We start from the raw sequence: 72,089 nt of genomic DNA, 5'->3' as shown, positions 1-72,089 counted from the left end.
AGAATCTTTTCTTATCTTAAACTGTGCTTAAATGTGTTCTGCAGATTTAACTGACTGATACTGATCAGAGATCAATCTAGGTAACTAGGTAACATTCCTAGTTTCTGAAAGACCCACCTGGAGAGCGGAATTCCAAGTATAGTATTATCCAATGTCTTATCTCTGCTCACTGTGTCCCTGACATTGTTAATGTCACAGCTCCGATGTTTTTGCTAGCATGTATCAGTGCAGTTGGCAATCCATCACTAGGAGGAGTTTTACCTTGTATGAACTCAGATTAAAAACTGGTACTGTGGTGTCAGATAACAATCTGCTGTAGACAGGACTTGAGTCACACATCAGACCAATGCATTTTGCATATTAATATGCAGTTTCTGCATGGTGTGCTCCATTGCATGTTTGTAGGTCTGTTAAGCCTATTTTCATCATCTCCTGGTGCTCTTACTCAGAAGGCATTGCCATTGATTTCTGTATCATGACTTCTGGTGTATTCCACCTTTATGTCACCTGTGAAATACAATTGGATGATCTCCATTTCTTTCCTCTTAATTTTTATTGAGCAGTGAGGGCTCATAAGGTGGCACAATTTCCCCTGTGCTAGTGCTGGTGGTGAATGCTCCAGTAGTAGTTGTATTGGTGATCTCTATTATGAGGGACTGTGCGAAAATGGTGCAGACATGTCTTGATGCTCCTGACAGATAGGAGTAATGTTTATGATGTTTAAAGTCTAACTTTGTGTTATTTTACTAGATGTCAGGGCAACACTCCCTTCTTTCAAACCTGGATCACTGCCATCTTTCATTCTCTCTTGAGGTACGATGAGTCTCAGTGTAAAATCTAGCCTGGAGGCTAGAATTTACCTGTTTTGTTTCTTGAGTAATTGTTTTTCATGATTGAGCTGTCAAGGTGGATCAAAATTCCAAGCTCTCTCTAGCCAGGAAACATTTTTTTCAAAGGCTTGGGTCTTGCCAACCTGCACCTAGTACTTTCCAGAATTAGGTAAACAGGATGTGTCCCTCCAGGGAGAGAGCGCACATTCTGTTCCAATAATTTATCTCTGAGATTTCCATATGTAGGTGGGCTGCATGAAATTCTCAGTTTGGTTTGGATAGTCTTAAGATATGGTGATCAGTTTCTGTCAGACACCCAGCTGACCAAAAAAATGACACTAACAGAAAGTAACAAGCTTAAAACATCACAAACTTTACCTCATTGAATGTTTGAATTTATTCAAACTATTAGTCGAATACTTTATCATATTTAGAAATTTGAGTCAAAATTTATCATGCATTTTTGAGCATGCAATGTACACGTGCATTCCAATTTTCTTAGTCATTTAGCTGCATTCAGTATACTGTATCTTGTAACATACTTTTGTTTGATCATGTGTAATCATTTTATGTAATGATAATTATTTTAATTACTACTTTCTAAATTCAGTGAATGTATTCCCACTTGTCCAGAGTTTCCAGAAGGAAGAGCTCTGCATATAGCCTTTTGCAGTGTTCAATTCACTTAAGGTCCTTCAAATCCTACCACAGTCTTGCCCCACCCTACCTCTAAGACCTCATCAAACCTCATCATACCAACCTGGCTGCCTGCTTCACTCAACAGGCAACAACCTGCTTCATGTCCCCCACCCTACCATCGGTGGTCAGGCTTTCAGCTTATCTGCCTCACTCTCTGGACCTCCAACCCGGAGTCCCTCTGACTTGCCTCTCTCTCTCACCTCTCAAGGTCTTCCTCTTTGACCGTATCTTCGGTCATCTTTCCCCTCCCCATTCCCAGCCTGGGTGCCAAGCCTTTTTGTCAAGCAACTTGGCACGTCCTCCTGACATGAAAGGCACTATATAAATGTAAATTTGAATTGTGTTGTAATTAAATTAATTTTGTAGGTAATATTCAATAAACTGGAAGGATTACAGGGAGGTTATCATTTAATATTGTAAAAGGTTCTCACCAGGAGACCCAGCCATAGTAGGGTGAGAGGGGTCCAAGCAGCAGAATCCACGTCCAAATGGTAGAGTTCTTACCAGTGTCGCCTGCAACAAGTGAAATTGCTTCATAAGTTCTTGAAATATTTTGTTATTATTTAAATAATTTGACAGCTATAAATCAGAGAAAAACACAGAAAATCCCAAAAGAATTGAAAAAATGGCAACATTGAAACAGATGTCGAAGAGAAACAACTCCGTGATCACAGGACTATAACAAATCAAGATCATTGTGGCTTTGACCTCAGACAGAGTCAAAGGAAGAGTGTGAGAGAACACATTACTCACCTGTTACAAAAAAAAGTTACAGATTAGAACAGTTTCTTAACCTTGAAGTTCCAGCACACTATATGCTGTATTCATTTCACAAACATCACTCTCCACTTAGGAATCCTTGGAAAACATTACTGGAGAAAACCTGATACTTTTAAACACGTTGCAATTTGCTGCTATATGCCAACAGTGCAAACAATCAGAGGTCAGTGTACATAAGTGAAAGCGGTCAAACTACCATTTGTAGAATGACCAAAAATGTACTTTTTGTAAAATAGAAATGTGATTCTGAATAAAAGTGTTTAAGACGTATTTTTGCAGTAGGAAGCAGTATAGACTCGTTTTTATCCCTGGGATTTCTCAGTGGGGGGCTTATAACGCCTTTGTCAAAAACAATTCCTTTTACCCCCTACAGGCATTCATTCCATAGAATCAAAAAAGTTTATAGCACAGAAGAAGACCATTTGGCCTATTGTAGCTGTGCTAGCTCTAAGAAAGAGCAATCCATTCATGCCCATTTACCTGACTTTTCTCCGTATCCCTGTAAATTACTCCTTTTTAGATATCTATCCAGTTCCCTCTTGAAATATGGATTTTGCCTCGCTGATGACACCTACCACATTCTAACAAATCTCTGTAAAGTAAAATCCTCCAAATCTCTTCCTTTGCTAATTAACTTCAATTGAAGGCCTCCAGTCCATTTAAATTAGTAATAAATACAGATTTATTCTCTGTGTACTCTGACATGCTCACATAATGGTGATGTTTTAAGTAATTAGATAAATTACAGCGGAAGGGGATCAATAGTGGAATAAGATGCACTCATCTATCAAAGTGTACTCTGATCACAGAGCGGGTGGACAATATAGGGTGTTCTCCCTGAATCTTTTTGTTTAAAAACAATTGTAGTACCTGTGAGAGGAACCTTCTTTGTATTTCTCACTAGAAGCCTTCTAGAAAGTCATTCTGACAAAGCCGCAATGGAAGAGAGCTGCAATACTGAATTACCCACTGTGTCCAACAATAACCAGCTCTCTCTGTAGGAGCGCAAGCCAGCAGAAATAATTAGCTACTGTGGACTGATGCAAGCGCTTGACAGAACTGATGGTCTTCCTGTATTCTCCAACAAAATTTATGCCTCAAAGGTAATGCTCAACTTAGTGAATTTCTAGCAAGTTGTTGAGGAGTCATGCAAAGTTTGAATTCTCCTAACATTCAATATGGAATTTTTTTTTACAAAGTAAACAGGAATATGCATTGAAGGTCCTGCTTCTCAAAGAATGTGATCGCTTACAGGAAATGAAGTGATTGCTGACATTCAGATCTATTTCTGTTTAGGTGTTTAAAACGATTAGGAAAAATGGTTTCGTTGGTTTTGGTTTAGCTTGTGCTGTAAGAATAAATTGTTGTGAATCACTGATTTGTTTCACGTATCACTCAGTGTCCTTTTTATATTCCTAATTCAAATATTTACAGACAGCTAGGTCTCTGGCCTTTACAACTAATGAAAAAGTAGGCTAGGGGTTAAAAAAACAAAACGTTTTCAAACCTTAGATTGACAAAACGTTTATTTTTTTGAGGAACACAAATGAGCCCATAGCTGCTTCTGTAATAATAATAATCCTTGCATTTGATATAGCGCTTTTCACGTCGGGAGGACGTTCCAAAGCGCTTCACAGAACACACTGTAAAGTGAATTGACTGTATATTTGTGGGTGAACGCGGCAGCCAATTGCGCACAGCAATGTCCCACAAACAGTCGTAGATTGAAAATGACCAATTTAATTATTGTTTGGGGTTTTTGGAGGGATTATTATTAGGCTCCGTGTGGAGTAAGGAAACTTGCCCAAGATTTCGCCCTGCCTGGAATTGTACTGTAGCCGAACATACAATTCTATACCATAGCAGAACATACAAGCCCATAGTAATATACTAAAGCAATGAATAGAACAGTAATCTTTTTCCATTGACTATCATACAGCTTTCTGATCAGGTTCGTGATTTCAAAATGTGATGGGGATCCTGAAGTGCCAGTGTAAAATGTATGGTAAGTAAACCAAATTTGGGGAAGAATCTATCCAATGTGCAATACATTTGAAATATGAATGCTGCAGTGCAATGTGCTCTGGGAAAAAATGTAATTTCAAAATTCTCAACCTGTGTCTGAATTAATCAACATTTCAGTCTGTTCACGAATAGGAGGGAAACGGGGGAAATCAATACAGCTTTGAGCAAAGTTTTAGTGAGAGATATCTGATGGTAACTTGGTAAATGAATAATTTGAATTTGTTTTTTTTAAATAAATTGTTCAGTGAAAAAGTGTGGCTATGTACCTCTCCAATCTGCAATGTGTGTGTGTTTTATTTCCCTGGTTTGTGGGAGGAGCTTAAGCTGCTTCACACCCATTTGTCTTTTCTTACCTCTTCCTCATGCGAAATCTCAAGAGTTATTTCCAGCTCTGACAAACTGCTCACTCTTTCTCTCTTTCTGCAAAGTCAGGGCAGCAAGTACCGTTAATCCCAATGGCACCACAAACCCTGGAAAGACTCTTTGACAAACTTGGCCACTTTGGAAGGTAAATACTTGTATTATTTAGGGGGATCTTAGTTAGTTTGTACTAAAATTGAATAGTTGTACATAGTAACCTTATTACAGAGTGTCATTTAGAATTACAATTTTTGATCTGGAATTTTTAAATAGATATAACTAACTGTATGTCACAAGTAGTATTTATTGATGAGAAGTAGGAAAATAGTTTTTTGTTCTCTTTCATTTCTAGTTTTGATCGGAAAAACTATTTAATTTCTATTGAGAGAATGAAGGTGGCTTAATTAAGCACATTGCCCTGATTACTGCTTTCATTTGCCACAATAAATGGTTTTGAATTTTTCAGATTCCAAGCTGCCGTTTATTTTGTGGCCAACTTTCAAACTATAGCCTGCGGGATCCACTATTTGGCCTCAGTTTTTCTCGCTGTAACACCGCAGCACCTATGCAAGCTGCCTGGAAATGTGACCGATATCCTGATTTCCAACACCACAGCCAGCCCAGAGAAGCTGTGGGACTTGTGGACCCCAGAGTCGAGGGGCATCATTGCTCAGCTGGATAATGGAGAGATCTGGGAGACTGAGCAGTGCAGCCGCTTTCGAAGGATTGGAGCCTCTGAGTTGGTGAATGAGTTTCAAGGAAACAGGACCCGTCATTCCTGTTCTGATGGTTTTGTATATGATCAGACCCACATGGAAAATAGCATTGTGACTGAATGGGACTTGGTCTGTGACAAGGAATGGTTAGCAAAGCTCACCCAGCCCATCTTCATGATTGGAGTCCTGCTAGGGGCTGTGATATTTGGGGACATTGCAGACAGGTAGCTCTTTCTATTGTTGATTGGATTATATAGTTAAAATTTATAATATTTTCTACATTGAAATGAAATTCTTGCATTATTGAATATAATAATCACCATTAGTTTTATTGGTAACTTTATGAGGCAATTTTTATTTCATGATTTTTTTTTGAAGACGGGACTAATTTATTTTTCCTACCATACATGCACTTGCCCCAGCTATGCTGGCAGACTGGAGACCCATGGCCAGGGCTATATAAATGATGCTTTACATTTAGGTAATGCAATGTCACTGCTTGGTAGAACCTCAACACACTGCTCGGTGAGAAGGGAATCACAAACCATGCATAGAATTGCTCACAGAGTGAGTTCCTGAACTGATCCTGCACTGTGCAGAGGCTAGTCACATCCCAACCAGGAGGGGAACTCATAATAATAATAATCATGCTTGTATTTGATATAGCAAATGCAAGCATTATTATTGAAATGCATGAATACGATTTGGTGTTTTGTGTGTCAGTCTGGCGGAGAGGTAGTGCTCTCGCCTCTGAGTCAGAAGGTGTGGGTTCAAGACACATGTTGGTATTTGCAATCATATTGTCTAAGCTTACACTCCAGTGCAGTGTTGGGGGTGCACTGCATTGTCGGAGGTGCTGCCCTTCAGATGAAATGTTAAAACGAGGTCCTGTCTCTCTGTTCGGGAAGATGTTAAAAATCCCATGGTTCTTTTCGAAATGAGAAGAGACTTTCTTCTGGTGTCCTGGCCAACAATCCCCCAAATCAAATTGTTCACTCACCCATGGCTGTTTGTGGGACATTGCTGTGCGCAATAGGCTGTTGCGTTTCGCTCACAAAATACCCAGTCAAAATATAGTTTAAAGTATATCCTGTGAAGCGTTTTGAGACTTCTTGATGATGTGAAAGGTGCTATATAAAATGCAAGCATTATTATTATTGTTTGCCCTCCTGGTTGGGATGTGACTAGCCTCTGCACAATGCAGGATAAGTTCAGGAACTCACTCTGTGAGGAATTCTATGCATGGATTGTCATTTTTCTTTCACAGAGCAGTATGTTGAAGTTCTACCAAGCAATGACATTGTGTTAACTAAATGTGATACTTATTAAAAACAATTCTTTGTGTGTTTGGGCTCAGATAGGTCATGATATTATTTGAGAACTGAACATTTTCCTCTTAAATGTTGTGAAATACATAGTCACTCAATTTTACTGTAAAATCCCATGAAGCAATTTATGACATTTCCACCAATGTGAAAGATACTATACTAAACGCAATGATTATTTTTATTATTATTAAAGTCAGGAAGAGCTGCAACCTGATGTAGTGCTGAGTAACTGCACCACTTCAATCGTGTGATTTTCCTAGTTCTTAAACAGTCTATCTTTAAAGTGACAAATTTCAGTAGTCTTTTGCCTTAATTATACACCACTCTCGATTTAGGGCTAGAATCGTCTAATAGATGAATTAGTAGACCTGCTTGATTTGGACCGGATGCCGTGGGTAGGCCAGCTCCACACTTAAGTTGATGAGTTTGCATTTTTGCCCATGTGTATGCATGCATATTGCATATATCTACACTTGCAAATTATCTTTCCTATTATTATTTTAAATTGCCTCAAGAGTGGTTCTGTGTAAAGCATCAGCCACTTTGCATGGTATGGGGAGAGAATGTTGCTGGCATAGTTGGGATGATTGGCTATGGCCAACAGGTAGTACAATCATTTGTCTGAATTGAAGCCCGCATGAATCAAAACGTATTACTCAATATGTAATGGGGGCTTCTAGTTCTCAGCAGAGGACTCCACAAGCAGCCTAAATAGAGGTAAACAGACAGTCTTTTACCCCTGTGCTATTCTCACATTCCTCTTAATGACCAGCTACAGAATGGCTTTTGTTCAGGCTTGAGAGCAAGTTGGATAGTTTTGCAAGCGCTTAGTAGAATTCAGTACAAGGAGCAGAGTATTTAACCATTTTTTCTTCTCTTTGGTACTAATAATAAATCACTTCTGGGTGTTGTAAATTGTAGATAAAAGTTCTTTGATAGCAGCCTGAGAAAGTGCCCTGCATTCCTTCCCTTTAAATACAAAATAGATAGTCTCACTGAAAATATTCTATTGTGAAATCTTCGAGCATCAGTATATCCAAGTTGAAAAACATGGAAAATCAAAGGTTATTTAATGGAATAATAAATGGGAAAGTCTGTGTTTGATTAGGCATGAAAACAAATGAATTTGTAATCTAAAATCATTCATTTTGGATAATTTGGGTTTTATTCACAAATTCCTAAACTTGAACTACTTTTAAAATGAAATTTAATTTTAAAAAAGTGTTAAACTGAGGTCCCGTCTGCCTGTTCAGGTGGACGTGAAAGATCCATGGCACTATTCAAAAAGAGAAATGAGTTTCTCCCAGTGTCCTGGTGAATAATTCCACACATACTATTGCTCATTCATTTCATGGCTGTTTGTGGGACATTGCATTGTACAAATTGCCTACAAAATACAGTCCCTATACTTTACAGTGCATTCTGTGAAGTGCTTTGAGGTGGCATCCAGACTTGAAAAGTGCTATAGTAAGTACAAAAAATATTTTCATTTATTAAACACAACAGTGAACCTTTCTGGGGGGGACAACTATATGTTACCTGAACAGCAGCATAGTTTTAGTTTTACTAAGCGGTTTGTTTCATCAGCTGCTTCAATTTGTCGTTTTTGTCCTTTTTATTTTGTTTGAACCTGTCCAGAATTGGTCGACGCTCTATACTATGGTTTACAAGCACAGCTCAGTTTGTGTTTGGAGTAGCTGTTGCGTTCACCTCGGATTACTACAGCTTCATCATTGTCCGTTTCCTCCTGGCCTTGGTATGTATTGATCCTCTGCACCTTTCATTTCCTTTTTTTAAATATGAAATACTCACCTGAGTTAAACGATGGATCCAGCTTTGATTATATATACTACTGATGAGCAGCAAATTCTTTGTAATGCACAGTGCACAATTTCAGGTTTATTTGTGATTGTATGAATTTGATCTAATTGGGTTATTGCAGGCTTAAATGAGCATTCATAATAAGCAGAAGAACAACATTGTATATGCATTAGCCATTATTTCCCTCCACACAGCTTAATAGTCAAAAATAACAATTATAAAGCCATCAGGAATTAGATGCAAACCCACTTCAATGAATCAAATCATCATCTCCTCTCACTTCTTGCCCTCAACTAGAACTTCAGGAAGTCAAAAAGATATTAAGCAGAATAATGTTGTGCTTTGGAGGACAAGTTTGTAGATGAGAGGAGAGAGGATGGAGTTCAATTCTTCTGCTCTACTCAGCTCCCAATCTGAATCATGTCTCGTAGGAGCTATCAAGCAGAGGCTACATTGGGGTCTATTTTATGCTGATCTCTAAAAATAGCACATTTTTCAGTATGACTTCATATAAGGATTTTCCATTTATAGCGTCGTAGCGAAAAGATCACTATAATTAGCAATCAGCATAAGATAGATTCCAGTATGTTCTTACAAGGTGAAAGGAATCAGACGGGGGTATTTTTCTGAGGTTGAAATTCCACACACCTCTAGTCTTAAAAGCCCTTTGGCGGAGGTTGCAAAGGGCAGGGGGCAAGAAAACCCAGCAACAGTGGGAACAAAACTGAGGATATATGCCCTTCTTTGGATGGTAAATACCTTCATCAAAAATTGCTTTGAAAATTAAACATTATGCCCACTAATAATATATAATAAAACAACAACAACATTTATATAGTACCTTTCATGTCAGGAGCGCGTCCCAAGGTGCTGGACAGTTAAGGGCAATGGGAGTGGTATGGGAGTGTGGCTGAAGGCACGGTCAAAGAGGAAGGTCTTGAGATGGGCCTTGAAGGAGGGACGAGGTGAACGGATTCTAGGATTGTTCAAGGGTGGGGGCAAAGAGGCTCAAGGCCCAACCGTTGATGGTGGGGCGGGCATGGCAGGGGACATGGAGCAGACAAGCCTGACGAACAGAGGGTGTGGGCAGGTTGGTATAGTTTCCGTAGGTCACAGAGGTAGGGAGGAGCAAGACTGTGGAGCCTGGAGCTGAGCTGGTCAGGAAGGTTTTGAGCAGAAGGAGAGAATGCAGGTTGTAGGATAGAAAATAGAGTCAAAGAAACAGAGACTTAGGCTATTTGGAGTGGATAATGGTGTGTGGTGGAGGAAGTACGGGGTGAAAGAGCTGTGGCTGTAAGGAGAAAATAACTTGGAGAATTAGAAGAAATGGAAATTAATAATTTTATACATCTACAAAAGGAGGTTGTAAAAAAATGAGCCTCTACAAAAAGAGTATATGAACACTAAGTGAAACTTGGCATCATATCGCTTATGTTGATGACTAGGTAAAGTACATTTGAATACCAATCCTAAATTTCTGTACAATAATTAAATGAGAATAATAAGTAGGAATTGTATATTTAGATGCCTAAATGTAATATTATAGTGAAGTCCCATAGCGTAATGGTTAGCGTGCTCGCCTCTCAAGCGAAAGGACCCGGGCAGGGCAAAACCTTAGGCAAGTTTGCTTACAACACACGCCTCTGTTTACCTAGCAGTAAGTAGGAACCCAGTTGTTAGTCCATTGCCAGACCTCTTTCTGCGGGTAATAATGCCTCCAAAACAATTTGGTCACTTAATCCACGACTTTTGCGGGACATTACTGTGTGCAATTGGCTGCCACGTTTTACCCACAAAACACACAGTCAATTAATTTTACAATATATTCTGTAGAGTGCATTGAGACGTCTCAACAATGTGATAAGGTGCAATATCAAATGCAAGGATTATTATAAATGGAAAGGATGTAATTCTTTCAGGTATTTCTTAATCTATATTTTACTATATTGTTATCAGCTGTAATTCTTACACTTGGCTTTTTTGTGTTTCAAACAGGTTTCTAGTGGCTACCTGGTGGTAGTTTTTGTCTATGTGACAGAATATACTGGACTGAAGGCTCGCACTTGGGCATCTATGCATGTCCATGCCTACTTTGCTGCTGGCATTATGGTAGTAGCCCTGGTTGGATACTTAGTTCGGGCCTGGAGGTATTACCAGCTTGTACTATCACTTGTGACCATTCCTTTTATCTTCTGTTGCTGGCTGTTACCTGAGACCCCTTGGTGGCTTCTGGCCAAAGGGCGTCACGAAGAAGTCCAGAAATTGATGGCCACGATTGCCCGGTGGAATAAGGTTGACATCTCTTGTCAGCTATCCCTGGCTCAGATGAATAGTTCTGAGAATGCAATGGACAAGGAGATAACAAAGGAGGAAACAGTGACCAAAGAAGAGAAAATCAGTATCGTAGATCTTTTCCGCGACTGGAATATGGCCAAGAGGACTATCACTATTTGGCTGGTGTGGTTCACTGGGAGCCTAGGCTATTACGTTAGCTCTTTGGGTTCTGTCAGTCTGGGAGGAAATGAATATCTGAACTTGTTCCTAGCAGGTAAGAGCAAGTTTGCATGGAGATGGAAGTGGAATCACGTGACTACTAAATGTAATGCAAGTAATGCCGACCAACCCATTAGTGTGACTAGAATCTAGTACATTAATCCCTTAAAAAGTTTCCTTTATTTGGAGACACTGCCTCCGGGGGTTTTTGGCGACCATGGCAAAGATAAACAGACAGCTTCTAGTCAGCATTTCTCTCTGACCATACAGTACAACATGTGAACAGCTGTTTGCTCAATGCCACCCTTAAAGCAATGGATCAGAGCACTGCTAATAGTCTTAACTGCTTCATTTTCATTTATTGATACTAAGATAGCAGCTAACTGATGCGTATATGTGAGAGCATTGTTTTAACATGTAAACAAAAGTGTGTGTGTGTGTGTGTGGGCGGGGTGGGGGAGTCACCCAAGGTACTCTTAATCATCGTAATGCAGTCAGCAAAAGGGTGGCACAGACCAATTTCTGGGGGTAGATGGTTTGCCTCTTTTATGTGAGGAATGATGTGCAGTACAGAGGGAACCAAACAAGAATCGATCCAAATACACTATAAATGGGACAAAAGTATAAAATAAATGCATAAAATGTACACAGCTCAAACAGTGGAGCTTTCCAGTATTACATAATGCAACAGGAGCTAATGTAAACCCTGAGCTCTATGGGTCTCTATTCGCATGGGATTTGTGTATTCGTAATTGACATTACATACATGTGGTGGTTGGAAGCACTGCATGGTAGTGCAATTCTACCGTTTAATAATGCCAGCTAAAGAAATGGAGGTAAAATTTGCAGCATTTCATAATTCATTCAATTTGATAACACCTGATGAAGCACTTCATATTTTATCCTATATTATTATTATTATTTGAGACTTTGAGTAAAATTAACATTGTTACTGCATAGTTGACCATGTACATTTCTGTTTAGTACAAATATATTTTTCTATCTTGTTGTTCATGTGTAAGCTAACCAGAGGGTCACAAGTTTGAATTACAGTCTTGCACCATGTTTTAATTCATCCGGCCTCAATGGGTGAGTTTCAGCAGCTTATGGCCAGACTAAAAAATGGAGCACTGCATTATATTCATTTGGGGAATGAGAGAGAGCAAGTGGCAGGAATGTCTCATCTGCAGTTGTGAACCTCTCTTGATGAATCATAGGATGACACTGACAAGTCCATCCTATCCTCTAACCAGCAGGATGAACCATTGCTCCTAGTAGAAAGCTTTGAGACCATAAGAACCAAAGAGCTGCCGTAGTTTTAGTAGTTATTTTAATATGGTGCACCTTAATGTAACTTAATAGAGTCCAAAGCACTGTGCCATGATATGTTGTTGTCCTAACTACTAGTTTGGAGTTACACTGGTAAAAGTCTTGAAATACGTCACATGCCCACAATCTCAGTCAGAAATAATGTGTGGCATGGGGAGATATAATGAACAACTATAGGTGGAACTATTGGAGTAACAGCTTTTCCTTTCACTGGTTAAAAGCGCTCAATGGAACATCCAACTAAGAATTTCTGTCACTTTAAAATCCATATCAGGGAACAGACATCAGCAACAACATAAAATACATCCACAATACTGATGGTGGTTGGGAATCGTATTTTCTTAGGTGAATTTCTGAAATATAAAACCAAAGTAAACGACACTGTAGGTAACAACTTCAATATATTAAGAACAATGTGGCCTAGTTACACCCAGCAGTACACAACAGGAATTATCCTTACTTTCTCCATTTTTCTTCATTTTCAAGTCATACAGTGGAATTAGTTGTGCTGACATAATTTATTGGCCTGCCTTTGGCACCGGAATCCTTTTCTCTGTAGTGAGCATATTTGCTCTGCACCCCATGCTACACTCCGCCATCTGTAACCTTCTGGCACCAGTGCTATACTTTAGCATTTCCTCTCCAGAACTCTCTTGAACTATGGCATTTTTTTAATTCTCCTGGTTGGAGTCTGTTGTACCATGTTTCTGGATCCACTGAATATAATCCTTGAATTTGATATAGCACCTTATCACAAACTATAACGCCCACAGCCTACTTTTCACTTATGCATCATTCAACCTATTGTCTGTGCAGGGACTTTATCCATTGGTTATTCTATGAACCGCTGTTCTTGAGGAGCTGTCCAATCCATGGTCATCTTATGATCTGCTAGATTATTTGACGATGTCGATCGTGAAAGAGTCAATTTCAGAAAAGCTCTTCCAATGGGTGGGTTTGCTCTTCAGTATAATGACAAAGAAAAGCTTTTATTTACTTTTCTTATAATCATTAGAAAATACAGCAGTCTATTACTTCCTCTATTACAGCACTTGATGCATAACATTTGTAAAATTGTGCATAGACCTTGCCACCTTCATGTAGTGTAAGTAGCCTGTGTAATTGCATTGTCTGTATTCACTATGACACAAATGGTGCCAACACAGTGCTTCAAATGCGATGAGAACAATCATTTTCTTCAGACGGTTATCTGATACCTTGTCTACCTTAATAAATTTTGCCATAACACATGGGTTAATAACAACTGACATCACACTAGAAGAGAGATCTAGATAATCACCCCATTCACATTCAGCTGTGCAGCTTTTATGTTATTCTATTTCAATTAATTAGCGTTGCAATCATTTCAATAAAAGTTGAGTATCTAGACCAGCTTGCGGTCTTCAATTAATTTGTCAACATGTGAATCACTGCAATAATTTCCCCCTGAATAATTCTATCACATGCAAAGCTTTCCTTTTGTTTATTGGGTTTCATTTGTTGATCCCCTAAATAAGTTATCTGCTGTCGGAAGTAGCCACTTCATAAAATAACACTGGAGTTGCTAATCCACTAACTTCTGGATGCCTCAGACTATTCCAGCAATTAATTGAATCAACAAATTACTTTATAAATTAGTCAATGAATAAAACAATTACTCAATAAATTATCTATTGCTATATCCCTTCATAGGTTATGAAATGGATTTTTATCAGTAACTCATTCTTTGAGGAATAGACTAATTCAAACAACTCTTTACTGATTTTTCCAATTATTTCTGTTTGGAAAAAACGATTCCCTTGTGTATTGTTTAACCTCTATATACATGATTATTGTATCCAGGCCCAGGACACTGTACTCTGCCTGCTGTACCCTGCCACCATTGTGCTCTTTCTTGTAGTTCAGATTACTCTGCATTTCTTCTGTTGTGTGACTGCCTCTGTCCTTTCTTCCAGCTGATGTACTCAACCTATTGTGCCTTGCATTTCTCACACTGCTTTCTTTTCTCCTGTTCCAGTCAATCCTGGAACCCTCTGACAACCTGCTCAATCTGCAGAAGCACTCACCTCTTTATGTGCAATTCTGCCCTGCTGCGGACTGTGCTTATGGAAGACCATTTATATCTACCAATTAGTTGGCCTCTGTTGTAGTCAATCTGCATCCTGTGGCTCATTTTCTCTTATGCCTTCCTCCAATTTTCATCCATTATCAGTCGCTCGTAAGTTTTTACACATTTTGATTTTCATCGACCAAAGAATCAATGAATTGCTTTAAAAATTAGTAACCTAATTAAGACAGTTACAACAATAAAAGAGTGTGCATTTATATGCTGTCCTTCAGGTAGGGTCATTTTGGAGAACTTTCCCAGGATGGAGTTGGTCGCCAAGCAAGAGGGAAGCGGAAGGGTGGCTGTAAGCGTATTTGAAAAGATAGGTCTTGAGGTGGGACATAAAGTATGATAGAGTTATAGAGGGAGAATTCCAGAGGTTAGGGGATCTAAAGACATGGCCACCAATGGTGGCATAGAGAAGGCTACAATGCTCAATTTTGTTTTTGGCAAACTCCAAGTTTTAGGTTGTAATCACACTATTACACCATAGTCACTCAGCAAAATGAGAATGAAGATACATTGAGTTAAGTTGAACTAAAGTATTGTATTATATTCAATTTAAATATCCGAGTCCAGATTCCTACATATCTACTTGTTGATCTGACCTGGATTGAAATCTACCACTTGAGATTCTCCACGCTCCTAATTCATTTCACAAGAAGACATTTGCTGAAGTAACACCTGACCATTTATTCAGATCATTTTAGTTTCGTCTCTAAGCTTCCTAAGTCTAAAACTCAGTATGTGTAACAGAAGTTGAAAATAGTGATTCAAAGTCATAAGTAATGCCTGGCAATCAACAACAACAACAACAAAATTACATTTATAGAGTGCCTTTCAAGTTGGGAGGACATCCCAAGCTGCTAGACAGTCAGGGGTTAGGACCCGAGTATGGGGGAGGGGTGGGTTAGGGGTGAGGGAAGGCAGAGAGGTGGGAGGGCAACCGAAGGCACGATTGAAGAGGAGGGTCTTGAGATCGGCCTTGAAGGAGGCAAGGAAGGAAGTGTGGCGAAGGGATAGTGGGATGGAGTTCCAGAGTGTGGGGGCAGAGAGGCTGAAAGCTCAGCCACCGATGGTAGGGTGGTTTGGGTGGGAGACATGGAGCAGACCGGAGCCCGCTGAACAGAGGGAGCGGGCAGGTTGGTAGGGAGTCAGCAGGTCAGAGAGGTAGGAGGGGGCAAGGCCATGGATGGCCTTGAAAGTGAGGACAAGGATCTTGAATTTGATCCAATATGCATGATGCTGATTGACAAGAATTCTGCTGTGATGCAGTCTACTTTCAATGGTGTGTTGGAGCAGAGTTCCTGCAGGTTGTCTACTTGTGCTCACATTATGAATGCCTGATTCCTGCACCCTCCACCCATGCTGGTCTGATGGTTCCCAATATACTGGGACTATGGCAATACGATGCTAAGGAAAGCATATCGTCAAGAATAAAGAACACAAAATGTAAGGTCATGGAATATTCTGATATTTTACTATATTCACCATAAGGGAAGCTGGGAGACAAGCCCAGAACATCTTTTCAGAATATTAATTGAATTGGATAGCACTCACGAGAGAACAAACATATTTCCTCCTAATCTTGATATTAAAAACAAAATTTGATGTTGTGCAACAATCAACACAAATATGTTCTTCTACCTGCCAAAGCACCGTATTCCTACAAGTATTACAGTAGAGTATTTTCATGTCACTGAGGACCTTTATAACCAGTAATATAAGGGGCTCCTGGAAAAGGTACAATACAAGGATGATAATACACTTTTTTCTGTAAAGGTGACATTGCACTGTATTTTCATTTTTGTCTTATGAGTGTGTACAGTGTACAAGCAGGCTAGCAACTGTTGTATGAAACTATCGCAGCAAAATGTTTAAACAATAGATTTCCAAATATGTTCAGGCTTAAACTAATCAGATTTCAAAATGGTTGGATTACAATGTTTTTTTTAAATGTCCTTCTCCATACCGTTACATGTACATTTGATCCAGGAAAGAAAAAAAATCCATGCAGTAATAGTCACCTTAAATTCCACAATGCCACTCAGTCATTGACTTTATGTGAGGGGGAGACGCTCTGCAGATAGGTTTCCCTCCACCTTCCAAAGTGCAAGATTCTACAACCTCAGGCAGCTTAAAAGGCAGCCGAAAACTAACAATCGCATCATGTCAGGCAGTGACCCAGTTGTGAAATGTACCTTTTATTTGTTGTGCTATGTTACGTGGCAAATTCTGTTGTGAACTATCAAGTACTTGCATGCATTTCTAAAAACATATACATTTATTACGCTTATTAAACTCCATTCTATTCTTTTGCTCCTGACAATTAGCTGTTGCCACTAAATCGTCTTCAGCTGTGAAGGCAAGGAAGGCAGTGTGTGTTCCCCATGACGTGTATGAGTGTGCCTAGTCTAGGTGCGTTTTGTTCTTGAAACTCATTCTTAGCTAAGAAAGTGGATGAATGACCTGTTCTAACGACGCACCAAGACACTATCTGCTAGGCAGTTCACAAGAGCGGCTGGGGGTGGGGAGGAAAGTTCTCCGTCTTGATTTTGCATACTGTACAACTCTTGCACCTGGTGGCAGCTGGTCTGTGATTATCCTTTCCAATCTACCAACTCAATGAATGTAGTAAGAGGGAGATTATAATTCCAAACCTCTGACTGGGATTCTCTGGCTGTAGATCTGCAGGAGTTCCCCAAGGGGTAACTGTTGCAACTCATTATCTGCTATATTTGGCACACTGTTTTGCTGTTGACGTATACAGCTGTCAGATGCTATCCAGGAGACAGATTTGCTTTTAATCTGCTTTTCTGAATTTTTGCTTAAACAGACAGTTCTAGTCCTGTATCCCTAAAGAACTTGTCATCATACAGTCCTTGTTTTCTGTTTTGAAAAGTGGTCTTTAGAATTATAATTGCGGGACTTAAAACCTGCTGCATTTTAAAATCTGCCCATGTTTGTTTTTAAGTGGAACATTAACCTCTTGCCTTGCCTGCTAACATGAGCCGTAAAAGCAGCTGAGGATGAATATGAGAATTTACCATCTGTGTTGCTATTTAACTTAAGAGTTTTGGCCAAAGAAAAACATCTGAAGACATGATATGAAGAAAGGTTGCAGGTGTAACATATTACAACAACTTTGAGCCTGAAGCCCCATTTATTGTATTTTTAAAGAGAAAATTGCCAGCCAACTTTCAAAATATTTGTGATTTTAACTATGACATTTCACAACCTAGAGGATTTTTTGGCCACAAATTATTTTTCCAACAATATTTCAGCTTGTATTGATGTGGGGCATAACATTGGTGGTGGGGAGGGTTGGGGGGAGGAGAAGGAATATTGCACAGCTTCTTTATCTTCACGTTGTGACCTGGCACCTGATGAACTGGGATGAAATCGCGTCATTAAAGAATGAGCTGTCACAAAATGTTGAACTTTGTTCAAGTGAACAGTTCCTTGTGCGAGTGAACATACTGAGGAGGCTGTTGCTTGGGGAACTTATTTTCTCTATTAAACTCTACTACAACAATAAAAATTACAAAACCAAAATACTACAGATGTTGGAAATCTGAAAACAAAAACAGAAGTTGCTGGGAATGCTCAGCAGGTCAGGCAGCATCTATGGAGAAAGGAAAGTCAGTCAACATTTCAGGTCCACGACCCTTTGTTAGAACAAAAATGACATTTGTTTAGCGCCTGTCTCTATGAATTCTATTAACGTGTCCAGGGACTTCTAATAGTTTTGATTTCAGCAAGTTGTAACTTCCACAGTTTCACGGTTCATCTCCATCTGCTGCTTGTACATCAACAGCATGACATTTGACAAAATAGCCCCTCCCCATCTGCAATTTGTTGATTTACATTGCAAGCACACTAAGAATAGCACACTGGTGACTCTTCATCCAACTTCCATCTTAAATACAAACTTCCCTCACTGTCCTCCTGCCTGAGGAAGCCATAGAAAATCAGTCCACCCTAGACATACACAATTAAGGGCATTTGCACTGTAATCCACATTCCTATGGCATATGGTCCAGTCAGGAAACCTGCTATCAATAGGTCTTCTCTCATTGATGTATAAATCTGACTCAATGCATTATAAGCATAGCTCTGAAGTAACACTGGAATCCACTTGTGAGCTGAAGCTCTTGCCAGTGAAACTCTGATTGAAATAAAATAGTGCATGGTAGGGAGTCTGGGAATTTAACATTACGTATCAGATACAACAGATAAGACAACAAATTCCAATGAGCTTAGTTTTAGCTATTCTCATCATTGGTCTGATCAGTTCTTAATTTTATTTATACAATCTTTATATAGGTGACTTACCATAAAAAGGAGGTGCTAAGGGATAGACTTTCTTTCCATTATGGTCATCCAATTTCAGTGACATGTATCCTCAGATAAAATATGTCTTGGGCTAAAAATGTTCTCTCTATTCAGCACACACAATGTATCCTCACCCCAATTTTCAAAGTGCAATATAAATGGTATCACTTCCCATACAAGCTATCTTTATGGTATCTCAGTCAGATTGATAGTTCTGTAAATGCAGAATTATGGACAGTTTTTGTGCCCATCCCCACTAGGAACTGTATTGATACTCCAATTCTACTGGTTTATTTCACTCAGTATTTTACAGACACTAGGATGAGATGGCCTCCTTCCTGCTCTGTTTTCAAACCCATATCCCAGAGTTCAAAGAGGATAAAAAACTATCACAATCACAAATATGAGATGGGGGGATTGAGATTTATAAATAGGATACTGAATAGATCATGTTAGGATATCGGTTAGGCTGGAATAGGTTGGAATATTGTGTTAATTTTGGACATGACATTGCAGAAAGACGTCAAAGAGATGGAAAGTGTAGTGCAAGTTCACTAGAATGATACAGGGTTTAAGATAATATATGTATGGAAAGAGGCTAGATCAATTGGGACTTTTTCCACTAGAACAGAGCAAATTGATCAGGTGTATGATAGAACTGTATAACATTAAAAAGTAAACTTTAGTATTTCCTTTAGTTTGGGAAATGAGTAACAAAAGGGGGAGTGTTAGGTTAACAGATGCACGAAGAGGAGACAAGTAGTTAGGATATGGAATTCATAAATGTTGGAGATTGATTAATAGAATCATTCAAAATTGAATAAGCACCCAAGAAACAAAACTATTAAGGGATATGGAGAAAAAAATTGAAGTTGGAATTAATATAAAGGATGACTTAAAATAACAGAAATAGCAATGGTATAAACACAATTGACTTTTTTGATGCTGCAAATTTCTGTTTTTATCACATTTAGCATTTCCTATTCAGTCCACTGAGAGACTCTTTTGAAAGTCTAGATGCATTACATCATACGTTAAATTGGGATACCCACTTTATCAATTTTTCACAATAAAACAAAAATGTAAAATTACATAGTGCCTTTCACATCAGGAGAATGTCCCAAGGCACTGGACAATCCAGGAAATGCACCCAAGCTGGAGGTTGGGGTCGAGGAAGGTGAGGGGGGAAAAGATAGTTGAAAGTATGATAAAAGAGGAAGGTCTTGAGATAGACCATGAAGGGGCAAGACGAAGGGACTCTGGCATGGAGTGGGGCATGTACACTGAAAGCCCAACTGCTAATGGTGGAGTGGGGGAAGTGAAGCACAGCGGGGCAAAACCATGGTTAGGTTAGGATGAGGATCTTGAACTTGATCCGTTGTGGGTTGGCGAGGCAGGCGAAGTTAGGGGTGAGTAAGCTAGTGGGGCTATCTAGAACATCTGCCTCCATCTGGAAGCTGGTATTTCAGTGTAGGTAAAATTAATATGCAGATCTTGTCAGAGTGTCTGGCATATATAAATACTGCTGCAAGCTTGCCTTGCTTCTTAATGTTGATTAAAAAAGGAAACAAAAATATTTAAAACACATAATTAAGCTGTTATTTTATAATTGGCAAATTTGTTAAAACAGTCACATAGGACCTAACACACTTTATTATCACATGGGTTTTATCCCAAAAGGGTGAACTGCTGCTCTGTATGAGCATTCAATGTGGAAGTGGTTGTGTTTCCAAATGGAAGAGGGGAAGAAATATTAGGCAGTTGAGCCAGCATTGTATTTACATCCTTCAAGTAATTTGTTCAAGAAGGTAGGCAGAGACCATCTGGATGGAGTGAATAACTTTCAGCCTCCTTTTTATATAATTTTTTTTTGCATTATTCAAAAAATTCCTGAAAATGGGGCAATGTTTATTTAAAATGAACTGAGTTTAATGATCATATTTATAATATTCTACATTTTCTAAGTAGCCTTTATGAAATAAAAAAAGAAACCAAACAGGATTTCAAAATTACTTTGTTTCTAAGAAAACCCATTTGCAGAACGTGCTTCCATCATTGTTCATTTGTTGTCAGACCAATATCACTGTACATTGGTCATGGTGATGGGTTCTGCCATGATTGCTGTTTCGTGACCTACTTATTCTCAAAGTTCTGTTGACACTGGCAATCCAGAAGAGGCCGAAGAAATTTAATTTCTTTATTATTTGAATTTTATCTCTCTGGATTCTGTTTCCTTCTAATTAGATCTGATGTGTTTGGAGTGAACTTGATGGCAGTGAACAAAAGCCAACGGGAACCATGTTTGAAAAAGTCTTTTTGTGAACTGTTGTCGATGAGTAAAGACATGGTAAAATAAATTACTGAAAGGTGGATCTCAATGATACACTTTGTTCAGATGTGTTTGTTAGGGAGAAAATAGAAAGTCCAGCACATAGCCATATTATTAGCCAGGGTATTGAAAGCCAATTTGGAGAGATTCCAATACAGTAGCAGCAATGGTTTCTGAGATGAACAATAATGCTTTGGACATCTTCAAAGATGCAAATTACACCAGGTATTCATTTCCAGCATTGACTTGTATAATTGTGGTGTGGTCCCCATGGTAGTATATTGAGAACACTATGATAAAGTGCACTAATAGTGAAAATCCCATTCTAAGTGCTCATCATCAGAGTGCCATAAACATACTGCTACGTAGAGCATCAACCCCCAATGTCTATTGGTAAGCAACCCTCTGGAGTATATAGTACGACTTTGAAATTTAATTTTAATTCCAAAAATATAGAGCTGTACTGTGGATAAATGCCCATTCGTTAACCAATTAGATGGCTGGAGTTTCATGGCTGTTTACTGGTACATAATATAACGATTACAAGTCGACATTTCAATTGGCTTGCCAGCCATTGTGCTATCCAGTTGAAAATAAAAGTTGTTGGAAGTATGACATACAACTTGTCTCATTGATCAGCTGTCTACTGTGCAATTCTTCATTAGATTTTACTGCATGCAACTACTGTTTCAAGATTTAAACCCTTTGACTCCAGCTTTCTTGTCTGTCTAGATATCTTTAATATCCGTCTTGGCCCTACAAGTAAGAGGTTTGAATATGCACAAAACAGGTTAAGTCCAACATATAACAAATTACTATGTTTCATATTTATTATCACCTCTCAACTGTATGCAATTTTATTTCCTAGCAGTCATAGTATTTACTTGAGAATGTAGTTGATGACATAAATTGCATTGATGTATCTGTTTTCAATGTTGTATTACAGTATTACCATTGAGGTATGTTGGTGATGTAAGTTTGTGAATATAATCCCCTCTACTTTTGAGTTTCCTATCTCAGCCATGCCACGTGGGAAGGCTACGCACTTCTCTACAGAGAGGGAGGTACAGAAAGTCAGAGGAAAGCCATCCTACGGCATACGGCACAATAGTTGTTTGTACGTCTTAGTGGTCGGTTTCAGAATGGCAGAGGCAAATAGCTGGGATCAGATCAGGTGCCTGCCCTTTTAGCCAGAAATGGCATGGAGAAACTCGGAAAGGGGAAGAGGGAGAAAATGTACATCAATTGTTTTCTTTATTTTATTAATGAGAATATTAATTTTATTTTTGATATATATAATGCAAGGATTTTTCTTATTGTTGTTTATTTTAAAGGTGTTTTTATTGAATAACTCTTCCAGTTGTTTTTGCTGTACAACCTTTGCATTATGTATTATTGTGTACTGATTGACAGGCGCAGTGGAGCTTCCTTCCTATATTATTGCTTGCTTTGTGATGGACAAATTGGGAAGAAGAAATACATTAGCACCATCCCTGTTCTTGACCGGCCTGGCTTGTTTTCTCAGCATGGTGGTTCCTCAGGTAAAACCTCTCCGACTTCTAACCCCCTACACCCTGTCCGCTCCTTCCATTCAGTGGGCTCTGGCCTGCTTCACGTCCCCCGCCTTGCTCACCCCACTATCGGTGGGCGAGCCTTCCGCCACTCTGCACCCACCCTCTGGAACTCCATCCTGCAGTCCCTCCATCTCGCCCCCTTCCTCGCCACCTTCAAGACCCACCTCGAGACCCTCCTCTTCTAACGTGCTTTCGGTCTCCCTGCTTCCCCCCCCGCCCTCCACCCTCCCCCACCCCGACCCTCAGCTCGGGTCCATAACTCTGTCTATCCAGGGCCTTGGGACGTCCTCCCGATGTGAAAGGCACTATACAAATGTAATTTTGTTGTTGTTATATGAGATTTGTTTTTCTTTGTCTCAAAGATTAGTTGAAGGTTACCAAGCCTGTCATCTCTTTTATGTCCAGCAGCCCTGTTCTCATCAGGTTTCACTGGCTCCCCGTTTCCTAGCAGATTGACTTAACTCATTCCTAAAAATTCCTTGGACCCTTTGCACCTTCCTACCTCTGATCTTCTCCTTCTGTGATCTTCTCTAGCCTCTATCTACTGCTCATCCCCACTGCTTGGCAGACTTGGGCCTTCAGTGCATCACCCACCCTCTCTGCCCCATTATCGGTGTCTGACTTGGAAATTCTTTTTAATAGTGTCTACGGTCTTGCCTCTAAATTTCTCTCTGTTGCAACCTTTCTTATTTTGCCCACGAGGATAATGTCTTTTCAAATTTCCCTGCCACCAAAAACATGCAGGCTTTTGAAAGCTAGTTTGGTGTCTGATTTCTCAGTAAAGGAAACCTTCAGCCCTCCTAGGACTTGCCAGCTCATTCGGAATATTGAGAACATTTGGAGAAAGCATGAAGTGCCCATAACTTGACATGTGTAACAGACAATGTTAAGTTAACAACAACAACAACAACAACTTGGATTTATATAGCGCCCTCCACGCCAGATGGCGTCTCAGAGTGCTTCAGAGCGCTCAAAGTTAGTATGCCTAATTCATATTAACAGGTAAGACACCTGAAAAGTACTCTTGAGACTTCTCAATGACATAATAAGTGCAGGTATTCTGACATGCAGACTCCAGCATATTTTGTTTTCCAAGTTGAACATTTGAATAAAAGTAATTTCAGATGATGTGCTTGGGAAGTGATCCTGACTGGATCTTTTCTATTTGCTGCAGGACATTGAGGCTCTGTCTATCACTCTGAGCATGATTGGAAAGTTTGCCATAGCTCTGGCATTTGGGCTGATTTATCTGTACACCGCGGAACTGTATCCTACTATAATACGGTAAGTTCTGCATATAAAGTACAATTTATGTTTATACAGAGCTTTTCATGTCGGGAGGACATCTTAAAATGTTTGACACTGCTGTCTGGGCACCTGAGCTGGAAGTAGGAGCCAAAGGGTTTGGGGAGTAGAAAGATGACCAAAAGCAGGCTGAAGAGGTACGGGTTGAGATGGGCTTTGAACAAGGTGAGAAAGGTATAAACATATATACACTGCTTGAGGCTGATTACAGTCAATCAAATAAACCTGATCTTAAAAAAGAGAGAAACGAGAATAATCAAACCATAGCTATTAAGTGCTTTAAGATATTTGTTCATGTGGAAGCCACTATGTAAATGGGCAATAATAATAATAATAATAATAATCCTTGCATTTGATATAGAGCTTTTCACGTCGGGAGGACGTCCCAAAGCGCTTCACAGAACACACTGTGAAGTGAATTGACTGTATATTTGTGGGTGAACAATAGGCTAGTCATTGCCTGTCAGTGTATTATTTGATCATTGGGGTTGGGGGTGTAGCTCATTCCTGGCTTCACCAATGTCCACAATTACACTTTGCAGCATAGGCCTGGCTAGCAATCAGAAACTGAAGCCCTACTTTGATTTATTTCTCCTTCTCCAGTGCAACACATGCCCCCTATCAAGCATGCACACTACATACCTTTAGATATCCTGCAGACCTGCAATATATGTTGGTATCATGCTTTGGTATTAAAGATCAGGTAATATAGGCAACTCCGCCATGATGTGGGAAATCACTTCCACCAATGTTGTAACATAGAGCATCGGGGAGTCCTGTAGATTAATGGTTAGAGCACTTGCCTCGCAAATGAGAAGACCTGGGTTTGATTCCAAGCCAGGTGAAGCATTGGGTAAGTTTCCTTATTCCACACACCTCTGTTTAACTGGCAGTGAGTAGGAACCCGGTTGTTAGTCAATTGATGGATCGCTTTTCCGGGGGCAATAATCCCTTAAACAAAAATTTGGTCACTCAATCCATGACTGTTTGTGGGACAATTGATTGCCACGTTTCGCCCACAAAATATACAATCAATCAGTATATTCTGTGAAGCGCTTTGAAATGTCTCAAAGACGTAGAATTATTATTATTATTATATTATTATATCGTTGCTCCAGAGTGCTGCACCATGACAATGCTTGAATCAATAATATTTTTTTGATGCTCGATGTGGATCTGCCGAATTTCCAATAAATACTTTATATCACAGCTTGAAATCTCCACAATGCAGACATTTTTTTCAATACAATTAGGTTTGAGAAATAAGCTGGAGCAAAATATAATATATAAAACGAAAAACCCTGTAGTTTAGCACCTTTTTACGTCTGAAGGACGCCTGAAAGCATTTCACAGCATACACTAAAGTGCAGTGACTTTGTATTTTGTGAACCAATGCAGCAGCCAATTTTCTCACAGAGATTTGGTTACAAAAAAAGAAAACATTGCTTAAATTGGATTGCAACATTAGTGAACATAATGCTGCAATCATAATGCATAATGCTGGCACTCCACTGTTCAAGACTCTTTTTTAAATCTTGCTTCTATGGATGAGAGTTACAAGTTGATTTTAAACAATGTTTTCTTTCAGTTCTTTGGCTGTGGGCAGTGGAAGTATGATGGCCCGTGTTGGAAGCACAGTGGCTCCTTTCTGCGTTCTCTTGTCTGCAGTATGGATCTTCCTACCACAGGTAATGAGAATCACAGGTAATGGTTCCCCCCACCACAAACAATGTGCTGCAATGAGGCTCCACTGTACAATATCTAAGACAGAGATTACATTTAGTAAAATTGTAGGTAATGAAATAGGTAGTGAGATTATGGAACTTGCTGTCTGAAGTGTCTGTTGAATCAAGTTGTGTCAACGCATTCAAGAGGAAGCTGGACCTTCACGTGAAGGTGACGGCAATAGAAGGATATGGGAGGGTATAAGGAATGGGTGAAGAATCGTAGAATTTAATCACAGACTGGTTGGGTCGAGTGGTCTGTTTCTGTGCTGTACATTCTTTGCAAATCTTATAAATCTTTGTAATTGTAATTACCTCAAAGTGGAGGTCTTTCTGACATCTAACACTGGAGGAATTCTTCATTGGTTGCTAAATTTATCAACCTTGATGGTGTGACCTTTAAGATGGGATACAATAATAATAACAATAATATATTTTCTGTGACTCAAAAATAAATGTTATAATAATAATAATAATCCTTGCATTTGATATAGCGCTTTTCACGTCGGGAGGACGTCCCAAAGCGCTTCACAGAACACACTGTAAAGTGAATTGACTGTATATTTGTGGGCGAACGCGGCAGCCAATTGCGCACAGCAATGTCCCACGAACAGTCGTAGATTGAAAATGACCAATTTATTATTGTTTTTGGTTTTTGGAGGGATTATTATTAAGCGTGTGGAGTAAGGAAACTTGCTCAAGGTTTCACCCTGCCTGGAATTGAACTCAGGTCTCTCGCTTGCAAAGCGAGTACTCTAACCACTGAGCTACAGGACTCCATATTATAAATATCCACAAGTGTGAAAATGCTGGATTTTTTAAAAAAATAGTCTCAATCAATAAATATTTATAAACACATGTGTTCTTTATCTGTTTTTGGCAGCTCATTGTCGGAGTCATGGCCTTTGTGACTGGCTTGTTAACATTGATGCTCCCGGAGACCCTTGGCAAGCCCTTGACACAGACCTTCCAGGAAGCTACAGAATTGCAAGCAAAGGTCAAATTAGCCAAAATCAAAGGAGCCTCCCAGGCAGAGGCAGGATGTAGCAATGCATCAGTGGCAACGCTAGAAAAACAAAGCTATCCTATTGATGGGGCAGAGAAATTGAAGGAACAACAGCAGCTCATCGAACATTTAACAAAGTTATAGATGCTCAAACATTTATTCATAGCATAGGCTCTGAAACAGGAGATTTACAGTATCTGTGGACTGGTTAGGTGCCAGTCCTTTAAATCTGTTTACTAATACAACTTTAAGAGAGGTTTAGAAATATGAGAAAATCTAAAAAAAATCCTGAAATGAAGTTTTTTGGTTTTCCTGCTCTAGATGGAAGTTAGTTATCCCAGTAGTCTGCAAACTAGATATCTCACATGAATTGTGGTCCATGCTGACTTACATCTACTGGAATGTAACTACAAAATGAATATTGATTGATAACAGACTGATAACAGCCTACAGTAGGCTGCATTTAATATTCTTAGGAACTCTCTTTTCTAGTGAATAATTACTCCTGGATTCTGATCCACTGAAATTGTAAGAATATGTAATTTTTACGGTTTTCTAGGGCTGGATGCTGAAAGCTTTTTTTGAGGGAGAGGTATTCAGATTTACAAGAAACAAAGACCAATATTTGTATTAATTGTTCTCAACCAAAAGTCAAACAAGCTGATTCTGTTAACGGCAACTGCAATTTGAACAATACTGGATCACCTATAAGAAACATTGAACATATACTTTATATTTTACTGCTACCTGTCTCATAATTGCTAGCTATCCCAACTGTACTTCGGATTATTTTAAGAAATCATTTCATAAAAATCGCTCACAGATCACACACTACCTGTAGCCAAGAGGTCACCACTACTGCCTCGGAACAGCATGACTTCTGATTTCTGTTCCTCACTCTACGAAAACATCTGGTCTGTTCATGGCATCGACCCAAAGTGATATAGCTCAGAATCAACACTCTCCAGAGTGAGGAATTGAACTGATATCCTCACACTATGTGGTGCAACATATACATACATATAGAATCATTTTGAACTTGCATTCATAACAATTATTTTAACTATCGACAATACAAAAAATATTTTGTGCCAAACACTAAAAGTATTTAAACTGTATAATAATATGTCAGACAATGGGTTAGAGTAACCATTTGAAATTTGACCTCCACTAAATATTTTTTCCAATCTTTTTTGCTTTTCTCTCCCTCCTCTCACTTATTAATGATTCCAAATGGGGTTTCCCCCCAGTAACCAGAATGGCATCACTCATGGCTTGATGGCCAACAGGAATTCTGCTCCAAAAGCCGGCCACATAAGAGGGGAATTCCTGTGCGTTAGCGTAACGTGCTTATGGCTTCTCTATGAAGAAATCCTACTAGAAATGGCCACATGTAAGATCCCTAAGATTGGTAAGCTACCAGTCAGGGAAGTCTGGATGGAAATCTAGTCATCTTTGAGAATCTAATGTTGTAACTTACCCCTCGTGTTCTACATGTGGACCCGTTAAGTCCCGAGGAAGCATGTATTTGAACTCACGTCTATATTTTTGGTTTATGAAGAGAATGCCATTACTATACCACCGTCTCATTCACCTCATTCCTCCCAGATAGTAGTGCTTCGATTTCGCAGAAGCTTCGGAGCAACACTGTTCAAGTCATACATCAGTTAACTCATAGATTTCTGTGACTGTTTCTCCTATGTTTCAGAGTTCAGATTAAAACACGAGTGTAACAAGGACATATATCAAGCCTCCAATATTATAGAAGAGTGGGTGATATGATGTAGCAGTATTAAAAGCTGGATGGATCACCTTGTATTTCCAGGTTGCACAATGCAGCTCATTTGACAAATGATAAGTCAGTGCAAATTTGGATACATTACAGTTATGCATAACCGGCGTCCAAGTGCAATTGTTATTTTCCAGAGCATTGGTGCAAATTGGTGCTAAAATAATTAATAATAATAACCCTTCCATTTGATGTCTTCGAGATATCTCAAAGCTCTATACTGTAAAGCAAATTGACTATATTTTGTGGATGAAATGCGGCATTTCATGGCATTTCCATGCAAGCTACACTTTCTAATACCATTCATATCTGCTGTGACAATACTGTGACGAAAATGACAAAAGATGTGGAACAGTACTGTTACAGTACAAAATCTTATTTAGGTCCAAATTAAATTAATTTTCAAAACTAACCTTTTTTTTCTTGCATTGGGCAGGAAAAGTATTCTCTGTCAAATCCTAACTCAATGTAATACCATTTCATTTCATTAAGGCCTTTTATCACTTTGGAAGGAATCATTGACATAATATTTCAGATACTGTGGAATATTTTACTGATTGTTTTGAATAAAATACTACAACATAAATGAAAACATCCGCTTAAAGTTCTCTGAATAAAGTGACATTGGATAACTAGTGAATGTTAGCCCCTTCACTAGGAGAGATATAAAGCTAGGCTGGAAAAAAAGGTACTTAGGGCAGTGTTAACTTACATGAACAACATTCAAACCTCTATATGTTAGCATAGAGAAGTTTCTGTATGGTGCAAAGGCAGTAAATCTTCAAGCTTCAGCACCTCACCATATTCATATAATTAAGCTAAAATAAGTTTCATTTGTTCATAAGATGAATCAAATCACTATTTCTGGCAGGTCAAATTATAAATGGAGCCTACACCCTGGATATTTAAACAAATTATTTGTGGATGTCTGAAACAAAATCAAATTTGTGATAAGAGAATTTTTGTATTCAAGTCAGTGTATTAAAACATCATGTGTATTGTATTTACCTAAAAATGTATCGGACCACAAGATGTGAAATCTGATTGCTGTGAATATAACTTTAATTTCTTGTAAATATGCCAGCTCTACTAACTCTTCCCTAGTGGAACTACTGCTTTTCATGTGTTTTTGCGGTTAGTTTAAGTCCACGTATGCATCATGAAATAAAGTTAGGCTTTAGCTAAGGCAACAACACATTGTGTATTAGTAGTGTTCAGTTTTGTGCAGGTGAGAAACAATACTTCTGAAAGTTCTCATGTTGTTGAGTGTCTGTCCAACTAATCTTATTTCATTAAGTCCTTTATCGATTTGTATCATTTCACTTTATCACTTTGGAAGGAATCAATGGTGTAATATTTCAGATATTGTGGAATATTTTCCTGAGTAAGTTTTCTCTCACTTTACAAGAGGACTCTATCTATTTTTTAAAAAATGGCAAATTAGTATAAACTGTCTCTATCTTCTGTGGAAAGTTTCAAAGCTTACGCAAAGAGCACAAGCTGGCCACAACAATGTCATCTTTCTTAGAACATTTAGCTAGTAGCAGAAATATCAGATTGCATATTCAGAGGAATTCTCCTCCCCATTTTCTGTTGAGGTTTATTTTTTCTTTAGAACTGTATGGTCACACATTAATCCTTAGCAGAGGAGGTCAACGGGCCAGCAACTTATTCCCAGAATGCTGCTAATGCTACTGTTAATACCAGTGGCTGTGAGGCGCCCATGAAAGGTTGAGTGAGTTCACCAGTGGGTCTTTCCTCATTTCTGGGGTGTGGGTGGGGGGGTGGGGGGTGGGAAGGGGGAGAAAAGTGTCTGACCTCTGCTCACTCTTATCAGAATGGCTAAGATAATGAACTTGCCACATGTGAACACTCCATCACATAGTGCAATGTCGCACAACTGTGCTGCAGGTCATTTCATGATTTTTAAGAAAACCCTCCAAATGTACCCTTTTTCAAAGAAAGGTAGAGTTCTCCATTTTAAAAACAAAGTGATATTGGCTTCTTTGATTTGAGAACCCGTTTGTTTACTTAGTTTTGCTTAGTTTCAAAGTTCATAACAGACTAGTTCAACCTATTGATGTGAAGTCACGATGACATGCTGATGTGATATTCCCATTGACTTTGGGAGCAAATCTTTGGTGCAGATTGGTGTTTTTGGAATGCTGCGAAATTTGCTTTTCTATTGCTAACACAAGATTTTTTTTCTTTAATAAATTTTATTGATATGATTAAGTTTTTTATGCATTTTACTAGTAATGCTACTTTTTTCACTTACAGTCACATATGAAACACATGTTCTTTATCAACTGGATTTATGGCAGGCTGCACCCAATGCAACAGACTTGGAGCAAAACTGCTAACAATGCTATCCAGCTGAATCTAAGGAATAATAATAATAATAATCCATGCATTTGATATAGCGCCTTGTCATTGAGACATCTCAAAGCACTTCACAGAATATGTTGTAAAGTAGATTGACGATATATTTTGTGGGAGAAATGCAGCAGCCAATTGTACACAGTAGCGTTCCACAAACAGTCGTGGATTGAGTGATCAATACTTTTTTTGGAAGGATGATTACCCCTGGAAAACAATCTGGCAATCTACTTAAAAAACAGATTCCTACTTACTGCTAGTAAACAGAGGCGTGAGGAATAAGGAAATTTGCCTAAGGTTTTGCCCTGCCTGGGAATCGAACCCGGGTCTTCATGCTTGCGAGGCGAGCGCCCTAACCATTACAGGATTGCACTGGCTGACGGAGTGCATCTGGTTTCTAAATACATTCAACTCGTCCTCTCAAATGTAACATTTTAGGAAGGCTGGTGTGGTGAATAGTAATGTCATATAGGAGATTGTTGGCTGGGGAGGATCTCTCTTGAGACTGAGTTTAAGGCTTATTATTGGAACAGATTAAAGGGTATTCAATTCTGTACCTGGTTACCTGTATCTGAAGTCCTTGATTCTGACACAATGTCAATGCAGAAGCTGTAGTTGAAGCAATTAGGATTGATGTATTTAAAAATAATAATCCTTACATTTGGCATAGTGTCTTTCACATTGGGGGGACACCCAAAGTGCTTCACTGAATATACTGTAAAGTGTAGTGACTGTTTTGTGAGTTCAAATGGAAGCCAATTTATATACAATAGTGTTTGACAAACAGTGAATGACCAATTTTGTTTGGAGGGTTAGTTGGCCAGGAAACAGGGAGAAATTCCCTTCTCTGTTCAAACAATGCCATGGGATCTATCATGTCCACCTTGAAAGGCAGATAGGACCTTGATGTCTCATCCAAAGGACAGAAAACTGAAAAATGAATGCTAGCTCAGCTACACTAGTGTATAGATAGTCATGGACTGCCAAATTGTGTTATCAGCAGGATTACTGGTTCATAAAATAATGCCAAGACTTTTCAATTACTAAACAATATAAAGAGCTTTAATCGCAAAGAACATTATTCAATGCAAAATTTAATACCATTTTATGTCCAAGATGAGAAGCTATGATTTATTAATTTTGCAGATGGCTTCAGTAGTAATTTTGCAATTGGCCACACCTAAAAGATATCTCTGTGGTCAGAATCATTTATTTGAAGTGAAAAGCAGTGCAATGGGTTATACATCTGGCCAAGCCTGAATTAACAAGTATGTAGGAAATGTAATCATTTATTTTAACCTGTTCAATAATTTCTTTTAATTCACCACTCGCAAGTCTTTTTAAACTTAGATTCCAGATTTTAGAGATATTTACAACCAGGCATTTCAGTACTAGTATCCCTGACTGTTCAGCCCTTGGGACGTCCTCCCGACGTGAAAGGTACTTTACAAATGTAATTTTGTTGTTGTAATAAGATCAAGAGAATAAGGAAATTTTACAAGATTTCTCTAGTTTAGAAACAAGCAAAAATTATAATAATTCTTACATTTGATACAGCACCTTATCATGTCAGCAAGACATCTCAAAGGGCTTCACAGGATTTTACTGTGAAGCGTAGTGACTGCATTTATAGTCCAATGCAAAGGTCAATTTGCACACCACAATAATAATGCTTGCATTTGATATAGCGCTTTTCACGTCGGGAGGACGTCCCAAAGCGCTTCACAGAACACACTGTAAAGTGAATTGACTGTATATTTGTGGGCGAACGCGGCAGCCAATTGCGCACAGGAATGTCCCACAAACAGTCGTAGATTGAAAATGAACAATTTATTATTGTTTTGGGTTTTGGAGGGATTATTATTAGGCTCTGTGTGGAGTAAGGAAACTTGCCCAAGGTTTCGCCCTGACCTGCCGGGGATTGAACTCAGGTCTCTCACTTGCAAAGCGAGTGCTCTAACCACTGAGCTACAGGACTCCAATACCCCACAAACAGCCACAAAGTGGTTGTGCAATTTTATATGGGGGATTGTTGGCCAGGATATTGAAAGAAACTCCATTCTCTTTGAATCGTAGCATGGATCTTTACCAAGCTTCGCTCTGAGTTAAGCTAACATGGTACTCTATATTATTTGATCCTGCCTAGTTGCATTCTATAAATGACCTCCATTGCTGTCAGTGGCACCATACTTCCGTATTCCACAATATTTAATTAACTATATCTATACTTATCCTTATGCCCTTTAGTCTTGACCATATACTTTGAAATGCACTAATAGCATTAGCTGTGATTCTATACTATGCTGCAATTTTTTTTTGCTGTTTACAACTTGGATCATACTGATCACATACTATGATCACATACTGATCACATACTATTGTGGTATTCCTGTCATTTTATTAGAATTCCCAAACTGTAAATCTTGGCTTTTAGCTAAGGTTCAATAGGTCACTTCCATATGTTGAACTGTTTAATTTGCATTATTTCATATTATGTCCCATTGAATGCCATGTAATGATGAAATAAATTAGTATTCTAAGAGCAATAATCATATAGTTACTAGTAAAAAATACCTAGCTCTCACAGATTGTAGAAGCTCAATATTTCTTAATTATAAACTCTTGTGGGACATGTCATTCAGGATAGGCATCTTGTGGCAAAATTCTAAAGCAGATAACTTAGCCAGCAGAAGAACATATTTTGTATCAGAGGAGGGGACCAGATGTTTACTACTTTGGTCTTTATCTGGTGTCTGCCACCATTGAAAGAATCCTTCTTTGGCATATTGATTCTTTACTTTAAATAGAAAGCTACTAGCTGGATATATATTTCAGAGTGTCAGAACCATGTGTAGGTTTTACTGGTGATGGTGAAAATTGCAGCATTGACTTTCACCAAAAACAATCCATGTTAATCCCGTGAACACTTTTGTAGGCTGCGTCTGTTCCCTCCACCCAAATTATTAATAATAACAATCCTTACATTGTTTTTATTGTGTACTCTACACAGCTCAAAGCGCTTCACAGAATTTACACATTCTTGACAAGTCTCATTCAAAATCAGAATAGACCCAAAATCTTCAAAACCCTAAAGCGTTTAGATAAACTGAATGCTAATAACATGTTTAACAGACAATAAAAAGACTCAGGTTTAAGAGGTAAGATCAACTGACAATTCAGATTTATTTCAGAATAATCCTTATATTATAATCCATATCACACTACCAAAACCTCTCAAAATGCATTACAAGATTTACTGTAAAGTTTAGAGAATGTTCATTTGTAGGCAAATACTGCAACAGTCTGTACACAGCAATGTTCCACAAACAACCCTGAAATGAATGGCCAATTTTATCTGTAGAATTGTTGGCCAATAGTGCCATGGGATCTTTACCTAACTTATCTCAGTTTAATGTCTCAACTGAAAGGCTTCCAATAATGCAGCGCTTCTCTAGCACTGCACTGAAGCTTCAACCTAGACTATGAGCTCCCTCTAACTTCAAAAGCAAACAATAATGGGATTAAATAATTTTTTAAAAATCTAAATAACAGCAAAAACATGTATCCAGAATAAATGATGAGTCCACAGGTTGATCCGAAAGACCCACAGAGAGTTATCACTATTAATACAGAGAGAATTCCAACTGTGTCGTGGCAAATAGATTGCAGCAGCAGAGCCTTCATGTTGATTTTAATACATCAGCAAAAGGCTTTCCAGGAATGTGACTGCTCACTATGAGGTTACAGATACAAGCCATAGTTTAACGTAAGAAATGTCAAAGGCAAGGGACAGCCATTTTCTCCAGCAAAACTACCTCCTCTGTTGCATTAATCTCCCATTATACCATCTAACTGTATTTTGTCACTCTGAGAGTATTGAAAAACTGGAAATGGACAACAGTCAAGTCAGCATCTGAAGGACAAAGATAGGTTAACATTTCATGTGTTAAGTTTTGTGTGCTACTGATGCTGATTTACTGCATTTCCAGCAGTTTCTATTTTTATTTCATATCTGCAGCACTGAAGCATTTGAGGTTTCTATTTTTTCCCCTCAGTATTCTTTACTCAGCGCTCTGAGACGTTAGAAATGTGCTGTATAAATGCAAGCTGTTGCTGTTATTGCTTGCAAATCCAACATGGAAACTAGTAAGTGATCTTTTAATTCTTACAAAAGGTGAAGCCTTTCAATGGGAAATATACCCAATATCAATTACTTCAGCACTGAGCAGGAAGAGGCAAAGACACCTAAAGCAGTCAAAGGTGAACTCCGGCCAGCTTCTTCATGTCACTCACAAGTCTAACCAGCAATCTTTTGTCTTCAGTGACTATAATCTTTGATCTTTTTCCTACAATATTGGTGAAGGTGTGGTCTTATTGAATTCCTCTATTTACCATTAGGGCTTTTGAAAATTAATGCTTTTAGATTTGCAGGATAATTTCCCCTGTTGCAAAAGGGCCAAGCTGATGAACCTCATGATAAAATCATGTCAATTGTCATCTCTACTCCTTAGAGAAGGAGAGTTTAGGTAAATGAAGTCTAAATTTGATGCTATGTGGAGAGTCTGGTGCAAAGTCATGTTGTGAACTTTCCAAACATGCAAAACGCTGGCTTTGACAAAAAAAATCAAACGTACCTTGATCTCTGTCACAATAAAGCAGCTAATTATTTATTTTTCATGTTTTTTAGCCAACTGGACGATCACAAGGCACACTTGCAGACTTGCAAATAGAACGGTTGATAGATTCCTGCCCACGTTTTGTCAGCAAGAGCCATATGCTCTGACCACAACCTTTACATTTTCTTCTGCACTGGTTGCAGTGGCTGACCAGTTAACCTCTGTATCAGTTAAAGGGTGAATGTTGAGGACTGGTTTCTGGATGTTTTTCTTAGATAAGAAAAGGTTAAACTACAGCTAAAACCTGGCCTGGAGCATTTTAAGATCTAAATTGTTGATGTTTAGAAATGGTGAGGGGTATTATTACGTTGTTGTGCGGAGCCTGGGTTGATCTCTAAGCTAAGGGGCTGGAGACCCCAATTCTGTTCACCGTGTGATTCGCAAATTGGCATTATACTTGCTGGTTAGTATCCAATAAGGAGACCCCTTAATAGAGGTGATAGAGGTTTCACCCTGTATAACAAGCTTATTTGGCTAATAATCCTATTTGATGACACATACTGTAACAAATATACCTGTGGAGAGAGCAGCACAAACTCCGATGTCACCCGTTGATGATTATCCAATTACATTTGTCTACCCAGACCACGAACATGCGATACTCTGTTTCCTAGAAAGCGAAGAGCAATTAAAATCAGGCATTAACCCCAACCAGGAGCAAGACTCTGGGCTGCCGGGCTCCACTGTGGGTTTACGTGGGCTAATTTGGGAGCAACCTGCTGACCCTCTCAAGACATGGAGACCTGTGCAAATGGAGAACAAAATGCTAGATTTGCAAAAGTCAGTTCACTGACCTAACTGTGGATGTTCTAGCGGAGGCAGACCTGCAACTTGAAAAACAATAAAGTCAATCCTGTATAGCTCTAGTGATTTATATATCCATGGTATATTCTTTTTCATTGAAAAACTATGCGAAGGGCTGAAACTCATTGAGTAACAAACAAAATGAGTCACAAAGAAGTGGTTAGGTGATGCAATCCATGGATTTTAAAAGATACTTCCAGATAAGAGCAATTATGTCTGCTTTAGCAATGAAGGAGATGTGAGAACCCCATTTGAGAGCAGAAGAGAGAGTGAGACAAAGAATGTCAATACAGTACAATACAAAACCACAACCAGGGATTAGGACTCGAGCGGGAGTGGGGGGGGTTGGGATCAGGGAGGGTGGAGGGCAGAGAGGGTAGGAGCGTGGCCGAAGGCATGGTCAATGAGGAGGGTCTTGAAGCGTGCCTTGAAGGATGCAAGAGAGGGCATGAGCCAAAGAGAATGTGGGATGAAGTTCCAGTGGGTGAGAGAAGAAAGGCTGAAGGCCCAACTGCTGATGGTGAGGCAGGCCGTGTGGGGAACATGGAGCAGGCTGACCGGACGGAGCGGAGAGGTTGATAAGGGGTTAGTGGGTCAGACAAGTAGGAGGGGGCAAGGCCATGGAGGGTCTTGAAGGCGAGGACGAGGATTTTGAACTCGATCCTCTGAGGGATGGGAATCCAGTGTAGCCGGGCGAGGGTGGGTGTGATGGGGTCACGGAGCCTGGTGCAGGAGCTGCAGAGTTCTGGATGATCTGCAGCTCGTGGAGGAAAGAGTTGGGAAAGCCGACAAGCAGGGAATTGGCATAGTTGAGCCTAGATGTACTGTTAAGATTAAAATTGTTAGGAAGAATGATGATGTTACAGAGTGATCAAAAACTGATGATACCATTACAATGTCTAATAAGTCTTAAAGAAATTATGATTTTTTTTAGATAATAGAGTAGCTATCACGACTTTTGGGGCACCCTGGAGCATATAGTCCCTTTGTATTTTTGTGGAGAAGAACTTGTGTATGTCATAATGTTCACCCAAATAATTCTGTGCAGTATTTTACTTTCCAGGTTGACCCCAAGAGTCATGCATATTAGAAGGCTCAATGTTTAATAAAATGATCGCTTGATGTACCGAAACTCCAGTCTGGTTTGTAATGAGAATGTGGACTCTAATATACTACTTTAACTAATTTGCATGCTTTAAGTTCAAGAGAGATTGTTCCATCCTGGTGGTTATGGTTCAGTGGGAGTTGGAGTCCTGTAGCTCAGTGGTTAGAGCACTCACTTTGCAAGCGAGAGACCTGAGTTCAATTCCAGGCAGAGGGCGAAACCTTGGGCAAGTTTCCTTACTCCACTCCACACGCCTAATAATAATCCCTCCAAAAACCCAAAACAATAATAAATTGGTCATTTTCAATCCATGACTGTGGGACATTGCTGTGCGCAATTGGCTGCCACGTTCGCCCACAAATGTACAGTCAATTCACTTTACAGTGTGTTCTGTGAAGTGCTTTGGGACGTCCTCCCGACGTGAAAAGCGCTATATCAAATGCAAGGATTATTATTATTATTATTATTACTCTGTTCATTGACACTAGAGAAAAGAATCTTAGCCTTAGCAATTAAAGGGATCACATTTGTCGTCCATGTAATTTTTTGTCATATTGAATGGGCCAGAGGTGGACACCTGAATACTGTTCTTAATAGTGAAGACAGAGAAACCAAGTGTGTTCTGCCATTTTAGGATACCATCTTAATTAACATTCTGATTGCTGCATTGAGTCCAATTTGGGGGACTTGAGACCTAAATAACTACTTTAACTAATTTGGATGCTTTAAGTTCAGGAGAGATTGCTCCATCCTGGTGGTTATGGTTCAGTGGGAGTGTGGAGGTATGAATGTATTTATTCACTGAGCCATCAATGAAGTTCCCATTAGATTGATTTTTTTTTAAAATGCATGTGTCTGATTTTTATGCACCATTTTTCTCCCCACTGGCAAATGTCTCCCTGCTCTTGGCTAAGCCTCCACCTGTTGGTATGATGGTTGGCTCTGGTAACCACCCAAGAGGACATTGTTCTTGTGTGAGCCTTGGCAGTGAGTGTTGATAGGCCACTTACCTGTAGAGGGCATCCCTATTCCATTGCTACATACCAACCAGTAGAGGGCGCTATAGAGGGACTTAGATGGTTTTCCCTTCTTTATCCTTGAGAAGGTCAGGGCCAATTTAATATCTTCCGTTTATATCCTCCAATTTATTGTCCCAGCTGAGGCCAGCAAACTCGGCACACATCACAATTTGAATCAGTCTGTTCGCCTTGCTCCCTCCCTTGCCTCCTTCAAAGTACATCTCAAGACCCTCCTCTTTGACCGCACATTCATCCACCCTCCTCCCAGCCCTCGACCCCTGCCCCTGATCCCAACCACCTGCTCGGCTCCAAATCCCTGACTGTCCAACACCTTGGAACAACCTCCCGATGTGAAAGGCGCTTTACAAATGTAATGTGTTGTTGTTGAATCACTGAGCTCTTAGTCTATAAAGTGCAGTTTTATTCACTACACAATCAGGATTCCCCATTAGATAGATTTTTAATTGATAGGGATTAGCCTAGACCTAACCATAAAATGGAACAAATGTTTTGCATTCATGTGAATTATAACATTCAAAGCCACATAAGAACAAAAGAAATACTAGACAAAAAAAAAGACCAAGGTCCATCTTTTTTGCCTTCCGCCTTCCTGGCGATCGCATGCAAGTTGTGTAACTTTTCTGGTTTTCGATTGAGTTAATTAGGAACGTGTATCCTGGAGTACCTTGTAAGGTGAATGATCAGGGGATCATAAGGATAGATTGATATATTATGTAAGATAAGGAATTGGTCATAAATCATATTGTAAATAATTGTTCAGTTTCAGACTTTGTCTCGGAGTCCAATTCTCCTTTGGAGCATACATGGAGTAGTACATGGCGTACATAAATAAATCGATTTGATTATTCTAAAACTGAAGAGTGTAGTCAAATAATACAACCGCTCGTATAGTTCAATGCCATTGAGGATTGCTGACCTGGGTTATTGGACTTTGGTGCATTTAAAACCTCTGTCATTGCACTTCTATACCATGTTAGTTGCTGTTTTAATAAATAATAATTCTTGCATTTGATATATTTTCTTATTATGTTACCAAAACTTCACAGGACTTTACTGTAAAATGTGATTGGAGGCTTTCCTAGCACTGTTTGGGTCAATATCTCACTGCACAGTGTTCGTTTTGATCTACACTTTTGTGCTTTTACTGTCAGCAGGGTATGGCATAACATTAGTCAGCATAATTTACCCCATCTGTATTGAACTACTATATACCAATTCACTTTTTACTGGGTGCCTTAATTTATTATTGGTGGAATTGTGAAATGCTGGTTTGCAGGATTGTCATCTTCATTCTAAGAGTTATCTGTGTCTCATTCCCTTTAGTCTATTATTTAAAGCGCTTTAATACCTGCCAATTAGATTAACACCCTATGCCTTTTTTCCAATAGAAAAACAGGATAGGATTACGAATTCTTCTCAATCATGTCAGACTAAAGGACACAAATCTATCTTTAACTGCAGGAATAACACATTAAATCAGTCGCAAAAAGTACACTTTAGTTAAAGCAAACATTATAAATGCTGGATTGGCATGTCAACTCCGTACAGCATTCAATAACCTTGTAAAACCGTTAGCACAGTTCAAAGAACAAATGCTAAGTGACACTAACTGAGCAAACAGATTTGTTAAACTAAAACTGCATAACCAAACAACACAAGGTTAGATTTAAATCCATATGTACAATGTTCTATGAGTCTCCTGATCTGCAACCTTAGTTACAGTCATTCCCTTGAGGAACACGTTCTTTCCAATAAGTTATCTTTACAGGATGTGTAAAGTTTTTACTGCTTTCCTGTGGGGAACAAAGGCAATGAATAAAATTCTGCCCAACAATAATTTACTGCCAAAGTCAATTTTCTGGAAATTTCAAATTAGGCATTGATGTGATATTTATTCCTGTTAGGAAAATTGTGACATAGGTTTACACATGGGGTGGGGAGGACAGTAACTCCAAATATATTTATTCTTTCTAATTTCTAAACATTCATTAAGTGGTTAGCGGCTTCAAGTACAGATATAAAGAATACATGCAGTAGATCTTAATCTGGAACCAGAGATTAAAAGGTCCAGAAAAGCAATGGGAAATATAACAGGTCATCCTCCTATTAGGAGAATTGGATGAAATGGGAAAATGAATGGAGAGCTCACCATGGGGAGAGAATCTAAAAGCCCCAAATAACATTCCTAGATTTATTCATGGTTTAGATTTTCCAAGAATACTTTAATAGAGGTATAGTATGTGCGATGATAGAAGCTGATATAAAGGGATCAGTGGACCCAACAGCCTTCTCTGTGGAAGTGAAAATGGGAGTATTTATTTTCAGCTACAGCATCCATACAATTACCAGGAAGACAATGGTGAAGGAGGCAGGAGGTAAATAATAATAATAATCATTGCATTTGATATAGCGCCTTATCAGATCTTCACGACATCTGAAACGCTTCACAGAATATACTGTAAAGTGAATTGACTGTATATTTGTGATCGAAATGTGGCAGCCAATTGCGCACAACATTGTCCCACAAACAGTCGTGGATTGAAGTGACCGATCTATTATTTTTTTGAAGGAATTATTATCCCCAGAAAAGCGATCTATCAATCGACTAACAACCAGGTTCCTACTTACTGCTAGATAAACAGAGGCATGTGGAGTAAGGAACCTTGCCCAACGTTTCGCCCTGCCAGGAATCGAACCCAGGTCTCTCGCTTGTGAGGCAAGGGTTCTAACCATTGAGCTTCAGGACTAGATGGTCAAAGAAGCTGGGAAGGGGTGAGGGGAAAATTATATGATACCGACAAAGGTGCAAAAATAAGTTTCAGAATATTGCAAAATGTCTCCCACCTTTGAACCAGTGCAGTGCTGGAAATATTGGTTCCAATCAGTTTGGGGTGAGTTAAAGTCTAACTTAGATTAACGGGTAGTGTTACTGTAGTACATTATAATAGAACAGCAAATTGGAGGGTCGAAGTTTGTTTCTAGAGGAGGGAGATGTTTGCAGAGGAGTGTTTGTAGAGAGGGTGTTTGTAGTGGAGGCTTTGTTTGTAGCAGAGGAGGATGTGTAGTGGAGGAGGGTGTAGCAGAGGATGTGTGTTTGTAGCGGATTCCAGGGAAAATTGTGGCCGCACATATCTATTGGCCCAGGTCAAGTTTATGAACGTATATCCATTGCTCATAGTTCATTCCACTGGGATCATTCTCTTTGCTCTGGGACACTATCCCACGTGAGGGGCACTATATAAATGCAAGTTGTTGTTGTTTGCTCCTGTTGTACCTCTGCCCAGGCAGCTCCCGTATGACACAGTGACCTTTGTTAACTTTTGGAACTCCAGGTACAGACACCATTTGGCTCCGTACAATCAATCTGGGATGTCCCCTCCAAAAAAGTCTAAGCTAATGATCAAACAAGATCAACCTCTTCTGATTTTATGCTGACTGTCATGTATTAGATTATTTTATACAGGTGATATTCTATTTCCTTTCTGATGAGTGACTCCATCAATTCTCCAATTATTGAGGTCAGGCAATTGAGTCTGTATTTACCAAGTTTATCAAGTATAGTTCTGACACCTTTCTTGAACATGGGATCAGTATTTGCTTGCTTCCAGGCTGTTGGAACCACAGCAGTGGCAGGAATTCTTCTTACTCAGCTCCTGTTAACCCTGAGAGTTAAGAGCCTAATGAGTAGGGTAGTCCTAGCTGGACAAACAGCGAAAGGCTTGCCAGAGTTTGCTCGCAAAGGCAACTGCCAAAGGTTTCAAAAACAGTGGTGGTTTGAGTCACCCCTGGCGTAACTCAAATACCTCCTGAACAGTGTTACAAACTTAAAAGCTATGAAACCAAATGCAAGACGACAAGGAGACTTTGCTTTTAGCCATGTGATTTCAGATCCAAAGGTAAACCTATGCATAAATAAAGAGCAGGTAGAACTTGCTGGTTCATTATCTTTTAGTGAGTCACAGATTTATGTCCCAGTATAAGACTCTGCAAACACTGTGAATATTCTATGAAAAGCCAGTGAGAGGAAGTGTTGAGAAGCGACATATCTGAACAGAGCTGATGCCAGCTGCCTTTGAAATTCACAACAGCTTGAGCAAGTAAAGCAAAATCCTGCAGTACAAAAGGTTAACACTATTTTCTTTCCACTGCAAATCTTTGTTTTGAAAATCAGCAAAATCTAATTAGAAAATCATTGCATTGCTGAATGTGGTTCTTACATGTTGTTACTTTATTTAATAGCATCACAAAGTGCAAACAAAATCCTCTTGGCTTTTCTCTGCTCATATATCTGGTAACAGCGGGAGAAACGTAGTGTATGTTATAATTGTCACTTTCATTCTGTAGAACAGGGTGTTCACAATTGAAGCAAGTATTATTAGATAGAAACCTTACCATGTGAGATTCTCTCAAAGTACTTCACAAGTTATTACTGTTAAATGTAGTAACAGCTTTTGTTGACAAACGGATCAGCAATTTGTGCAAGGCAAGGTGACATAAAGAGATACGAGATGAACAAGTAATTAATCTGGAGGATTGTTGGCCAGCAGACCAGGAGAAACTCCCTTCTCTTTTTTGAATGGTGTTATAGGATCTTTAACACCCACTTAAAAAATAGAAAGATTGGATCTCTATTTAATATTTCATTAACAAGGAGCATCTCCGCCTTGCACTGTGCCAGACTAGACAATGAGTTTAAGCAAGTTCTTATTTCTTATAAAATCAAATTATTGTCATTAACTGGGAACTTAGCATTTGTGGTTTCAGAATGTATCTATCTTCTTGGTTATTCCCTGAAAGAAAAGGAAACAGCATGGAATATTAGAGTTCTTTTTACATGCACTTTGGTGATGTCACCGCCTGACTCCGCCACTACCTCACCCCTCAGGCCGCTAAAACTCTCGTTCATGCCTTCATCATCTCCAGGCTCGACCCCTACCAACCCGCCCGCTCCCTCCGCTCAGCCGGCTCCGGCCTGATCCACATCCCCCGACCCACCCGCCCCACCATTGGCGGGAGAGCCTTCGGCCACTCTGCCCCCAACCTCTGGAACTCCATCCCCCAATCACTCTGCCTCGCCCCCTCCTTAGCCTCCTTCAAGTCCCACCTCAAGACCCTCCTCTTCGACCGTGCCATTGGTCACCCCCCTTCCCCTCCCCTCCCTTCTCCCCCCCCTGACCCCAGCTCTGGTCTGAAATGCTGTATACTATCCAGCGCCTTGGGACGTCCTCCTGACGTGAAAGGCGCTATACAAGTGTAATCTTGTTGTTGTTTTTGTCATGGATGAACTGGTGGAGGTTTTCTCCTGAAGCTGGTACAGGTTTGGGGGCTCAATGAACTTGTTCCATGATTGCTTTCTTATTAGAAATGGGAAGCTTCATTATATTCTGTAAGCTTATTTTGTTCAATCCTGAGTCAGTAGGTATACAGTTTCAATTTGATTCAAAAACGAAAATGAATGATTTATGACTTAAATCAGGCACAGAGTATAGAGACTGAGTTAAAGCTGACACTAGGATGAGAAAGTAAAATGAGTGTACTTTTCACATCTTTAATGCCAGCTGGCAGTCATGTCAAGTAAGCATAAAATAACTTAAATAATGGGACAATGGGAACAAATATTGCTTACAATCATAACAAAATAGAGCATTATTAGTCAACCTTTGGGTTAAAGGTTCAATCATTGTGTTTTACTGCCTTTTTCAGTAACAGGTTGCCAGGAATGGTAGTTAAAGCCAGGACACTTGATCCATTTAAAAAACAGCTTGACGTTGTGATAGGCAGATGATAGGGTGGGTGTTCGATAAGATAGGATGGGTGAAACGATAAGATCATATGGGCTGAAAGGCCTTCTTCATCCAAAATAATCTTGTGAACAGCCTACTTTGAAAAGCAGATATGTCAATGAGTAGGTTATGTACACTGCAGCAACACACTGCTTTTTGATTTATTGCAAATGTTTTTTGGAAACAAATGTTTGACAATTTCACTTTTAACTATTCAACCTGATAGATTTATTATGTCAGATTAATGAGGTTGCTTTCAAACTGCCCACACACGGTTGCAAACTTGATAAAGGGTCTTGTGATCCATTTTAATAACCAATAAACTCTAAATATTTTGCCTATGTGAACTAGAAAGGAGAAAGATTTGGAAATTTCCATGACTTCTCTGAACAACAAATGTACTTCCTTTTCCATTTTGCTGGTTTAAACAATTCTTAATCGGATAACTCAAGTGCATTCTTTATTTATTAAGTCTTCATAATAAACATAACGGCTCCTCTAAAACGTTTTGACGTTTTGGAGATAGTCCTTTGAAGTTGTGGCAGTAACTTCTAGTTTGGGAAGTTAGAAGCAAATTTTGGAAATATTGGTTCCCATTATTTTCAGTTCTATCTTATGCTTGCTTGACACAACAGGCAGCTGGCATTAAGGCACATTCATCGTAGTGTCAGCTTTGACCCAGTCTGTGTAATCCGTGCTTGATTTAAGTCATAAATCGTTCATTTTCTTTTTTGAATCAAACTGAAACTGTATACCTGTCAGGATTGTGCGGGGATTGAAAATTCCCAAAGGATTGGTTGCAACCCTAACCATTCAGCTGCTTTCTCTGCACAACTAAAAGTGGCCGGCTTTATGCCCCCTGCCCGGTCAGGTCCATCGGTGGGTGAGCGTTCAGCCAATCTGCCCTCGCTCTCTGGAACTCCATCTCAGAGTCCCTCTGCCTCCCTCCCCACTCTTAAAGCCTGCTTTAAGACCTATCTCCTTTAGTAATTCCCCCTTCACCCCCCTCAGCAAGGCCCTTTGATGTGTCCTCCCAACACGAAAGACACAAAATATTTTTAAATTGCTCTAAGTATTAAATCCTGACGGTAATCGGGTATGTGCGCACTACACGAGCAGGAACTCTGAATCAATTTACTTCTGAGCACGTTGGGAGCAGCGACCATGTATTTCAGCGATCGCTTGTAGTTACCGTCAGGATTCAGCGTTTATGAATCCTTTGCAAAGACCACAGTTTTAACGCCACCGTTGAGGTCCCTCTGCCCCTATCTTCCCCGACACTGCCAGCACCGTCCTCCTTCAACACCGCGAGGTTATACGTCACGACGGCTCTCCTCGCGGACTTGGCCTGACATGTCACCTGAAGGACGGCACCCGTGACGATGCGGCGCTCGATCGGCACCGATGGACTTTGAGCTCAAAGTCCTGATGGGGAGTTTGAACACTTGCAGCGGTAGAGGCAAGTGAGCAACCAACTGAACCACACTGCCATCTCACACCCACATGGAGGAGGGTGGTGACTGGGAACCCATCATAAAATAGCCTCAACCCTGAACACCCCCTTACCCTCACCCTCTATCCCTTCCTCTCCCACCCCCACCTTCTCCTCTGTCTCCCCCCCCCCCACCCCTCTCCCCCCCTCTCCTTATCCCCCACTTTTGACCTCAGCAGTAAGATGTTAACCTCATGCAATCGCCCAGTGGCTGCTGCTGCTGCTGTTGCTGACGCTGTGCTCCCCTGTCCCCAGGCACAGCGCCCCCTGGTGGCTGTGGTCGGGACCTGGTACCGCAAGCTCGGCCCCGCCCGGTGACCCGCTCAGTCAACCCGTCGTCATCAGTGTCAGTTACCCGGGAAGCGACAGGTGGCGCTGTCGGTGGAGGGGGAACCGACGGTCGTGCGGACGGTTTGTCGTCCCCCGTCCCCCCCGAGGCTCAGGCACTGTGTGAGTGGGAGTGGGGGGGCAGTGGGAGTGGGGTGGGGGGGGAGTGGGGTGGGGGGGAGTGGGGTGGGGGGGCAGTGGGAGTGGGGGGGGGGGAGTGGGGTGGGGGGGCAGTGGGAGTGGGGTCGGGGGGGCAGTGGGAGTGGGGTGGGAGGGGCAGTGGGAGTGGGGTGGGGGGGCAGTGGGAGTGGAGTGGGAGTGGGGTCGGGGGGGCAGTGGGAGTGGGGTGGGGGGGCAGTGGGAGTGGAGTGGGAGTGGGGTGGGGGGGCAGTGGGAGTGGGGTGGGGAGTGGGGTCGGGGGGGGCAGTGGGAGTGGGGTGGGAGGGGCAGTGGGAGTGGGGTGGGGGGGCAGTGGGAGTGGGGTGGGGGGGCAGTGGGAGTGGGGTGGGGTGGGGGGGCAGTGGGAGTGGGGTGGGGGGAGTGGGGTGGGAGTGGGGTGGGGGAGTGGGGTGGGGAGTGGGGTGGGGGGGCAGTGGGAGTGGGGTGGGGGGGGGCAGTGGGAGTGGGGTGGGGAGTGGGGGGGGGCAGTGGGAGTGGGGTGGGGGTGGGGAGTGGGGGGGGCAGTTGGAGTGGGGTGGGGGGGGCAGTGGGAGTGGGTTGGGGGGTGGGGAGTGGGGTGGGGGGGCAGTGGGAGTGGGGGGGGCAGTGGGAGTGGGGTGGGGGGGGGGGGGGTGGGGAGTGGGGTGGGGGGGCAGTGGGAGTGGGGGGGGGGCAGTGGGAGTGGGGTGGGCGGGGCAGTGGGAGTGGGGTCGGGGGGGGGCAGTGGGAGTGGGGTGGGGGGCAGTGGGAGTGGGGTGGGAGTGGGGTGGGGGGCAGTGGGAGTGGGGTGGGGGCAGTGGGAGTGGGGTGGGGGCAGTGGGAGTGGGGGGGGGGGGCAGTGGGAGTGGGGTGGGGGGGCAGTGGGAGTGGGGTGGGGGCAGTGGGAGTGGGGGGGGCAGTGGGAGTGGGGGGGGGGGCAGTGGGAGTGGGGTGGGGAGTGGGGTGGGGCAGTGGGAGTGGGGTGGGGGGGGCAGTGGGAGTGGGGGTGGGGGGGGGGGGGCAGTGGGAGTGGGGGGGGGGGCAGTGGGAGTGGGGTTGGGGGGGCAGTGGGAGTGGGGTGGGGGGGCAGTGGGAGTGGGGTGGGGGGGCAGTGGGGGGGGCAGTGGGAGTGGGGTGGGGGGTGGGGAGTGGGGGGGGCAGTGGGAGTGGGGTGGGGGGGGCAGTGGGAGTGGGTGGGGGTGGGGAGTGGGGTGGGGGGGGCAGTGGGAGTGGGGTGGGGGGGCAGTGGGAGTGGGGTGGGGGGGGCAGTGGGAGTGGGGTGGGGGGGCAGTGGGAGTGGGGTGGGGGGGGCAGTGGGAGTGGGTGGGGGGCAGTGGGAGTGGGGTGGGGGGGGCAGTGGGAGTGGGGTGGGGGGCAGTGGGAGTGGGGTGGGGGGGGCAGTGGGAGTGGGGGGGGGGGCAGTGGGAGTGGGGGGGGGCAGTGGGAGTGGGGTGGGGGGTGGGAGTGGGTGGGGGGGCAGTGGGAGTGGGGTGGGGGGAGGGAAGTGGGAGTGGGGGGGGTGGGGAGTGGGGGGGGGGCAGTGGGAGTGGGGTGGGGGGAGGGAAGTGGGAGTGGGAGTGGGGTGGGGAGTGGGGTGGGGGGGCAGTGGGAGTGGGTGGGGGGGGGGCAGTGGGGTGGGGGGAGTGGGGTGGGGGGTGGGAGTGGGGTGGGGGGGCAGTGGGAGTGGGGTGGGGGGTGGGGATGGGGTGGGGAGTGGGGTGGTGTGGGCAGTGGGAGTGGGGTGGGGGGGGCAGTGGAGTGGGGTGGGGGGAGTGGGAGTGGGGTGGGGGGTGGGGAGTGGGGTGGGGGGGCAGTGGGGTGGGGGGGGCAGTGGGGTGGGGTGGGGGGGGCAGTGGGAGTGGGGTGGGGAGTGGGGTGGGGGGCAGTGGGAGTGGGGTGTGGGCAGTGGGAGTGGGGTGGGGAGTGGGGTGGGGGGCAGTGGAGTGGGGTGGGGAGTGGGGTGGGGGGGGCAGTGGGAGTGGGTGTGGGCAGTGGGGTGGGGTGGGGGGGAGTGGGGTGGGGGTGGGGTGGGGGGGGCAGTGGGAGTGGGGGGGAGTGGGGTGGGGGGGCAGTGGGAGTGGGGTGGGGGGGGGCAGTGGGAGTGGGGTGGGGGGTGGGAGTGGGGTGGGGGGCGGTGGGGAGTGGGGTGGGGGGGGGCAGTGGAAGTGGGTTGGGGGTGGGGAGTGGGGTGGGGGGCAGTGGGAGTGGGGTGGGGGGGGAATTGGGAGTGGGGTGGGGGGGGCAGTGGGAGTGGGGTGGGGGGGCAGTGGGGTGGAGGGCAGTGGGAGTTGGGGGGGGGCAGTGGGGGGGGGCAGTGGGAGTTGGGGGGTGCAGTGGGAGGGGGCAGTGGGGGGGGCAGTGGGAGTTGGGGGGGTGCAGTGGGAGGGGGCAGTGGGGGGGCAGTGGGAGTTGGGGGGTGCAGTGGTACCCAGCCCCAGAGCAGGGAGAGCTCCTTATTTCACAGCAATAACACAACTAAAGCTTCAGTCCTGATTGTCTCATTTCAGATTGGCCCCAATCGTCCTCATGAAACCAATTTCCCACCGTGTCTGCGGAGCTTCCCGATGGCTTTCTAATGATATAATTGTCCTGGCATTTGGTACTGCGCCGTTCACTGTATATGAGCCAACAAGCAATATTATCCTATCCTTAAAAAAACCCTCCCTGGACCCATTCCTGCTCTCAAACTACCGCCCCATCTCCAACCTCCCTTTACTCTCAAAGGGCCTGGAACGAGTCGTCGTTTCCCAGCTTCGCTCCTTCCTCCACTCCCTTCACCAACCCACTCCAATTGGGTTTCGGTGCCGCCCACAGCACAAAAACAGCCCTGGTCAAAGTGACAAATGACATTCTGTCCATCTGCGACCAGGGCTCCCTCTGACTCCTCGTCCTCCTTGACCTCTATGCTGCCTTTGAAACCGTTGGTCACTCTATCCTCATCCACCGCCTCTCCCCTCACCGCAACCTTCACGGCTCTGTCCTTGAATGGTTCAGATCGTACCTCTCACACTGCCTCCACTTCATCTCCACAAACAGTTTCTCCTCCAGCCTCCGCACCATCTCATGCAGCTTTCCTCAGGTCAAGTCTCCTCTGCAGTCATCATCCGCAGACATGGGGTCAACTTCCAAATGTATGCGGATGACACCCAACTCTACATCCTTGACTCCAGGACCACTGCTGTCCTGACGGAATGTCTGTCAGACATCAAGTCCTGGATGAGAGCTAACTTTTTTCATTTGAATGTCAACAAGACTGAGGCTCTCCTGATTGACACCCGTCAGTGCATTCACGCCTCAGCATTGACAGCATCACCATCCATGGTTGCACACTCCACTTTGCTAAGCCAGTCTGGAACCTTGTCATCATGTTTGACCCTCAACTATCTTTTCTATCCCACATCCGTGCCATGACCCACTCTGCCTTCCCCCAACTCTGGAACATCTCCCGGCTCCGCCACTGTCTCAAACCACAGGCCGCCGAAACCCTCATATATGCATTCATAACATCGAGGCTTGACTATGCAAACTCCTTGCTTGTCGCCCTCCCCAACTCCTCCCTCCATTGACTGTGGGATGGAGTTCCAGAGGGTGGTGGCAGAGTGGCAGAAGGTCCACCTGCCAATGGTGGGACAAGCGAAGCGGGGGACGTGAAGCAGGCCAGATCCCGCTGAGCGGAGGGAGCAGGAAGGAAAGTGGGGGGGTTAGGAGGTCGCAGAGGTAGGGGGGAGCAAGACCATGGAGAGTTTTGAAGGTGAGGACCAGGATTTTGAACTGTATCCTCTGTGTGATGGGAAGCCAGTGGAGTCGAGCGAGGATGGGGGTGATAGGGTCACGGAGCCCAGAGTAGGAGAGAGCATGGGCTGCAGAGGTCTGGTTAGTCTGCAGCTTGTATAGGAAGGAGCTGGGGAGTCCAGTGATCAGAGAATAGGCCTAGTCTAGCCTGGACTTGATAAGGGCATGGATAAGCCATGAGCAGAGGTCCGAAAGAGAGGTAGTGATGGAGGCGGGCTGTGTTTCGGAGATGAGAAAGCCGAGTGTGTAAGACGGATGTGGAGCTTAAAAGACAATTGGGAGTCAAACAAGACACAGGTTCCACACCAGCTAAGTGAGGTGGAGTGTGCATCCATGCGGGTTAATACTGTCATTGCCACAAAAGACGCTGATGGGAGGCAAAGCGGGTTTCTGTCTTGCCACCATTAAAGATCATCCTGGACTTGATGTCTGACATGCAATTGGTTAGAACACCAATGGTCCTGGAGTCAAAAGAGAGATGGAGTTGGGTGTCACAACCCTCAAATACATGTTTGCTAGAAAATAGATTGTTTCAGGAGGAAAACAGGCATAAGTACAAAATTGGGGGAGTATTACATTGTCAGAGGAGGATGCTTCAGGTGAGATGGTAACTGAGGTCTGGTCTGTCTATTCAGGTAGATGTTAAAGATCCCAGGGTATTGAAGAGAAAATGGAATTTCTCCCCATTCATAGCATTGATCCCAGATAAACTTGGCCATTCGCTTCGTGGATATTTGTGGCATATTGCTAGGTTTGGATTTATTTATTATTGGCTTGTGTTTTTTTGTTTAATTAAATTCCTCTTAGAGTGTGCACTTCAGCCCTGAATGTAAATCAAGTGAGTTAGATATTAACTTTTAAATGAAAATTCACAATGGCTGCAGTGAGAAAAGAGGAACTGTTTTGCTAGCTACACTCACAGTCCAATTAAATATGTTGAATCAAAACTGGAGAGTGAGAGACAGAGAAAACAAATCTGATTGTAGAACCAGAAATTACAAGAAAAGCTAATGTGCGAACACTAGAACTGTCTAATTAATATACTTCTCTTCCTATTCCTTATTCACAATGGTCTCAATTCGTCACACACATACAAAGATGGTCCCTTAAATGTATTATTACCAGAAGAAACAGATAAACAGGTGTACTTGGTTTCACAAGATATTATAGGTTTTCATAAGGGCTCTTTCCTCAGAAAAAAGATATCTCTAATATTTTAATTTTCAAAATATCAAAAAGCATTATTAAAATTGATCCAAACATTTTTTTTGCAGTGATGACTTTACTATGATGTGTGATAACTGTATTTTGGATTAACGCGGCGGCAGTCAATTTGTGCACAGCAGATTCCCACAAACAGCTATGGGCAAATCGCTAGTTTTGTCTGTGAGATTGTTCACCAGGAACCAAAAGAAACTCCCTTTTTTTTAATAGTACAATTGGATCTGTAGCATTTAGCTGAACACACTGACCAAACCTTGGTTTAATATCTTTCCTGAAAGACCTCTGATAATCCAGCATGCCCCCAATGTGGCATTCATTGCTGATTTCCATCCTGAAACAATCTTTATTTCTCGTAATCTTGTATTCAAGGCATCATGCTTCAGCTTACAGTTTAACAATCATGGTTCTGCCCTTTATACTTCCCAAGATCAGTTTGGATGAAGATGGCCCTTGGCCCCATCTGATCTCATTCCTCCAGAATACCCACCGTACCATCCTCCCATCACAGTCTCAAGCTCTCAAGCTGATTTTTACGTATTCATTGTATTGCCTCAACCTCCCTTCTTGGCAACATGTTCCAGATGTTAATTACCCTTTAAGTAAAGAAAAAATGCTGCTTTATATGATTAACTAACTTTAATACAAGTAGAGAATCAAGTCAGATAACGTTTTTTTAGGCAGAGGAAGTAACCTAGTAACAGTTTAAGAGAGAAGTAGACCATTAGTCCATCCAATTTATCCATCCAACTTAACACTAGGTATTTAAAAAGGGATTGATTTAACAACAACAACTACAAATTGCCTTGATGTAATGCCTTTCGCGTTGGGATGTGTCCCAAGGCACTGATGTAAATTAAAAAAATAAAACTGAGCCCTTCATGTTTGCTGGATTTTGGATTTAGGTTTGGGGGAGGTTATTATGTTAAGTGGCATTTGAAGGGTAAAGCTTTTTCCTGGTCCAAAACATTCTCTTGTAAAAGCAGTTTATTTATTCTGGGGGTAATCATTGGGCTCGTGGTTTAGGCTGACATTCCAGTATCGTGCTGGGATGTACTGCATTGTTGGAGGTGCTTTCCTTAGGGTAAGATGTTAAACTGAGGTCCTGTTTGCCTGTTTAGATGAATGTTAAAGATCCCCGGTACTATTCGAAAAGAGAAGGGAGTTTCTCCCAGTTTCCTGGCCAACAATTCCTCAGATAACATTAGACATTGACTTCATGGTTGGTTGTTGGACATTGCTGTGTGCAAACTGGCTCCCTGTGTATACATACAAAAACAGAGTATGTGTTTACAATTACTCCTGTGAAGTACTGTGAGACATGACATGAACGGCACTGAATCAAATGTAAGAATTATTATTAGTAGTACTGATCTTTATTTCCTCATTGTGATTCTCATTATAATTTTAAGCATTTCGAGACACTACCTATGTGAAGGGCGCAATATAAATGCAAGTTGTTCTCATTATTTTGAAGCTTGTTTAAAAATGATGTTTCTCTACTTTGTTTTTGATTCAGATCATGGATAAGGTTCGAATTGCTGTGATCGGAGCTGGAGTTGTGGGTTTATCTACTGCTGTTTGTATTGTAGAGTCCATTCCAAATTGCTCTGTCACTGTGATTGCAGAAAAGTTTACCCCAAACACCACCAGTGATATAGCTGCAGGAATTCTCAGCCCACACTTCTCTCCAGGTTAGTCTACACTACTTCATTTACAGGACAGTGGAATGAAAATGGCTTCAACTTGTTTATAGCAGTGACTATAACAATCATATCAGAAAGCGTCCTTTTTATGACAAATTGTGTTCCTGTACATTGCAGATTATTCTATTTTACAACGTGCATTTGCATTAAAACCTAATTGCACAACAGTTCATTTGTGACAAGAACCTGCTCTCCATAGCCAGCAAAAGTAATATACTCAGTGATCATTTGAACGAATGTTACATCATCATATGTTGAGTTTTTGCTTGGTTGAGGTCAGGACACTGGACTTGTTACATTAATAGGTTTCGGGTGGTGGCACGGAGCATGTCAGCATTCCTCCTGGTTCAAATTCCTGCAGAGGACTGCGTTCGACTGAAGCCTAGCACAGATTTACAGCCATCTCCCAAAGCACAACAGGCATTAAACATACTTGAATCAATGTCATCAAGCAAACAGTATGCCAGCTATCAAGAAGAGATTTTACAAGCTACAGTTTTCATCAAAGACACAAGCTACTGCCTTTGTGACACCAACAGATTATTAGCTGTTCTTATCAACCGTCTTTACCCTGAGGCACATTATCTAGACATCATCCGATAGAATTTGCTTTGAACAAACATATTTCAATCGAAAAACTATAATATTTTCAAGAAGACCTGTTACACATCTCCCAATTAAAGTATTTTAATAGGTTAACATCATTAAAACCTTTGCTAAATGTACCTCTGTACATTTGAACCAGTCATCAGACCATTCAGGAGACCTGTAGCACAGTGGTTAGAGCACTCGCTTTGCAAGCGAGAGACCTGAGTTCAATTCCAGGCAGGGTGAAACCTTGGGCAAGTTTCCTTACTCCATACAGAGCCTAATAATAATCCCTCCAAAACCAAAAACAATAATAAATTGGTCATTTTCAATCTACGACTGTTTGTGGGACATTGCTGTGCGCAATTGGCTGCCGTGTTCGCCCATAAATATACAGTCAATTCACATTACAGTGTGTTCTGTGAAGCGCTTTGGGACGTCCTCCCGACGTGAAAAGCGCTTTATCAAATGCAAGGATTATTATTATTATTATTATTATTAGAAAACTGATTAGAAACCTCTGTGGATAGACTTGATTCCAAGTCCCGACATGGGGCTTAAACCCATAACCCACTTCTGACACAGAAGTGAAAGGGCGCCAGGCTGTCACCTACAGTAGGCTTGTATTTTTACCTGGTTCAATAGTAGCACTCTTGCCTCTGGGTCCAAAGATTATGTGTTCAAGCCTCACCTCACATCGAGACTTGAATTCATATATAGGTTGACAATCCATTGCAGTGCTGGGGGTGCACTGCATAGTTGGAGGTGCCATCCTTCAGATGAGACATTAAACTGAGCTCCCGTCTGTTCAGGTGGACATTAAAGATCTTGAGGAACTGTTGGAAAAGAGAAGGGAGTTTCTCCAGCTGTGCTAGACAACAATCCCTTTATTAAGATTGTGTTTTTATATTATATTTAGAGACACCGATCCATTGTCAGAAGCGTTGGTTTGGAGACACTTTCGCTCATGTGTTATCAATTGGTCAGTCAGCAGATGCTCCAATTATTGGTGTTGAATTCTTGTCTGGGTAAGAAACCATGTTGTGGTTACATATTGATGTGTATATGTTAAAAAAAATCTCAAGATGTTAATGGAGATCCTCAAGATATTAAAGTGTTCTTTCTATGAACTTGCAACACAATATTTAGAAAGTTAGAAGTTGGAAGTATGATTCAATATATTCAGTATAGTTTCTTTCATCCTCTCTCCCTGCCCCCACCCGACTACGAATTTTAAAGCCAATCCTAGTAGTAATAATAATACAGTAATAAAACTTGCATTTGATAAAGCAACAACAACAACAAAATTAGATTTGCATAGCGCCTTTCACGTTGGGACTGAGTTATAGACCCGATCTGGGGGTCGGGGTGGGGGAAGGTGGAGGGCGGGGGGGAAGCAGGGAGATCAAAAGCACGGTCAGAGAGGAAGGTCTTGAGGTGGATCTTGAAGGTGGTGAGGGAGGGGGAGAGACGGAGGAACTGCGGGATGGAGTTCTAGAGGGTGAGGGCAGAGTGGCGGAAGGCCCGCCCGCCAATAGTGGGGCGAACAAGGCGGGGGACGTGAAGCAGGTCGGAACCCGCTGAGCGGAGGGAACGAACAGGGTGGAAGAGGGTTAGGAGGTTGGAGAGGTAGAGGGGAGCAAGACCGTGGAGGGCTTTGAAGGTGAGAACCAGGATCTTGAACTGTATCCTCTGTGTGATGGGAAGCCAATGGAGTTGAGCGAGGATGGGGGTGATGTGGTTGTGGAGCCTAGTGAGGGAGAGGACATGGGCTGCAGAGTTCTGGATGATCTGTAGTCTGTGGAGGGAGGAGTTGGGGAGGCTGAGAAGCAATGAGTTTGCATAGTCAAGCCTCGATGTAATGAAGGCATGGATGAGGGTTTCAGCGGCCTGCAGAAGCACTGTATCGCATTGTCGAGATATCTCAAATCATGTCACAGGATTTATTTAGGCATATTGACTATATGGTATTTGTAAAAGAAGTATCCCAAAACATCTCCTCCGTGGATGTGTTCTACATCTGACGGAGCCAATACGGAACCTCGGCGTCCTGTTTGACCCTCTGTCCTTCGTACCCCACATCAGTGCCATGACCCGCACTGCCTTCCCCCACCTCCCCAACATCGCCCGGCTCCACCACTGTCTCACATCACAAGCCGCCGAGACACTCATACACGCATTCATAACATCCAGGCACGACTCCCTGCTTGTCGACCTCCCTGCTTGTCGGCCTCCCCAACTTCTCCCTCCATAGGCTGTAGATCATCCAGAACTCTGCAGCCCGTGTCCTCTTCCACACCAGGCTCCACGACCCTATCACCCCCATCCCCGTCCGATTCCACTGGCTTCCCATCACACCGGAGGATACAGTTCAAAATCCTGGTCCTCATTTTCAACGCCCTCCATGGCCTTTCTCCCCCCTACCTCTGCAACCTCCTAACCCCCTACCAACCTGCCTACTCCCTCCGCTCAAAGGACTCCAGCCTGCTTCATGTCCCCCACCTCACCCACCCCATCGTTGGTGGGCGGGCCTTCAGCCACTCTGCCACCACGCTTTGGAACTCCATCGCACATTCCCTCCACCTCGCCCCCCTCCCTTGCCTCCTTCAAGACCCATCTCAAGACCCTCCTCTTTGACCATGCCTTTGGTGACACTCCTTCTCCCCACCTGCCCTCTACGCTCCCCGATCCTGACCCCCAGCTCAGGTCTGAAACACTAACTGTCCAGCGCCTTGGGACATCCTCCCGAAGTAAAAGGCGCTATACAAAGGTAATTTTGTGGTTGTTGAATTTAATTGTATCTGGAGGATTTGGCCAGAATACCAGGGAAACAGCAGGTTGGAGCCAGCCGAACGGAGGCAGTGGGTGGTGGAGTGGGGGTTAAGCAGGTTGGATAGGTAAGGAGGTGTGAGGACATGAAGGGATTTGAAAACGAGTGAGAGGATCTTGAAATCGATCCGTTTGGGGCCTTCGAGTGGAGCCTGTCAAGGACTGGTGTGATGGGGGGGTGGGGTTTTGTGCGGGTGAGAATCCGGCCGGCGGAGTTCTAAATTAATTGTATTTTGTGTATTGTGGAGCTGGGGAGACCAGCGAGGAGGGCATTAGAATAATCCAGCCGGGAAATGACGAAGGAGTGGACGAGGGTTTCAGCTGCGTTGGCTGTGAGGTACGGAAGGAGGTGGGCAATGAGGTGGAAAAAAAGGGTCCTGATCAGGGAACGGATGTGGGGTTGACTGACCAGAAGCTGGGTGGGGAGGGGCTCGAGGCAGCAGGTGGTAGGCTTCATCTGGGTGATGGTGGGGGAAAGGGAGGAGGGAGAGATGGGGGCAAAAGAGTGTAGGGTGGAGGCCATGGTAGGAGCAGAGGGTGGTGAAGGAAGCATGGTGGGGTGATAGGCGACATGGATGGGGAAGAGGAGGAAGCAGTTAGGCGGATGTTATCTATCTTGGAGGTAAAGAAGTCCGGGACCTCTTCACACTTAGCATCGGAAATTAATTAATCAGATTAATACCTGGGTTGAGGGGGTATAGGTGTGGGTAGGCTGTAGTTAAATTCCTTAGGGATGAATATAAGGGGTGAATTGAGGTCAAGAAGCATTTCTTCATAAAGGGCATTGTGAAGATGTGGAATGCAATGCCCTAGATAACTGAGGAGAAGAAATTAATAGAAATTTTTAAATGAAAGGTCGGCAGATATTTGGGTAATAGAGATATTAAGGGGCATTGGGATTTGCCAATATCTGTGATAGAAGCTTGATGGGCTGAAGAGTCTCCTCTTGTTTTTGTTTTCCTTTGGTGCTGAGTAAATTCTGATTGTGATTAGAATTTTTCTATCTTCTGTCTCCGTCCCTTTCTCAAGGTGGGAGATATTTAAGGAGCCTCCAAAGGAACGGTTTCCCTTCTGGTCTGATATGGTGCTGGGATTCCGTACTATGACTGATGTTGAACTGAGGAGATTTACAGGAGCCAAGTTTGGCTGGATGTACACCACTTTGATTTGTGAATGTATCTCCTATTTGCCCTGGTTGGAGAAAAGGTGAGTGATTTTTTTCCAAGAATCTTCCGGAGACCTCAAATATTGCATGGTTTTGCTTTAAGAACCATTGTCTTAAAATATAAGATTCTGCAGAATTTTGGAACAACTGCTTATTGGAAACTAGTTTTCTGTATTTCTTAAAAAGGACTGCATGAAACTGGATATTAAGGCTGAATTTAAAGCTTTTCAAATTAAGCGAGAATAATCACACTTTGTAGTTGAATTTTGGCTGTGTTATTCTGTAAATCCTATATCCACATCTATACAGAGCTCAGTCAAAAGTTAAGAAAAACTTTTAAGTGTGGGAAAGCAGCCTGGTATGAACAATGTTACTTAGATGGAATACCAGAGGATACAATAGCCTAGCAAAGAGTCAGTGACTTCCTGGAGGAACAACAACAATACAATAGAAATTAAATTTGTATAGCGCCTTTCACGTCGGGAGGACGTCCCAAGGACAGTCAGGGTTTTGGACAGCAACAACAACTTACATTTATATAGCGCCGTTCACGCAGGGTTGCGTCACGGAGCACTTAGGAAGGGGAGAAAGAAATACCCAGACACATCAGCTTTACATTATGTTTTTAACAGGTCCAAGAAATCTTTAGCCATCATTTTACATGCTTGGCTGTTTGCTTAAATCCGAATTTTGTATAATCTTTACTGTTATTTGGCCAGCAATAATAATTTATGAAAAAAGAAGTAAAGGACAATTAAATCACTATTTTCTTATGAATGAGACGCAAGAAAACCATTGGGATGTAATGTTTGTGTCCTCTCAAAATTATTTGGAGCTTAAAAAGTAATAGAATAGTAGGTTTATATTGTTACTTTGAGTCTCGAGATAAATTGGTTTAAATTGGTTCCCTAAAATGAGGGAAGCATCTCCCAGATTATCAAGCTGTGTTTATTAAACACAGTATTAGTACTTGAAGATATGTTTTGCTAAACTTTCTCCTAAAAATATTGCATGGGTTCTGTGTTCTAGGAATATTTTTATAAGTTAACGTTGCATTTAGATTATTTACTGATGGACTTCATTGCTCAAAATTTTATTGCAATGCTCACAATTGTGACATTACATTTGAAGCTGTTATTGGTTATATTGCTAAATTACAGATGGCTGAATTAGGATCAAGTGCAACTCTTTATAATACTCCATTATAGTGTTCACAATAATAATTTTTACCATTTTGTTCCTGCTTGTTTGTAAATGCTACTGTAACTTTGAAAGGTTACTACTTTATTGAATAAGAGGTGGTGTAATAATTTGAGGCTTCATTCGCCAGCTGCACCAAATGGCGCTGAATTTCATGCAGTCTCAAGCAACTTACTAATTGAATAATTTTCTGGATGAAAGAATTTATTTCCATCTTCATGTAGATGAAGTGAGCTGTATTAAATTATATCTTGCTGCTGTATAATCGAGTAGTCTCAGCTCTGAGGCCATGGTTACTAATAGTTCTTACAAGGTTCTCAAAGGACAGTGAGAAATTGCAGTACTGTACATAGGGAGCTAATTATTGCAGGCAATTTCAGAAGTCGTCAATTTGGGAAATTAAGCTATGCTGACTGCTCTCAATTTTAATGAACAGAATTCAGTCTTTATGTCTGGGTTTGATCAATTATGCATTGGTTCAACAATATGTGTCAGCCTGGCTCAGTTGGTAGAACAATCCCCACTGAGTCAAAATGTTGTGGGTTCAAGCTTCACATTTGGACTTTGAATTCATATAGTTTAGACTGACACTCTTGTGCAGTACTTGGGTCTCCTTTAGATGTTATGTTAACCAACATCTGCTCGTCAGGTGGGAGTGAAAGATCTCAGGGCGCGATTTAAGAAGAGAAGGGAGATTCTCCGGTGTCTTGTCCAACAATTCCTCAAATAACATTGGTCACTTCATGGTTATTTGTGAACATTGCTGTGCAAAAATTGGCTGCCTTGTTTGCCTACAGTCACTGCACTTCACAGTATATCCTGTAAAGTGCCTCTAGAACATCCAAAGTACTGTATCAAATATAAGAATTATTCATATTACTTTAATGTACTTATGGGACAACATTTCAATTTTTAAACATTAAAATGTCTAGATTTCACCTACAAATTTATGCAGTTACTGCACTTTATAGTGAATCCTGTGAAGCGCTTTGAGATGCCCTCTCAATGTGAAAAGTGCTATATTAAATGCAAATTTTATTTTACTGTATTATGATAAACCTACAGTATAAAAGGCATTTCTTTCCAAGGTTTTAATATAATTTCCTGTAATAAGGCACACTGGACTTGACCTCAACCATTGGATTCCTAAAATTGTGGCTTTTACACTTCATTTAATTCTGTATAATTTAATTATACCTTATATTGTGTGCTTAAAAAAAATGCTCAAAGCCTTAAAGAACAAACTTGCTCATACAAAAAATAATTTTAAATATGTCATCTTTACCTTCTTTTGTGATGCTCCATTCTACCGCATTCTAAGGCTTGTATCGTAGTTGCTTGTGTACATATACACCTTGAGGATTTCCATTCTAGAAAATTCAGTATTGTTCAGTGATTTGGTCAAATACAGTTTGGAAAGTGGTTGAAAAATAGTCTGAGATTTCCAACATTGTTCTTTTCAAAATTGCGGGCTTTTTGTAATTAATATGGTGATTTTAACAACCTGTTGCAATGCACTTGTTCAGGCTTTGCTTATAGTGGTTAGAGCACTCGCTTTGCAAGCGAGAGACCTGGGTTTGATTCCCGGCAGGGTGAAACCTTGGGCAAGTTTCCTTGCCTGATAATAATCCCTCAAAGAAAAAAAATAATAAATTGTTCATTTCAATCCACGATTGTTTGTGGGACACTGCTGTGCGCAATTGGCTGCCGCATTTCGCCCACAAATATACAGTCAATTCACTTTACAGTCTATTCTGCGAAGCGCTTTGAGACGTCTAGAAGATGTGAAAAGCGCTATATCAAATGCAAGGATTATTATTATTGTTACCCTGCTTTCAGCTGTTATGATGTTTATGATCAGTTCTGCAGCTGCGATAATAATAATAATTCTTGCATTTGATACAGCGCTTTATCAGACGTCTCAAAGCGCTTAACAGAATATACTGTAAAATGAATCATAGAATTATACAGCACAGAAGGAGGCCATTCGGCCCGTTGTGTCTGTGCCAGCTCTTTGAAAGAGTTATCCAATTCAATCCCACTTCCCCGCTCTCTCCCCATAGCCCTGCAAACATGTCCTTCCCAAATAATTATCTACTTCTCTCTTAAAAGTTGTTATCGAATTAGCTTCCAGCACCCCGTCAGGCAATGCATTCCAGATCTGAACAACTCACTGTGTGAAACAATTTCTCCTCACCTCCCCTCTGTTTCTTTTAACAACTATTTTAAATTGGTGTCCTCGGGTTACCGACCCACCCGCCAATGGAAATAGTTTCTCCTTGTTCACCCTATTGAATCCCCTCATAATTTTAAAAACTTCTATTAAGTCTCCTCTTAACCTTCTCTGCTCCAATGAGAATAATCCTCGCTTCTCTCGCCTCTCCTGATAACTGAAGTCCCTCATTCCTGGTACCATCCGGTAAATCTCCCTTGCACCCTCCCCAATGCCTTGACATCCTTCCTAAAGTGTGGTGTCCAGAACTGAACACAGTCTCTCGCTGAGGCATAACCAGTGTTTTATAAAGGTTCATCATAACTTCCTGACTTTTGTATTATATGCCCCTATTAATAAAGTCTAGTATCCCATGTGCTTTTTTAACAGCTTTATCTACCTGTACTGCCACCTTCAAAGATTTACTTATATGAACCCTCAGGTCTGTCTGTTCCTTTATCCCCTTTAAGATTGTACCATCAGCTTACATTGCCTCTCCTCATTCTTCCTCCCAAAATGCATTACTTTGATATCTCCCCATTAAACTTCATCTGCCACATGTCTGCCCATTTCACCAGTCTGCCTATGTCCATTTTCAGTCTGCCACTATCCTCCTCACTGTTTACTACTTTTCCTAGCTTAGTATCATCTGCAAACTTGGGTATAGGGAAATTGTACTGCCTATACCCAAGTTCAGGTCATTTATATAGATCAAAAACAGCAGTGGTCCCAATAGTTACCCCTGGGGGACACCACTGCACATTCCCTGCAGTCAGAAAAACAACTGTTCACCACCACTACCACTCTCTGTCTCCCAGCCAGTTCTGTATCCATGCTGCCACTGTCCCTTTAATACCATGGGCTTCTATTTTGTTTACAAGTTTCTTATGTGGCACTTTATCAAACGCCTTTTGATAATAATAATAATAATAATCCTTGCATTTGGACCATATAAACGATATCAACTGCACTAACGTCATCCACTCTCTCCGTCACTTCATCAAAAAACTCTCATCAGGTTTGTTAGACATGATTTGTCATTAGCAAATTTGTGTTGACTGTCCTTTATTCACCCATATTTTTCTAAGTAATGCCCTCTGCCTCCACAAGATTATTTCCTCTTTGGTCCCTAATTGGACCCACCCTACCTTTGACTAACCTTTTATTCTTTATATGCTTATAAAATACTTTTGGGTTTCCTTTTATGTTAACCACTAATCTTTTCCCATACAATCTCTTTGCCCCTCTTATTTCCTTTTTCAGTTATCCGCTATACTTTCTATATTCTATTTGATTATCTTCTGTATTTTGGACCTGGCATTTATCATAAACCTCCTTTTCCTGTTTTAGTTTAATCCCAATTTCCTTATTCATCCAGGGAGGTTTGGATGCCCTATTTTTCCCCTTTGTGGGAATGTATTTTTCTGTCCCTGAACTATCTCCTTCTTGAAGGCTTCCCATTGCTCATTATCTATTTTAGCTGCCAATCTTTCTTTCCAGTCCACCTTGGCTAGGTCCCTTTTTAACTCACTGAAATTAGCCCTCTTCCAGTTGAGTATCTTCACCTTTGATTGCTCCTTGTCCCTTTCCATAAGTACTCTAAACCCAATGATGTTGTAATCACTGTTGCCCAGATGTTCTCCTACATGAACCTTCTTCATTCCCCAGAACGAGAGCCAGCACTGCTTCCTTCCTCATTGGGCTGGAAGCATACTGCTCCAGAAAGTTATCCTGCACATAATTTCAGGAATCCTTCCCCCTCCTTGCCCTTTACACTGTTATTTTGCCAGTCTGTGTTAGGATAATTGAAATCCCCCATTATCACTACTCTATTGGTTTTGCATCTTTCTGAAATCTGCTTGCAGATTTGCTCGTCTATCTCCTTCACACTATTTGATGGTCTATAGTATACACCTAACAGAGTAACAGCTCCTTTTGTGCTCCTTATTTGTGCTCCTTAACTCTAACCAAATAGATTCTGTTTTTGGACCCTCTGGCACATTGTCCCTTTCCAGGGCCGTAAACGTGTCTTTAATCAATATTGCCACCTCCCTCTCCCTTTTTTCCTTTGCTATCCCTGCTGAATACATTGTAGGCAGGAATATTCAGCTCCCATTCCTGCCCTTGTTTGAGCCAGGTCTCCATTATTGCCACTATATCATAACCCCATGTGGCAACTTGAGCCTGTAGCTCATCAATCTTATTTGTCACACATTTACGCAAGTGCACTCCAAGACGACTTAGTCTGTTCTGCATTTCTCCCCTGTCTAATCCCTCCTTTTTTCTGGATCACTCCTTATTACATTGCTATTCATCTCACCCAGCTCTCTATGTAACTTGTTTGTTCTCTCTAATGCTACATCCACCTTGTACAGGTCCCACGTGCCCCAGAACTTATCCCAATGATCCAGGAACCTGAAGCCCTCCTTTCTGCACTATTTCTCCAGCCATGTATTCATGTGTTTGATCCTGCTGTTTTGATACTCACTATACTCATTTGCATGAAGCACTTGGAGAAATCCAGAAATCACCACCTTTGAGGTCCTACTCTAGCTTTTTTCCCTAGCTTCTGATACTCTCCCCTGTAGGATCTCAGCCCTTTTTTCCCTGTGTCATGGATCCCAATGTAGACCACGACTTCTGGATGTTACCCTTTACCCTGTAGAACGTTTTGCTCCCGTTCCGTGATGTCTTCAACCCTGGCAATAAGGAGGTAACATACCATGCGAGAGTCATGTCTTTGGTTGCAGAAACGTCTGTCTTCTCCTTTCACCATTGTGTCCCCAATGACAATTGCATTGATACTCTTCCCTGTGTCCCCCTGTGCATCCATTTGCTTTTGACTCCTCTTCCCAGAGGTATCATCACCCTGACCCGTATTCAGTACAGAGAACTGGTTTGTGAGTGCCACCGTCTCAGGATTTCTGCACTGCCCGTCCCCTCTTCTTACCATGCCGGGTGGTCACCCACTGACTCTCCTTCTGAACCCTCTGTGGCTGTTGGGGTGACCACCTCCTGAAATGTTCAATCCATGAACCATGAATTGACTGTATATTTTGATCACTTTTATCCAGTTCTGTTACCTTGTTGTTTATATGGTTTAGTTTCTCTCTCAGAGCATGGGAATGGACTTGGCTCTTGCAACATAGATCAATTCCTTACTCATCCTTGACTGCTGCTTGACTGGAAGTCTGAAACTTGATTTTTGTTTAAGAAAGCCATTTAGTTTAGAACTGTATTGGACCTTCCACTAACAGTGGGAGGCTTCTTTTTGACAGCTCTAAAACTTTAAACCTGTGGCAGAAGTTGGGCTTTATGTGTGTATTGGGAGGTGGGGGCTTGCACAACTTAGAAAATATTTTTATATTTTTTATAGAATTTTTTTTTACCAATCTTCGAAGCAAACTCTAAACCAATTCAGATTGCAGTGTACAGAAGTTCCCCTACATATCTGCCTTGATATACCACTAGATGCTCAAAAAACACTCTAACATTTTGAAATAATGCTCTGATAGCTCATAGAATATTAATCACTGGGTGTGGTCACGTCAGTGGCTAAAATGTAATTTGTTAATTCATTGATGAACTTTCTGTATACTAGAAACATAAGGCTTGAAAAATGACTGCAACCTTTGATTCAGTCTCTCCTACTGGGTCTCTTTATTGTACCAAGCCCAATTCACAGATACAGGAGTCTATGATGCCCACCTAAACCAATAAACCCAGTGCAATATTGACTTCATACAATAAAACATGTGAAACAATGTATTGATAATTATTGGAATGATTAATTGCAGGTTAAAGGATGCTGGAGGCCAATTGCAGGCTGCAAAAATCCAGGATTTCTGGGAACTGGATGGCCAGTATGACATCATTGTGAACTGTTGTGGCATTGGAGCAAAAGCACTTACTGGTGATCCAAAAATACATCCTGTAAGAGGTCAGGTTCACAAGGTCCATGCACCCTGGCTGAAACACTTCATCCGTACAGATGATGGCCGGAGTTACATCTATCCAGGGATCTCCTCTGTTGTTGTGGGTGGAACAAGGCAAAACGATGATTGGCGAATGTCAGTAGATCCATTTGATAGCAAGGATATATTTGAAAGATGTTGTGCTTTGGAACCGACTCTTAAGCATTCTTCCAAGCTGTTTGAAGCGGTAGGTCTGAGGCCAGCCAGAGCAGTTTTGCGTTTGGAGAAGGAGAAGCTAGAACGCCGCGGGCGACAAATGTGTTTGGTGCACAATTATGGCCATGGTGGGGCCGGGGTTTCATTCCACTGGGGAACAGCGAAGGAAGCTGCTGAGTTGGTGAAAGATTTTGTGATAGAAATGAGACCGACTGGCAAATACAGCAAATCCAAACTGTAAAGTAGAATGATAATTGAGCTGTCCCGCCCGGGCTGTTTGTCATATAGACAACAGCTCATTGTTATATCAGGGTTATCCCATCAATACTGGGGGTTGGAGGGGCAACATCTCCATCTTGACAATTTGTTTGGAGAAACCAAAATGTTGAACGTTGTTCAAGAATACTGTAGTGCTTAATGCTTACAACAGGATGTGTACAACAGGCTTGTTACAACTCGCCTAGGTTTTATTTTTATACATTTTTAAAAAGATAGCAAACATGATGAAGAATTGAGATTTTCACTCACTCTATTTGCCTTTGACCAGGTTAGAATTCTCTACATAAGTGTTAGCATGTGAACCATCAGCTTATCTAGAGAATAGCTGATTATTCAGCACGTTAGACATTAACGTTAGCACTGATGGTAAGTAAGATAAATGGGTGCTTCGATTCTAATTCATTAGAGAATTCTCTTGGTCTGCTCTGCAACTAGCATTGATAATATTTATATGGAGGAAACTGATATTCTATTGTCAATGTTTATTGCAAAGCAAAATACATTTTTAGAAAATCAGACTACAGAAATTGTATTTTTCTATGAACAAATTTATGCCTTAAACTAATAGTAAGAAAATAATGTAAAGATACTTTACAATTTAAATACTTAATTTATTAAATTGGAAGTTAGTCAAGTTAATTTGTGGGTGATCTAGTCAATAAATTGGAATGGTATTGGATCTCAGATCTCAAATATAATTAATCTCACAGTTTGAAGTTTTTGCAAATGTATACTAAGAATTGTATGGTACAAGTTTAGAAGCTGAATTAATAGTAATCCTTGCATTTGAAGTATTTCTCATAGGGAGAATGTCTGAAAGAGCTTTACAGGATTTTCTGTAAAGTGTAGTGACTGTTTTTCATTTCTAGTGAATGGGATGTCTTGGGTTGACCTCCTGACTCGAAAGTTGCTATATAAATGCAACTTGTTGTTGTTTGTTGTTGAATCATTTTTGCCTTAATACAGATATCTTTCAATCGCTTTTTATCGGTTGTGGAATTGTATCATTCTAATGTAAAATCATAATAAATACATTTATTTAAATTCAAGAAGTAATAAAACAAAAGTACTTTAATAAATTACATAAACCTCCGCTTGTATGTATCTTGTTTTCCTCAATGTTTACCTAGATTGATGTTTTCTGGTGTGTTCGGTATGAACAATTTGTTTCAATAAATTGGAAGAAATCCATGGAAGATATTAAGAAAAAAACTTGCATTTTTATAGCACCTCATCACTTTGAAGCATGTCCAAGACATTTTGCAGAAAATACAGCAGCTATTTTGCATACAGCAAAGATCCACACATAATAATTTACGAACAGGTGACTGAACAATTGGAGGATAATTGGCCAGGACACCGGGAGAAACTCCTTCCTCTTTTTGAATCGTGCACAGGCTCTTTAACATCCAAGTGAACAGACAGTCAAGACCTCAGTTTAACCTCTCGTGTGAAGAATAGCACCCAACAATATAGGCCTCCAGTAAGTATAGATTATTGTTTTAAGTATGATAGACTTGGGACAAGCAGCAGGAAGCTTGTCAGATGATACGTTTAAAAGGCAAGCTGTGCAGGTTTTACAATAACAACTTGCATTTATATAGCACCTTTCATGCGGGATAGCATCTTGAAGCGCTTAACAGTGGCAGAGCTTGAAGCCGAGCTGGGAAGAGAGGAGGTAATTTAGGCACAACAATAATTTGCATTTATATAATGCCTTGCCTTTCACATTGGGAGGGTGTCACAAGGAGCTAAGAAGAAGACAATCAAAGAGGAAAGTCTTCCGGCGATCTGAAGATGGGAAAGGAGGGGACAAGCCAGAGGGATTGAGGCAGAGAGTTACAGAGTTTTAGGGTGTAGTGGCTGAAAAGCATGATGGTGGAGCGGAGGCAATGGGAGGCCGGAGCCAGTGTGGATTGCTGCTTAATTCTCAAAAGTTTTAATCTTTTTTTCATTTTATACTAGCCCTTTTAGCATACACAAATCATGTCTTTAGGTAATGCTCTTGATTTTTAACACACAAAACAAGTAAACCTCCTTATTTGAAGCAAATGGTGTAATATCCATCTTCTACCACTTGATGTCATTCATGTTGTGTAAATCACACAGCTTAACATCATGTCTATCCTACTGCGTAGAAAGATAAGCAGGGTCTTCATGGAGCTTAACTCACTCCAGCGTGATATACTTCAAAACGGAATATTGGAATCAAGTTATTCCTCTATGGTAGTGTTGTTTGCTGAGCCCTACATGTCTGCAGACTAGTCAGCCTGGCTCATCGGCAGGACTTGGAAGGGCAGACCAGTCAGGGAATCATCCCACTCAGCTCCTTTTAACACTGCAAAACAAAACTCTAATGGTTAAGGTGGTTCTAGCTGGACAAACTGCAGGAAGCTTGCCAGATGGTCATCATATCCAGACTTTACGCAAACTCCTTGCTTGTCTGCTTCCTCAACACCTCCCTCCACAAGCTGCACATCACCCAGAATTTTGCTGCCCGTGTTCTCTCCCGACCAGGCTCCGTGACCCTATCACCCCCATCCTCACCCAGTTCCATTGGCTCCCTATCACTCAGGACACAGTTCGAGATCCTGGTCGTCACCTTCAAAGCCCTCCATGGCCTTGTTCCTCCCTAAAACTGTGACCACCTAACCCCCTACCAACCTGCCCACTCCCTCCGCTCAGGGGGCTCAGGCCTGCTTCATGTTCCCCGCCTTGCCCAGCCCCACCATTGTCGGGCGGGCCTTCAGCCTCTCCTCTCTCACCCTCCGGAACTCCATCCCACAGTTCCTTCACCCCCCCCTCCCCCACTCCCTTGCCTCCTTCAAGAACAGTCTTAAGACCCTCCTCTTCTACCATGCCTTCAGTTACCCTCCTACCCTCCTCACCCTCCACTCCTAATCCCAACCACCAGCTCGGGTGCCGATCCCTGACTGGGTCCACTGCCTTGGGAAGTCTTCTGATGTGAAAGGCGCTATACAAATGTAAGCAGGTCAGAGAGGTTCGGAGGTGCTAGGGTATGAGTTGATCTGTAGTAAGTGTGAGGATCTTAAAATTGGGAGCCAATGGAACCTCATGAAGATTGACGTGATGTGGGGGGGAGACTGGGGGGGCGAGTTTTGGTATGGGTGAGAATGTAGACAGTGGAGTTTTTAATCCTTTGGGTGTTGGGGTGGGGTTGAGGGAATGGTGAGGTGGGCATTGGCAAAATTTTGGGGGGAGGTGACGAATGTGTGAATGAAAGTTTCAGCTCCAGCAGTAACCCAATGCACTCTTAGAGCTACCTAAGCCTTGGCTCTTCTCAGCCTGAGCTAAGTACGCTCTAGAATTAGGTAAACAGAGTGCGTACCTCTTGGGAGAGAGTGCATTCCATTCCAGACACAGGGAAATTTCCATGTGTAAGTGATGTATATGAAACTCTTGGTGTGTGATCCAATTGTAAGAACAGAAATTGTCCGGTGCTTCTTGTGTAGCTGGAAAAAACAAAAATTGCAGGAGCTTGTACTGATTAAAAAAACGATCCAGAATTTCCTGTAGAGGGAGGTAAAGCTTGTGATTCTCAGGGTTTTGCTGATGTTTCTAAACAGCACAAATATTTATATGGCTATTCAAACTCTCAAGAAATAGGTTGATTGCCACCATTAATGGCTTCCACTGTGCAGGCATAGCCTTTATGCAAGTCTGCGTAAATGGGAAAGAATGGTGCAGAATAACAAGAACAAGGGAGAGCAGGTTTATCTGTAACAGTATAAGAAAGCCCATTGGGCCTTTAATTAAGTCCAGTGAGTTTTGTGAACCTGTCAGAAACTCATATTAAGTTGTGTTAAGTTAATATAGGAATGGTCTCTTTACCTTTGAACTACCCATAATCAGTAACGTTGTTAGGTGGAAAAACAGAATGAAGAGCCAGCCAGAAAAAATAGAAAAACAGATTATTTTCCAGAGAGGGAGAGATTAGATAGTGTTAGTGTTCAGAGGGATTTGGGTGCCCTTGTACACCAGTCTCTAAAGAATCAGTTTGCAGCAAGCAACAAAGAAGGCGAACGGCATATTAGCGTTCATTGCAAAAGGTTTAGAGTAAAGAGTAGGGAAGTCTTGCTGCAACTGTACAGGGCCTTGGTGAGACCGCACCAGAGTATTGTGTGCAGTTTTGGTCTCCTTATTTAAAAAAGGACATACTTGCCCTAGAGGGAGTGCAGCGTAGATTCACTCGGTTAGTTCCTAGGACGAGGGGACCGACCTTTGAGGATAGGCTGAATAAACTAGGGCTATATTCTCTAGAGTACAGAAGAATTAGGGGAGATCTTATTGAAACATATAAGATTCTTAAAGGGCTGGATAAAGTAGACACTGAGGGTCTGTTTCCTCTGGTAGGAGAATCTATAACCAGGGGTCACAGTCTTAAAATTAACGGTCAGCCTTTTAGAACAGAGTTGAGGAAACATTTCGTCACTCAGAGGGTAGTGAATTTATGGAATTCACTACCCCAGAAGGCTGTAGATGCTCAGTCCTTGAACATCTTCAAGGCTGAGACTGATAGATTTTTAAAAATAGAGGGATTAGGGGATATGGGGATAGGGCAGGTAATTAGAGTTAGGTCAGAAGATCAGCCATGATCTTATCGAATGGCGGGGCAGACTCGAGGGGCCGAATGGCCTACTCCTGCTCCTAATTCTTATGTTCTTATGAACCTAAGCACTATGGAGGAGAAGGGTCTTAAAAACTATATTCACAAAGTAAATAGGTTTTACTGTTGTATTGTGAGATTTACAAAATGGAGAAATAAAGCCAATGGTTTCCCAACTAGTGCTTTGCTCATTGGCCTCTTGTGTAATTTACCAATTTGTGAATCACCATTTTGGGAATCTTGCAGGGATCTCGCAGTTTGATATTTACACACTAGATGTAATAACAAATATGCTTCACGAATATCACTTTTTAGATAGACCCCAATGTGGTGACATAAGCCTGAGTGATACCGAGCGTGTTGGAAGATATTAACAAAGTCTGACCAACAACAGACCCCTCCTGTGTATCATTACTTTCCTATGCATTATCATGTCAGGATAAATCACTCTAATTCCTGTTCCCCAACTCCTACAATTCAACAGGGAGGAAGAGTGGAACAGAACTAATTACCTAAGAAAATGTAATGAATTTTAAAGAAGCTATTCGTGAATTGCTGATACATACATACCGGATTTCATGCATAATCAAGCTCTACCACATGCAACTAGGGAACACAAGTAAGCAAAATCTACTTACATAAATGAAGGGTTCAAATTATTTATAACTTATCTGAGCTTGTTCTCTTCTTGAGGGAACATAAATAATGAATGTATTTCCAGATCAATGCCGTTCTGTTGGATCTGCTCGAATTTGGTCTGTATAGTTTTGCAACACATCCAATTGATGTTTTGTGCAAGTAAATGATATGTGAATTTGTGTTGTGGATGTTTGTTTACTTTTCAATTAACTGTATAGACAAATACCTGTATCATTATCCCAATATGAAATATGAAATGTATCCGCTGTGTATGGTTAGATGCCTGTTAGCCTGGCTCATTTGGTAGCACTTTTGCCTCTGAGTCAGAAAGTTATGAGTTCAAGCCCTGCGTTGGGACTTGGAACTCAAATAATCTATACTGGCACTCTAATGCAGTGCTGAGTGTATGCTTTATTGTCAGAGGTGCCATCCTTTGGATGAGACGTTAAAGTGAGGTCTCATCCACCTGTTCAGGCGGACGTTAAAGTTCCCATGGAATTATTAGAAACAATATCTACATTGTATTGTAAAGCTACTCAGTTCTTTAAACAGTAACAGTAACCCTGTTTATTTTCTTTATTCAATGAGGTTGAAAAATATTAAAGCATCTCTACAACTAATCTAAGCAAATTGAGAGGATAATATAGTTTAGAGTTTCTCTATTAAGAATTAAACTGAATTAAGTATTAAACTGTATCTGCCACCTTCCCATCCACCCATGTACCAAGCATCTCCAGATTCTTCTGATTCTGAAAAGATAGGGATGAATTGTAACTGGAATACTAATGTATTTCTGTAACATCCTATAATAATAATAATAATTTGATATAATAATAATACTTGCATTTGATATAGTGCTTTTCACGTCTTCTAGACGTCTCAAAGCGCTTCACAGAATATACTGTAAAGTGAATTGACTGCATATTTGTGGGCGAACGCGGCAGCAGTATCCCACAAACAGCCGTGAATTGAGTGACCAAATTATTATTATTATTATTTTAAGGGATTATTACCCCCGAAACTGCGATCCGCTAATCGACTAACAACCAGGTTCCTACTTACTGCTAGGTAAACAGAGGCGTGTAGAGTAAGAAAACTTGCCCAACATTTCACCCTTTCCGGGAATCGAACCCAGGTCCCCCGCTTGCGAGGCGAATGCTCTAACCACTGAGCTACAGGACTCATCCTAGACTATAAGTGTGATGGAAAGAGACAGTTATGAAAGTCAGACCCGATAGCACAGTGGATAGAGTTGCAGCTTATAAACTGGGAGCTTGCTTATTGAGATCCTGGTGAGGACAAATTTGTCGATCTCACCCTAGGTTGCATGAGATGGCTAAATTGTTTCTAGCTTTCCATGGATTGGGGAGACAAAAGCCAGCTGGGTTCCTGTTTCTCATCCCTCTT

General features: G+C 41.7%; 2 protein-coding genes and 1 long non-coding RNA gene across 8 annotated transcripts in view; 2 read left to right on the top strand and 1 right to left on the bottom strand.

Moving 5' to 3' along the window:
* LOC103178959 overlaps positions 1–2,374 on the bottom strand; it is a 2,985-nt gene extending 611 nt beyond the window's left edge. The window contains exons 1-2 of the long non-coding RNA XR_487927.2: positions 2,283–2,374; positions 1,961–2,042 (exon numbers count right to left, since the gene is read on the bottom strand). This is a non-coding gene — a long non-coding RNA (uncharacterized LOC103178959). The remainder of the gene's footprint in view (positions 1–1,960; positions 2,043–2,282) is intronic.
* Positions 2,375–4,297: 1,923 nt separating this feature from the next.
* Positions 4,298–29,142, top strand: slc22a16 (solute carrier family 22 member 16). The gene is made up of 9 exons (XM_007893972.2): positions 4,298–4,314; positions 4,763–4,842; positions 5,161–5,634; positions 8,377–8,494; positions 10,555–11,107; positions 22,566–22,693; positions 23,901–24,010; positions 25,620–25,719; positions 26,639–29,142. The coding sequence occupies exons 1-9, from the start codon at positions 4,312–4,314 to the stop codon at positions 26,903–26,905; spliced, it is 1,833 nt and encodes a 610-aa protein (XP_007892163.1). The 5' UTR covers positions 4,298–4,311; the 3' UTR covers positions 26,906–29,142.
* A 13,403-nt stretch (positions 29,143–42,545) lies between these two features.
* ddo (D-aspartate oxidase) lies at positions 42,546–66,616 on the top strand. Of its 6 annotated transcripts, XM_007893974.2 has the most exons (7): positions 46,205–46,279; positions 48,802–48,893; positions 50,722–50,837; positions 52,827–53,001; positions 54,521–54,629; positions 57,460–57,636; positions 64,805–66,616. In XM_007893974.2, the coding sequence occupies exons 4-7, from the start codon at positions 52,830–52,832 to the stop codon at positions 65,376–65,378; spliced, it is 1,032 nt and encodes a 343-aa protein (XP_007892165.1). In that variant the 5' UTR covers positions 46,205–46,279; positions 48,802–48,893; positions 50,722–50,837; positions 52,827–52,829; the 3' UTR covers positions 65,379–66,616. The 6 variants fall into 6 exon arrangements, with proteins under 6 accessions (XP_007892169.1, XP_007892170.1, XP_007892165.1 ...); XM_007893977.2 differs by lacking the exon at positions 50,722–50,837; XM_007893978.2 differs by lacking the exons at positions 46,205–46,279; positions 48,802–48,893; positions 50,722–50,837 and adding an exon at positions 42,546–42,678.
* Positions 66,617–72,089: the final 5,473 nt, after the last annotated feature.

This window comes from Callorhinchus milii, unplaced genomic scaffold (genome assembly GCF_018977255.1).
Source record: "Callorhinchus milii isolate IMCB2004 unplaced genomic scaffold, IMCB_Cmil_1.0 Scaffold3, whole genome shotgun sequence".
NCBI classification, from domain to species: Eukaryota; Metazoa; Chordata; class Chondrichthyes; order Chimaeriformes; family Callorhinchidae; genus Callorhinchus; species Callorhinchus milii.
Note: the sequence above shows the minus strand (reverse complement) of the source record. Positions and strands in the feature narration are given on the sequence as shown.

What these genes read in the sequence shown, in the direction of transcription:
- slc22a16 (XM_007893972.2), top strand. An exon ending in TCTGAACTTGTTCCTAGCAG is followed by an intron (nt 11,108 to 22,565) that starts GTAAGAGCAAGT and finishes ACTGATTGACAG; the next exon opens with GCGCAGTGGAGCTTCCTTCC. An exon ending in CTGTATCCTACTATAATACG is followed by an intron (nt 24,011 to 25,619) that starts GTAAGTTCTGCA and finishes GTTTTCTTTCAG; the next exon opens with TTCTTTGGCTGTGGGCAGTG.
- ddo (XM_007893973.2), top strand. Translation starts at nt 52,634, where the DNA reads ATGAACGGCACTGAATCAAAT. An exon ending in CAGCCCACACTTCTCTCCAG is followed by an intron (nt 53,002 to 54,520) that starts GTTAGTCTACAC and finishes TATTATATTTAG; the next exon opens with AGACACCGATCCATTGTCAG. An exon ending in GGTGTTGAATTCTTGTCTGG is followed by an intron (nt 54,630 to 57,459) that starts GTAAGAAACCAT and finishes CCCTTTCTCAAG; the next exon opens with GTGGGAGATATTTAAGGAGC.